At 43.6% G+C, this 71,474-nt stretch overlaps 3 protein-coding genes across 9 annotated transcripts; 1 reads left to right on the top strand and 2 right to left on the bottom strand.

Annotated features, from left to right (window-relative positions):
- Positions 1–13,353: 13,353 nt before the first annotated feature.
- On the top strand, positions 13,354–23,558 carry LOC139373745 (shugoshin 1). 2 transcript variants are annotated; one of them, XM_071114672.1, is made up of 11 exons: positions 13,354–13,487; positions 13,656–13,812; positions 14,026–14,231; positions 16,312–16,364; positions 16,533–16,603; positions 16,797–17,696; positions 17,931–18,239; positions 18,334–18,471; positions 20,406–20,591; positions 22,460–22,643; positions 22,961–23,558. In XM_071114672.1, the coding sequence occupies exons 2-11, from the start codon at positions 13,668–13,670 to the stop codon at positions 23,094–23,096; spliced, it is 2,328 nt and encodes a 775-aa protein (XP_070970773.1). In that variant the 5' UTR covers positions 13,354–13,487; positions 13,656–13,667; the 3' UTR covers positions 23,097–23,558. The 2 variants fall into 2 exon arrangements, with proteins under 2 accessions (XP_070970773.1, XP_070970774.1); XM_071114673.1 differs by having other exon boundaries at positions 13,367–13,487; positions 22,526–22,643; positions 22,961–23,541.
- A 677-nt stretch (positions 23,559–24,235) lies between these two features.
- On the bottom strand, positions 24,236–44,215 carry LOC139373744 (histone acetyltransferase KAT2B-like). Of its 2 annotated transcripts, none has more exons than XM_071114671.1 (18): positions 43,898–44,215; positions 42,768–42,894; positions 42,465–42,610; positions 42,302–42,388; positions 42,018–42,199; positions 41,554–41,745; positions 41,326–41,429; positions 32,324–32,449; positions 31,942–32,081; positions 30,970–31,178; positions 29,412–29,538; positions 29,067–29,177; positions 27,339–27,482; positions 27,106–27,220; positions 26,923–26,950; positions 26,684–26,747; positions 26,509–26,593; positions 24,236–26,240 (listed from the first exon to the last, which is right to left on the bottom strand). In XM_071114671.1, exons 1-18 carry the CDS (start codon positions 44,096–44,098, stop codon positions 26,047–26,049), a joined length of 2,382 nt encoding a protein of 793 aa, XP_070970772.1. In that variant the 5' UTR covers positions 44,099–44,215; the 3' UTR covers positions 24,236–26,046. The 2 variants fall into 2 exon arrangements, with proteins under 2 accessions (XP_070970772.1, XP_070970770.1); XM_071114669.1 differs by having other exon boundaries at positions 26,923–26,953; positions 43,898–44,195.
- Positions 44,216–45,767: 1,552 nt separating this feature from the next.
- On the bottom strand, positions 45,768–52,196 carry LOC139373749 (ras-related protein Rab-5A). 5 transcript variants are annotated; one of them, XM_071114682.1, is made up of 6 exons: positions 51,982–52,196; positions 49,828–50,057; positions 49,580–49,731; positions 49,257–49,379; positions 49,057–49,150; positions 45,768–48,859 (listed from the first exon to the last, which is right to left on the bottom strand). In XM_071114682.1, exons 2-6 carry the CDS (start codon positions 49,991–49,993, stop codon positions 48,744–48,746), a joined length of 651 nt encoding a protein of 216 aa, XP_070970783.1. In that variant the 5' UTR covers positions 49,994–50,057; positions 51,982–52,196; the 3' UTR covers positions 45,768–48,743. The 5 variants fall into 5 exon arrangements, with proteins under 5 accessions (XP_070970783.1, XP_070970782.1, XP_070970784.1 ...); XM_071114681.1 differs by having other exon boundaries at positions 51,949–52,181; XM_071114683.1 differs by having other exon boundaries at positions 51,853–52,126.
- Positions 52,197–71,474: the final 19,278 nt, after the last annotated feature.

Raw genomic sequence — 71,474 nt, 5'->3', positions numbered from 1 at the left:
ACACCACACACACCACACCACACCACACCACACACACACACACACACACACACACACACACACACACACACACACACACACACACACACACCACACCACACACACACCACACCACACACACCACACCACACCACACACACACACACACACACACACACACCACACCACACACACCACCCATACACACACCACACACACACACCACACACACACACACCACACCACACCACACACACACACACACACACACACACACCACACCACACCACACACACACACACACACACCACACCACACACACACACACCACACCACACACCACGCACCACACACACCACACCACACCACCCAAACCACACCACCCATATACACCCCCCCCACACACACACACACCACACCCACACCACACCACACCACACCACACCACACACACAGTCAACACAGCTGTTCTATTTCTATACAATTTTTTCCATCTGATCTACTGAGACACAACCCACTTTAAATTGTAAATACACTCATACTTAACATAGCACATTCATTATTGATACTGTATATCCTATTGTGTACATACCCATTTTATTACAATGCATACTACCTTCTTACTTACTTGTTATTTTCAATAGACTTTTGATTATTATTGATATTTGCTTTGCCTTGTTGAGGGAGCTCGCAAGTAAGCAATTGACGGCACCGTTTATACCTGATGTAATCTGTGTACGTTACGAATAAACTTTTATTTGATTTGCCATATTGCTCTCATTAATTCTCTGGAGCCGTAATTGTGAACATCTGTGTGTGGGTTAGTCAGGGTAATATTTAATATTCCATCAGAGCCCCTTCAAGCCCAATGGCCAAGCCGAGCTGGTCTGTTCCTTACCTCATTATGCCTGTTTCTCTGACTCTCTATGTCGGTCTCTTTCTCTCCCTCTCTCTCTCCCTCTCTGTTTCTCTGTGTCTGTGTCTGTCTCTCTCTCTACCTCTCTCTCTCTCCCTCTCTGTCTCTTTGTGTCTGTCTCTATCTCTACCTCTCTCTCCCTCTTTGTCTCTCTGTGTCTGTCTCTCTCTCTACCTCTCTCTATCCCTCTGTCTCTCTGTTTCTGTCTCTCTCTCTACCTCTCTCTCCATCTCTGTATCTCTGTGTCTGTCTCTCTCTACCTCTCTCTCTACCTCTCTCTCTCCCTCTCTGTCTCTCTGTGTCTGTCTCTCTCTCTACCTCTCTCTCTCCCTCTCTGTCTCTCTGTGTCTGTCTCTCTCTCTACCTCTCTCTATCCCTCTCTGTCTCTGTGTCTGTCTCTCTCTCTCTCTACCTCTCTCTCTCCCTCTCTGTCTCTCTGTGTCTGTCCCTCTCTCTTTCTTTCTCTGTGTCTGTCTCCCTCCCTCTCGTTCGCTCTCTCTGTCTCTGTCTCTGTGTCACACACACACACACATACACACACACGCACGCACGCACGCACGCACGCAGGCACGCACACACACACACACACACACACACACACACACACACACACACACACGAAGCGAAGTACCTGACTTGGCACCCTGGGATGTGTCTCCAGCCACCCCACCTATCTTCCTGCCTGGAGAGAGTAAAGAGGTACTATAAGTAGGTTAGTAGGACCCCCACCTAACCTCACCTAGTCCCAATCACTCCTCTAGACACCTGCTGTTTCTCCCACTTAACCTCACCTAGTCCCAATCACTCCTCTAGACACCTCCTGTTTCTCCCACCTAACCTCACCTAGTCCCAATCACTCCTCCAGACACCTGCTGTTTCTCCCACCTAACCTCACCTAGTCCCAATCACTCCTCTAGACACCTGCTTTTTCTCCCACCTAACCTCACCTAGTCCCAATCACTCCTCTAGACACCTGCTGTTTCTCCCACCTAACCTCACCTAGTCCCAATCACTCCTCCAGACACCTGCTGTTTCTCCCATCTAACCTCACCTAGTCCCAATCACTCCTCTAGACACCAGCTGTTTCTCCCATCTAACCTCACCTAGTCCCAATCACTCCTCTAGACACCTGCTGTTTCTCCCATCTAACCTCACCTAGTCCCAATCACTCCTCCAGACACCTCCTGTTTCTCCCACCTAACCTCACCTAGTCCCAATCACTCCTCCAGACACCTGCTTTTTCTCCCACCTAACCTCACCTGGTCCCAATCACTCCTCTAGACACCTGCTGTTTCTCCCATCTAACCTCACCTAGTCCCAATCACTCCTCCAGACACCTCCTGTTTCTCCCACCTAACCTCACCTAGTCCCAATCACTCCTCTAGACACCTGCTGTTTCTCCCACCTAACCTCACCTAGTCCCAATCACTCCTCCAGACACCTGCTGTTTCTCCCACCTAACCTCACCTAGTCCCAATCACTCCTCTAGACACCTGCTGTTTCTCCCACCTAACCTCACCTAGTCCCAATCACTCCTCTAGACACCTGCTTTTTCTCCCATCTAACCTCACCTAGTCCCAATCACTCCTCTAGACACCTGCTGTTTCTCCCACCTAACCTCACCTAGTCCCAATCACTCCTCTAGACACCTGCTTTTTCTCCCACCTAACCTCACCTAGTCCCAATCACTCCTCCAGACACCTGCTGTTTCTCCCACCTAACCTCACCTAGTCCCAATCACTCCTCTAGACACCTGCTGTTTCTCCCACCTAACCTCACCTAGTCCCAATCACTCCTCTAGACACCTGCTGTTTCTCCCATCTAACCTCACCTGGTCCCAATCACTCCTCTAGACACCTGCTGTTTCTCCCACCTAACCTCACCTAGTCCCAATCACTCCTCCAGACACCTGCTGTTTCTCCCACCTAACCTCACCTAGTCCCAATCACTCCTCTAGACACCTCCTGTTTCTCCCACCTAACCTCACCTAGTCCCAATCACTCCTCTAGACACATGCCTGAAAACAACGGTCAGTTTGAGCAGCTAACTTTGATAATCACCTGTCAGAACTATGTACAGTTGAAGTTGGAAGTTTACATACAATTAGGTTGGCATCATTAAAACTAGTTTTTCAACCACTCCACAAATGTATTTTTAAAAACTATAGTTTTGGCAAATCGGTTAGGACATCTACTTTGTGCATGACACAAGACGTTGTTCCAACAATTGTTTACAGACAGATTATTTCACTTATAATTCACTGTATCACAATTCCAGTGGGTCAGAAGTTTACATACACTAAGTTGACTATGCTTTTAAACAGCTTGGAAAATTCCAGAAAATTATGTCATGGCTTTAGAAGCTTCTGATAGACTAATTGACCTAATTTGAATCAATTGGAGGTGTACCTGTGGATGTATTTCAAGGCCTACCTTCAAACTCAGTGCCTCTTTGCTTGACATCATGGGAAAATCAAAAGAAATCAGCCAAGACCTCAGAAAAAAAGTTGTAGACCTCCAAAAGTCTGGTTCATCCTTGGGAGCAATTTTCAAACGCCTGAAGGTACCATGTTCATCTGTACAAACAATAGTACGCAAGTATAAACACCATGGGACCACGCAGCCGTCATACCGCTCAGGAAGGAGACGCGTTCTGTCTCCTAGAGATGAGCGTACTTTGGTGTGAAAAGTGCAAATCAATCCCAGAACAACAGTAAATTACCTTGTGAATGTGCTGGAGGAAACAGGTACAAAAGTATCTATATCCACAGTAAAACAAGTCCTATATCGACATAACCTGAAAGGCCGCACAGCCTGGAAGAAGCCAAAACCGCCAAAAAAAAGCCAGACTATGGTTTGCAACTGCACATGGGGACAAAGATCGTACTTTTTAGACAAATGTCCTCTGGTCTGATGAAACAATAGAACTGTTTGGCCATAATGACCATTGTTATGTTTGGAGGGAAAAGGGAGAGGCTTGTAAACCGAAGAACACCATCCCAACCATGAAGCACGGGGGTGGCAGCATCATGTTTTGGGGTGCTTTGCTGTAGGAGGAACTGGTGCACTTCACAAAATAGATGGCATCATGAGGTAGGAAAATTACGTAGATATATTGAAGCAACATCTCAAGACATCAGTCAGGAAGTTAAAGCTTGGTTGCAAATGGGTCTTCCAAATGGACAATGACCCCAAGCATGCTTCCAAAGTTGTGGCAAAATGGATTAAGGACAGTAAAGTCAAGGTGTTGGAGTAGCCATCACAAAGCCCTGACCTCAATCCTATATAAAAGTTGTGGGCAGAACTGAATAAGCGTGTGAGAGCAAGGAGGCCTACAAACCTGACTCAGTTACACCAGCTCTGTCAGGAGGAATGGGCCAAAATTGCCCCAATTTATTGTAGGAAGCTTGTGGAAGGCTACCCGAAACGTTTTACCCAAGTTAAACAATTTAACGGCGATGCTACCAAATACAAATTGAGTGTATGTAAACTTCTGACCCACTGGGAATGTGATGAAAGAAATGAAATCTGAAATAAATCATTCTCTCTACTATTATTCTGACATTTCACATTCTTAAAATAATCTGGTGATCCTACCTGACCCAAGACAGGGAATTTTACTAGGATTAAATGTCAGGAATTGTGAAAAATGCCCTACTTCTACTGTAAATACCGCAGCAAACTCAATTCCACACAGATTCCATACTGGGTCAGACAGTTACCGTAGCACTGTCATAGGTCATAGCCTAGACCATGTCAATGAAAGTTAAGGGATATTTCTTATAAATAACACACACATGGTGTGGGTGGCAATAAGAAGGTCTCCTCACGGAGACACAGACATGTTCTCCCTGGAGCACAGGAGACCTGAACCCTCACACCATAGCACTCCACTATACACAATGAGTGGACAAAACATGAGTAACTGTTTCCATGACAGACTGACCAGGTGAATCCAGGTGAAAGCTTTGATCCCTTATTGATGTCTCTTGTTAAATCCAATTCAATCAGTGTAGATGAAGGGAAGGAGACCGGCTAAATACGTTTTTAAGCCTTCAGGCAATTGAGAAATGAATTGTATGTGTGCCATTCAGAGGGTGAATGGGCAAGACAAAATATTTAAGTGCCTTTGAACGGGGTATGGTAGTAGGTGCCAGGCACAACAGTTTGAGTGTCAAGAACTGCACCTCTGCTGGGTTTTTCACGTTTTCCTGATATTTTGTATATTCAGTGTACAATTCCCACTGGTCACAGGTGCAGCTCATCACCTATGATCAGGGATAGAGGGAGGAGAGAGAGGGATGAGACAGGGGGAAGAGGTAGAGGGAGGAGAGAGGAAGGAGACAGAGGGAAGAGAGAGGGAGGAGAGAGAGGGAGGATAGAGAGAGGAGATATAGAAAGGAGAGAAAGGGAGAAGATAGAGGAAGGAGAGAGAGGGGGGAGATAGAGAGAGGGGAGAAAGGGAGGAGATAGAGGAAGGAGAGAGAGGGAGGAGATATAGAGAGGAGAGAAAGGGAGGAGATAGAGGAAGGAGAGAGAGGGAGATATAGAGAGGAGAGAAAGGGAGGAGATAGAGGAAGGAGAGAGAGGGAGATATAGAGAGGAGAGAAAGGGAGGAGATAGAGGAAGGAGAGAGAGGGAGGAGATAGAGAGAGGAGAGAAAGGGAGGAGATAGAGGAAGGAGAGAAAGGGAGGAGATATAGAGAGGAGAGAAAGGGAGGAGATAGAGGAAGGAGAGAGAGGGAGGAGATAGAGAGAGGAGAGAAAGGGAGGAGATAGAGGAAGGAGAGAGAGGGAGGAGATAGAGAGAGGAGAGAAAGGGAGGAGATAGAGGAAGGAGAGAGAGGGAGGAGATAGAGGAAGGAGAGAAAGGGGGGAGATAGAGGAAGGAGAGAGAGGGAGATATAGAGAGGAGAGAAAGGGAGGAGATAGAGGAAGGAGAGAGAGGGAGATATAGAGAGGAGAGAAAGGGAGGAGATAGAGGAAGGAGAGAGAGGGAGGAGATAGAGAGAGGAGAGAAAGGGAGGAGATAGAGGAAGGAGAGAAAGGGAGGGAGATATAGAGAGGAGAGAAAGGGAGGAGATAGAGGAAGGAGAGAGAGGGAGGAGATAGAGAGAGGAGAGAAAGGGAGGAGATAGAGGAAGGAGAGAGAGGGAGGAGATAGAGAGAGGAGAGAAAGGGAGGAGATAGAGGAAGGAGAGAGAGGGAGGAGATAGAGGAAGGAGAGAAAGGGGGGAGATAGAGGAAGGAGAGAGAGGGAGAAGATAGAGAGAGGGAACAAAGAGTGAACTAAATAATAACACAAAATAATGACATCACCTAACTCTCATTCATTCAACTACTTTTTATTTTGTATTTATTTAACCCGTATTTGACCAGGTAAGTTGACTGATGACATATTTTCATTTACAGCAGCGACGTGGTGAATAGTTACAGGGGAGAGGAGGAGGGGTTTTTAAGAAATATGAATTATGGATTATGATACTGATCAGTAGAATAAAGGATAAGCATAAACAATCATACATCCACTCTCTCATACTCAGCCCCCCATTCTAGATAGAACTCAGCCCCCCATTCTAGATAGAGATGGCAGGCACCCCATGAAAGCCTCCCTTCACAAGCACTGCAAGGACTTTATGATGATGTTACAAGGTTGTTGTAGCACTGAGATGATGTCACAATGTTTTCACTGACATTTTCAACCTCCCTGTCTGAGTCTGTAATACCAACATGTTTCAAGCAGACTACCATAGTCGTTGTGCCCAAGAACACTAAGGTAACCTATCTACCGACCCTTAGCACTCAAGTCTGTAGCCATGAAATGCTTTGAAAGGCTGGTCATGGCTCACATCAACACCATTATCATAGAAACCCTAGACCCACCCTAATTTGCATACCGCACCTGTTCACTCATGACTGCACGGCAAGGCACGACTCCAACACCATCATTACACAACAGTGGTAGGCCTGATCACCGACAACGGTGAGACAGCCTATAGGGAGAAGGTCAGAGACCTGATCGTGTGGTGCCAGGACAACAACCTCTCCCTCAACGTGATCAAGACAAAGGAGATGATTGTGGACTACAGGAAAAGGAGGACCGAGCACACTAGAGGTCGACCGATTTTGATTTTTCAACGCCGATACCAACACTGATTATTGGAGGACCAAAAAAAGCCAACACCGATTAATCGGATGATTTTTATATATATACTTGTAATAATGACAATAACAACAATACTGAATGAACAATGAACAATTTAATTTTAACTTAAGATAATACATCAATAAAGTCTAGTTAGTCTCAAATAAATAATGAAACATGTTCAATTTGGTTTAAATAATGCAAAAACACAGTGTTGGAGAAGAAAGTAAAAGTGCAATATGTGCCATGTAAAAAAGCTAATGTTTAAGTTCCTTGCTCAGAACATGAGAAGATATGAAAGCTGGTGGTTCCTTTTAACATGAGTCTTCAATATTCCCAGTTAAGAAGTTTTAGGTTGTAGTTATTTTCGGAAATATAAGACTATTTCTCTCTATACCATTTGTATTTCATATACCTTTGATTATTGGATGTTCTTATAGGTACTTTAGCATTGCCAGCCTAATCTTGGGAGTTGATAGGCTTGAAGTTATAAACAGAGCTGTGCATGAAAGCATTGCTAAGAGCTGCTGGCAAACACAGTAAAGTGCTGTTTGAATGAATGCTTACGAGCCTGCTGCTGCCTACCACCGCTCAGTCAGACTGCTCTATCAAATATCAAATCATATACTTAATTCTAATATAGTAAACACACAGAAATACGAGCCTTTGGTCATTAATATGGTCAAATCCGGAACTATCATTTCGAAAACAAAATGTTTATTCTTTCAGTGAAATACAGAACCGTTAAATCTAACGGGTGGCACCCCTAAGTCTAAATATTACTGTTACATTGCACAACCTTCAACATTATGTCATAATTATGTACAATTCTGACAAATTAATTACGGTCTTTGTTAGGAAGAAATAGTCTTCACACAGTTCGCAACGAGCCAGGTGGCCCAAACTGCTGCATATACCCTGACCCTGCTTGCACTGAATGCAAGAGAAGTGACACAATTTCCCTAGTTAATATTGCCTGCTAACATGAATTTCTTTTAACTACATATGCAGGTTTTAAAAAATATACTTGTGTATTGATTGTGCAACGATTGTGCTTTTTTCGTGAATGTGCTTTTGTTAAATGATCACCCGTTTGGCAAAGTTGAAGTAGGCTGTGATTCGATGATAAATTAACAGCCACCGCATTGATTATATGCAACGCAGGACAAGCTAGTTAACCTATGTAATATCATCAACCATGTGTAGTTAACTAGAGATTATGTGAAGATTGATCGTTTTTTATACGATAAGTTTAATGTTAGCTAGCAACTTACCATGGCTCCTTGCAGCCACAAGGTCCTTTTGATGCTGCACTCGTGTAACAGGTGGTCAGCCTGCCACGCAGTCTCCTCGTGGATTGCAATGTAATCGGCCATAATCGGCGTCCAAAAAGGCTGATTATCGATTGTTATGAAAACTTGAAATCGGCCCTAATTAATCATCCATGCTGACCTCTAGATCATGCCCCCATTCCCATTGACGGGGCTGTAGTGGAGCAGGTTGAGAGCTTCAAGTTCCTTGGTGTCCACATCACCAACAAACTAACATGGTCCAAGTACACCAAGACAGTCGTGAAGAGGGCACAACAAAACCTATTCCCCCTCAGGAGACTGAAAAGAGTTGGCATGGTTCCTCAGATCCTCAAAAGGTTCTACAGCTGCACCATCGAGAGAATCCTGACTGGTTGCATCACTGCCTGGTATGGCAACTGCTCGGCCTCTGACCGCAAGGCACTACAGAGGGTAGTGCTTACCGCCCAGTACATCACTGGGGCCAAGCTTCCAGCCATCCAGGACCTCTATACCAGGCGGTGTCAGAGGAAAGCCGTAAAGACTCCAGCCACCCTAGTCACAGACTGTTCTCTCTGCTACCGCACGGCAAGCAATACCGGAGCTCCAAGTCTAGGTCCAAGAGGCTTCTAAACAGCTTCTTCCCCCAATGTCATGCCTTGACCTTAGAGAGCTTTTATTCTCTATGTTGGTTAGGTCAGGGTGTGATTTAAGGGTGGGTTATCTAGGTGAATTATATTTCTGTCTATGTTGGCCTAGAATGGTTCCCAATCAGAGGCAGCTGTTTATCGTTGTCTCTGATTGGGGATCATATTTAGGTAGCCATTTTCCCATTGTGCTTTGTGGGATCTTGTCTATGTATAGTTGCCTGTGAGCATTATATTAGCGGCATGTTTTGTTTGTTGGTTTTGTTGGTTTTGTTCTTTAAAGTTTTCTATTAAAAAATAAAGGATGGAAACATACCACGCTGCATCTTGGTCCACTCCTTATAATGATCGTGACACCCAAGCCATAAGACTCCTGAACAGCTAATCAAATGTTTACCCAGACTATTTGCATTGCCCCACCTGTTGTCTACACCTGTCTACACCTGTTGTATTCAGCGCATGTGACAAATTAAATTTGATTTGATATGAATGATGTTAGAAGTTTGGTGTAGCACTGCTATGATGTCACAATGGTGTTCTAAAGTTGGTGTAGCACTGATATGATGTCACAATGGTGTTGTAAAGTTGGTGTAGCACTGATATGATGTCACAATGGTGTTGTAAGGTTGGTGTAGCACTGATATGATGTCACAATGGTGCTGTAAAGTTGGTGTAGCACTGATATGATGTCACAATGGTGTTGTAAGGTTGGTGTAGCCATGGCATGCATATATAATGTAACAATGATGATGTTGTTTTGTCACAATGCTGCTAGAAAAAGGGTCTAGCCATGTATGATGTCACAATTATTTCAAAATGTTGATATTGTAACTCTGAGATTATGTTACAGAGCCTCTTTTTATAATCTTAGATTGTTAGTGTTGCTCTATTATGATGTCAGTAAAGCAATGCTTTTGTGATGCAGTGATGTCAGATTGAACATTGTTCTTCCGTATAAAGGAGCAACAGACAGCTCACCTCAACAGAGAAAGGCGTCTGTCTCAAATGGACTCCCTTAAACAAACCGTAATCCCAGATTTTCTGGGTTGTTTCTCTTTAAGTGTTTGCTTTGGGGCTGAATGCTCTCCGTGTGTTATGATTTAACTATCTGAAATTTTGTGCTTGGCTCTCCACATTTTCCACATTAAATGTTGTGTTACGTTTTTTGCCCTTGGGAGGGAGAACAGAGATTACAGCTAATGAATTTCATCTGGTGGGAGGGAGAGCTCCAAACTGGCCTGATCACTGGCTAGACTGTAGAGCAACGCTGTGCTCTGATTTTCTGAGATGGACCTGTCTGGTGTTATGACTTGTCTTCATTGGTGTTGACTTCCACTAAACAGTGATTGATGGATGGATGGAGGGATGGACTGACTGATTGATTGTTTCCACTCTCTGATATCTGAAAAACCATGTCAGAACTCGCTCACGTCAGTCAGTCAACCAGTCAGTCAGTCAGTCAACCAGTCAGTCAGTCAGTCACTCAGTCAGCCAGTCAGCCAGTCAACCAGTCATCAGTCAGTCAGTCATTTAGGCAGGGCCAATCAATCAGTTTGTTTACTCCTCACCTCTGTTTTTATGATAATCAACATCTCCAGTCAACTGTCATTATAATAATCAGGAGTGGCATTGAGGAGAAGACTGATAGCAGTAAACACAGCTGCGTACCCAAACCCGGACCCATGTGACAGTGAATGTGGTCTCCCACTGTGACAGTGAATGTGGTCTCCCAATGTGACAGTGAATGTGGTCTCCCAATGTGACAGTGAATGTGGTCTCCCAATGTGACAGTGAATGTGGTCTCCCACTGTGACAGTGAATGTGGTCTCCCAATGTGACAGTGAATGTGGTCTCCCAATGTGACAGTGAATGTGGTCTCCTGCTGTGACAGTGAATGTGGTCTCCCGCTGTGACAGTGAATGTGGTCTCCCGCTGAGACAGTGAATGTGGTCTCCCACTGTGACAGTGAATGTGGTCTCCCGCTGTGACAGTGAATGTGGTCTCCCGCTGTGACAGTGAATGTGGTCTCCCGCTGTGACAGTGAATGTGGTCTCCCGCTGTGACAGTGAATGTGGTCTCCCGCTGTGACAGTGAATGTGGTCTCCCGCTGTGACAGTGAATGTGGTATCCCGCTGTGACAGTGAATGTGGTCTCCCGCTGTGACAGTGAATGTGGCAACCATAACATTTACATCGCCTTTCCGGAAAATTACAGCAATGTCTCCTCTGCAATGAGATGATGTCTAATGGAATGTGTACCGTTGGTTGTGTTGTGAGTTTCTTGTGTAAATGGTGGTTAAGCAATGTCATGAAGATAATGTATGATCTGTGAAGAGACACAATGTTGTGAAGGTAGTTACAGTAGGTGGAGTCCCTGTTGCCCAATGTGGTGAACATTCATATCCATGCACATTCGATGTCCACACAGCATTGCCTTCTCTCCCTTGCACCACAATGTACCCTAAGTGCAGCATTATCATTGAAAATCTGTGAGGCAGACATCTGACTTGTAGCCCAGAACATGCATCTCTGGATGCTACAAAGCTTTGTGAGCACTGACTGAGGTCATGGTGAAACTGGCAGGGAAGTGTGTCCCTTACAACAGCTTTATTCCTAACCCAGCCTAGCATTGAACCACTCTCTTGTCAGTCCTTTCAATGTCTTTGACATTTACTCGGACCTGATTGATGCCAAGCTCCTCCTGCCTCACCATAGGTGGGTCTTTTTAGGTTCCCTGCTGCCATGCAGAACAAGGAGTGCTTCTCTGTGTGTCAAGATACAATTGCTCCATTTGACTCATTCGGGGGAAAGTAAATGAGATCACGACTTGGTATTTCATTGAAAGTATTATTTCTGGAACGTTTATTGAGCAGAACACGAGCAGTAAGGAATTACTATTTACGGCACTGGGAGCAGAGAGAGAACGGAACAACGGAACAGGGGAGCAGAGAGGGAGATGAAGAGAGGAATGGAGAGAAAGAAACAGAGCGATGAGAGAGGGAAAGGGGAGAGAGATGGGCGGAACATGGGGACAAAGAGAGGGAGAGATTAGACCTAACCAAATCCTGAGAAAACAAAAAGATAATTACTTGACAAATTAACAAAAAAACAGAGCAAACTACAGTGCTATTTGGCCCTAAACAGAGAGTACACAGTGGCATAATACCTGACCACTGTGACTGACCCAAACTTAAGGAAAGATTTGACTATGTACAGACTCAGTGAGCCTAGCCTTGCTATTGAGAAAGGCTGCTGTAGGCAGACCTGGCTCTCAAAAGAAGACAGGCTATGTGCACACTGCCCACAAAATGAGGTGGAAACTTCCTAACCTCCTGGCAAATGTATGACCATATTAGAGACACATATTTCCCTCAGATTACACAGATCCACACAGAATTCCAAAACAAACCCAATTTTGATAAACTCCCATATCTACTGGGTGAAATACCACAGATTTGTGACCTTTTGCCACAAGAAAAGGGCAACCAGTGAAGAACAAACACCATTGTAAATACAACCCATATTTATGTTAGTTTATTTTCCCTTTTGTACTTGACTATTTTCACATTATTACAACACTGTATATAGATATAATATGACATTTGAAATGTCTTTATTCTTTTGGAACTTTGAGTGTAATGTTTACTGTTAATTTGTATTGTTTATTTCACTTTTGTTTATTTTCTACTTCACTTGCTTTGGCAATGTTACCATATGTTTCCCATGCCAATAAAGCCCTTACATTGAACATTGAGAGAGAGAGAGAGAGAGAGAGAGAGAGAGAGAGAGAGAGAGAGAGAGAGAAAATTTGCCTATGTCAAAGATTTACATGGTCAAATGTAAGTTTATGGTCCGTCCACATGGCCTGCTTGTGGTTCTTTATCCACTCATTCAGGTGGGCTGGAATAAGTAACAAATATTCAACCAAAAACTTGATGAATATCAAATAAGTAAATAACTGAATTACATATTATCTATTGATAGATTTATACTGAGAAACATAACAATCAACTTCATCCCGCCCCTGTAAACTCATTACCTTTCAATATTCACATATCATTATTATTCCAACAGGCAATTACCAATGTTGACTTTTAAATAATCATTGTCGTGCTCTGAAATTATCTGTCAAAGTAGTATTATACTGTAATTGGACCATTGTATATTTTGCTGTCCTTGGTAAATATGTTCCATCAGTTATTTTTATTTTCCCTTCTTCCTGTATACAAACGCATCCATTCAGACACACACACCCACAAATATACAGACATTGAAAGAGTATAGAGAGAGAAACATGGCTTTGGTGTCACCTAGTGGAAAAGTAAAGTTTTGCATTTCAGATGATAGGAAATGACGCGTCCCAGTTCCCACCAATCAGCACTCGCAGCGCAGAATTCGAAAGTCAACCAGTAGAGAACGGATTTGTGGCTAGTTATTTGACTATGTTATGAGAATTCCTTGTGAAATATACTGATTCTAATTACATTTCACTGTACTGTTTATAACTGAGGAGGTAAGTCAACATTTAAAACGTCGGTATATGTGATTTTACGCAGTTTATTCCACGTATTAGCAATGGAGACGCTGCTAGCGGAGTAGCTAGCGTAGCAGATCAACAACAACATTCAACCCTGAGGACGGGTGTAACGTAGACATGTCATACTCTCTTGTGTTCTGCCAGTTACGTACAGCCATGGCGAGGGAACGGGGCCAGAAGAAGTCTTTCCAGCAAAGCCTGGGTGACATCAAGGAAAAGATGATTGAGAAGAGGAACAAACGCCTGGCAAGCGCCTCTGCAGGCAACAGGGGACGGTCCAAAAGGATCAACAGAACCAGTGGTAAAATATTCACATAATATGCCAACCAGTATCATGTTGAAGATGGTAATGTAAACTTAAGCATCATGGTAGTTAACAACCTAAAATCTGGTCAATTGGACGTAGCTATACCTACTAGTTATCTAGCTAGCTACTATAGTAATTTCACAACTCATATGGTGGTTAACCTTTGAAGAGGAGTATATCTCAGCTAGCTCCCTCTTCTCTCTACAGCGGGCAACGTGAAGCCAATTATCCTGAAGAACGTGCAGATCAATAACAAAGCCCTGGCTCTGGCCCTGCAGGCAGAGAAGGAGAAGGTGAGGCAGGCCAATGGTATCATCCTACAGATGAAGAGGGAGCAGCAGGCCCTCTTCCTCCACCTCCTCATGCTCAAGAAGAGGCTCAAAGATCAGGAGGCGCAGGCCAGTAATGTACAGGTATGAAGCAGCCTGAATTAGAGGTTGACCGATTAATCGGAATGGCCGATTAATTAGGGCCGATTTCAAGTTTTCATAACAATCGGAAATCTGTATTTTTGGGCGCCGATTTTGTCGATTAAAAAAAATATATATATTTTTTTATATACCTTTATTTAACTAGGCAAGTCAGTTAAGAACACACTTATTTTCAGTGACGGCCTAGGAATGGTGGGTTAACTGCCTCGTTCAGGGGCAGAACGACAGATTTTCACCTTGTCAGCTCGGGGGATTCAATCTTGCAACCTTACAGTTAACTAGTCCAACGCTCTAACCACCTGCCTCTCATTGCACTCCACGAGGAGACTGCCTGTTACGCGAATGCAGTAGAAGCCAAGGTAAGTTGCTAGCTAGCATTAAACTTATCTTATAAAAAACAATCAATCATAATCACTAGTTATAACTACACATGGTTGATGATATTACTTGTTTATCTAGCGTGTCCCGCGTTGCATATAATCGATGCAACACTGGGGGATGATTTAACAAAAGCGCATTTGCGAAAAAAGCACAATCGTTGGACGACTGTACCTAACCATAAACACCAATGCCTTTCTTAAAATCAATACACAGAAGTATATATTTTTAAACCTGCATATTTAGCTAAAATAAATCCGAGTTAGCAGGCAATATTAACCAGGTGAAATTGTGTCACTTCTCTTGCGTTCATTGCACGCAGAGTCAGGGTATATGCAACGGTTTGGGCTGCCTAATTTGCCAGAATTTTACGTAATTATGACATAACATTGAAGGTTGTGCAATGTAACAGGAATATTTAGACTTATGGATGCCACCCCTTAGATAAAATACGGAACGGTTCCGTATTTCACTGAAAGAATAAATGTCTTGTTTTCGAGATGATAGTTTCCGGATTCGACCATATTAATGACCTAAGGCTCGTATTTCTGTGTGTTATCATGTTATAATTAAGTCTATGATTTGATAGAGCAGTCTGACTGAGCGATGGTAGGCACTACCATTGTTTTGCCAGCAGCTTTTCGCAATGAAGTTTATGACTTCAAGCCTATCAACTCCCGAGATTAGGCTGGTGTAACCGATGTGAAATGGCTGGCTAGTTAGCGGGGTGCGCGCTAATAGCGTTTCAAACATCACTCACTCTGAGACTTGGAGTGGTTGTTCCCCTTGCTCTGCATGGGTAACGCTGCTTCGAGGGCGGCTGTTGTCGTTATGTTCCTGGTTCGAGCCCAGGTAGGGGCGAGGAGAGGGACGGAAGCTATACTGTTACACTGGCAATACTAAAGTGCCTATAAGAACATCCAATAGTCAAAGGTATATGAAATACAAATGGTTTAGAGAGAAATAGTCCTATAATTCCTATAATAACTACAACCTAAAACTTCTTAAGTGGGAATATTGAAGACTCATGTTAAAAGGAACCACCAGCTTTCATATGTTCTGAGCAAGGAACTTAAACTTTAGCTTTCTTACATGGCACATATTGCACTTTACTTTCTTCTCTAACACTTTGTTTTTGCATTATTTAAACCAAATTGAACATGTTTCATAATTTATTTGAGGATAAATTGATTTTATTGATGTATTATATTAAGTTAAAATAAGTGTTCATTCAGTATTGTTGTAATTGTCATTATTACAAATAAATGTAAAAATCGTCCGATTTAATCGGTATCGGCTTTTTTGGTCCTCCAATAATCGGTATCGGCTTTTTTGGTCCTCCAATAATCGGTATCGGCTTTTTTGGTCCTCCAATAATCGGTATCGGCTTTTTTGGCCCTCCAATAATCGGTATCAGCTTTTTTGGTCCTCCAATAATCGGTATCGGCTTTTTTGGTCCTCCAATAATCGGTATTGGCTTTTTTGGTCCTCCAATAATCGGTATCGGCTTTTTTGGTCCTCCAATAATCGGTTCGGCGTTGAAAAATCATAATTGGTCGACCTTTAGCCTGAATAACTGATTGGGTCATACTGAGTAACTGCTATGGGTGCTTTTCATCACAAAGTTGTTAACTTCCTTTCCTCTGCCCTCGTGTGTGTGCGTGCACGCGCATGCGCGGCTTAGACTGGACCTGCACAGCTCCTTGCTGAACTACCAAATCCAGTGGACACCTCCAGGTGAGCTATTCAAATATCATATCAACTGAATGCATCATATTTCTCACAGTCAAAGAGCCACTGTTTAATGTCCAGTGTGCTTCATCCCATCTCCTGTCACCTTGTGAATGTCATCAATTCCTCCCTGAAATGTCTTTTCTTTTTCCCTTTTTTGTTCCTTTTGTGCAGGAGAATTCAAAGCCAAGCTGCTCTGGAAGATCCTGTGAAGGACGAAGCTCCACTCTCACCCATCAGCTCAGGTATATGAAATGACATTTACCAGACAAAGCATTCTTACAGATTTGAACTGTTAGGGCTTTCACTCCAGAATTGTGATATTACTTTGGATAATTAGACAGAAAATCACAACAACAATGTGCATGTCTGTTAGGATGTGTCACTTTTAATGAACCATCCATGTTGTTGACAAAGACATTCATTCCCCTCTCTCAGAGCCTCAGTTTTCTAAAGGCGTGGGACAAAGCGAAAGTGACGGGCAAGTGGCGTTGCCAAAGACAGTGGCTGTGAGACGTCGCCGGGTGGAAGGCAGAGGGAGGCGATCTGAGCATGTGCGGAAAGGGCGCCGTTCCTCGTTCTATGAGCAGAACCACAGCGCCTCTCCAGAATCTCTCATACAGAAAAAGACTGAGGTCGTAATGGAGAGCCTGGTTCTAAACGCCAGGAGAGGCCAGAACAACATACAGGAAGTGAAGATGGAGAGAGGCAATCCGATTGGCTCAGAGGAGTTCCAGCAGCACTTCACCCCAGAGCCCCCGGCTAAACCAGCATATCAACAGCAGCAACCCCGGAACAAACCAAAACAGGCCCATCCACCGTGGCCTAAGCCCGAACTGTCTGCACGCAAGCAAGAGAGGGGCCTCAAACCGGACCGCCCCCCTCTGAAGAAACCCTGGGAGACCTCTAAACCCAGAGCCCGGTCCAAGAGCCGGGACCGCTCAGCCACACGGTCCAGAACCGGGGTGGCCTCTGCTGCATCTCTCAACACCTCCCTCAACACATCTCAGGGATTCAATGACACTTTTGATTTCGACTGCGAGGACGGGGTACACCTCACCCCCTTCAAGGGTAGCGGACCCAAGGATAACCCCCGAGACACACCCATACAGGAGGTGGAGAGGAAACAGAACCCGAAGAGGACTCTGTCGTCATCTGAGTCTAGTTCATCTTCGTCTTCTGAGTCAGAAGACAGCCCCTACGTTCCTCAGAAACGGAAGAGGCGGAGCCCCCGGGACCGGGCCAAGCCTGCCCTCGCTCTTAGAACCAGAGGTCGACCCTGCAAAGCAGCTACAGACAAGGAGAACGGCCCCCCATCCAAACCAGAGTTGTTACATGGTGAGCATTTAACTGTTAACGTAGACAATTAGGATGACTGTCTTTGCAACTACTAATCAGGTACCTTGATGGTTGCTCTGAAGCATTGCTGTAAATCTTCACCTTGTGTCCAGGTAGCATAAAATTATAGTAGGCACAGATGTAGATATGAGGGCTTTTTCTATAGGTTTCCACATATACTAATATAGAAGATGATTGTATCTGTTTAAATAGTTATTCATCTCCTGTGTCTAGCAACCAGAATGGAGGTATGTTCCACCCCTGTGGTCCTTGACAAACAACTCAAGGAGGAACCAGAAAGGAGCCAGAGCTCGATTTGGATACAGCCGTTGTCTCTGGTTGCCATGGATGTTGCCTTAGAGACCAGCTTGTCTGAGTCAGAGGGTAGTCCCTACGTTCCTAAAAGCCGAAAGACAAAAAAAGTACGAAAGACACAGGGCCACCCAGAGCAGGCCAAGCCCACCCCCACTCGCAGGGGACGGCCCTATAAAGCAGCCAGAGACAAGGAGAACGTCCCCCCTCCTAAACGACAGTTGTCACGTGGTGAGCAATGAACAACGTACAGATTTATACGTGCAATTATAGGAAAGGATAGGTCATGTGTTGTGTCTGCTGCTTATCACCTGTGTTTATCCAGTCACCAGAGTAGAGGCCAGTCCCACAGCTGAGCCCGCTGAGGTCCCTGAGACAGAAGTCCAATTCCCAGAAACACCTGGGAGTGTCTTTGTTGACAGTCCTGGTCCAATGGCAGAGCAGGGTCTTGAGGGCCACCCAGGTAAGTGGACATGCTAGGAATGGTAGATAGTCTATTGCCATGACTGAGGCGTCATCACAAATGGCACCTTATTCCCTATGTAGTGCACTATATGCAGTTGATGTCGGAAGTTTACATACACTTAGGTTGTAGTCATTAAAACTCATTTTTCAACCACTCCACAAATGTCTTGTTAACAAACTAGTTTTGGCAAATTGATTAGGACATCTACTTTGTGCTTGACACAAGACGTTTTTCCAACAATTGTTTACAGACAGATTATTTCACTTATAATTCACTGTATCACAATTCCAGTGGGTCAGAAGTTTACATACACTAAGTTGACTATGCTTTTAAACAGCTTGGAAAGTTCCAGAAAATTATGTCATGGCTTTAGAAGCTTCTGATAGGCTAATTGACATAATTTGAGTCAATTGGAGGTCTACCTGTGGATGTATTTCAAGGCCTACCTTCAAACTCTGTGCTTCTTTGCTTGACATCATGGGAAAATCAAAAGAAATCAGCCAAGACCTCAGAAAAAAAATGATATACCTCCAAGTGTGGATCATCCTTGGGAGCAATTTCCAAATGCCTGAATGTACCACATTCATCTGTACAAACAACAGTACGCAAGTATAAACACCATGGGACCACGCAGATGTCATACCGCTTTGGAAGGGGATGCGTTCTGTCTCCTAGAGATGAGCGTACTTTGGTGCGAAAAGTGCAAATCAATCACAGAACAACAGTAAAGGACCTTGTGAAGATGCTGGAGGAAACAGGTACAAAAGTATCTATATCCACAGTAAAACAAGTTCTATATCGACATAACCTGAAAGGCCGCTCAGCAAGGAAGAAGCCAAAACCGCCAAAAAAAGCCAGACTATGGTTTGCAACTGCACATGGGAACAAAGATTGTACTTTTTGGAGAAATGTCTTCTGGTCTAATGAAACAAAAATGCGACTGTTTGGCCATAATGAACATTATGTTTGGAGGGGAAAGGGGGAGGCTTGCAAGCCGAAGTACACCATCCCAACCGGCAGGCAGGGTAGCCTAGTGGTTAGCCTAGTGTTTAGAGCGTTGGACTCGTAACCGGAAGGTTCAAATCCCGAGCTGACAAGGTACAAATCTGTCGTTCTGCCCCTGAACAGGCAGTTAACCCACTGTTCCTAGGCCGTCATTGAAAATAAGAATTTGTTCTTAACTGACTTGCCTAGTTAAATAAAGGTAAAATAAAAATTTAAAAATACTGTGAAGCACGGGGGTGGCAGCATCATGTTGTGGGGGTGCTTTGCTGCAGGAGGGACTGGTGCACTTCACAAAATAGGTGGCATCATGAGGGAGGAAAATTATGTGGATATATTGAAGCAACATCTCAAGACATCAGTCAGGAAGTTAAAGCTTGGTCGCAAATGGGTCTTCCAAATGGACAATGACCCCAAGCATACTTACAAAGTTGTGGCAAAATGGCTTAAGGACAACAAAGTCAAGGTATTGGAGTGGCCATCACAAAACCCTGACCTCAAACCTATAGAATATTTGTTGGCAGAACAGAACTTAGAACAGAACTGAAAATTGCCCCAACTTATTGTGGGAAGCTTGTGGAAGGCTATCTGAACCGTTTGACCCAAGTTAAACAATTTATAGGCAATGCTACCAAATACTAATTGAGTGTATGTAAACTTCTGACCCACTGGGAATGTGATGAAAAATAAAAGCTGAAATAAATAAATCTCCCTACTATTATTCTGACATTTTCACATTCTTAAAATAAAGTGATCCTAACTGACCTAAAACAGGGAATTTCTACTAGGATTAAATGTTAGGAATTGTGAACTGAGTTTACATGTATTAAGATGTATGCAAACTTCTGACTTGAACTGTATATAGGGATTAGGGTGCCATTTGGGACACAAGTGAAAAGTTGTAAATGATGATGGTGGTTGTGTTCCAGAGCAACACAGACAAGATAAAGAGGAGGCTCTGCTTCCTGTCACTCCAGGGGTGGAGGAGGAGATGATGAGGATCGGCAATGTCCTGTCTGGTTTCAGGGACTCCCCCCGTGAGTCTCCTGGGATACCGACCAGCAGCACCCCCCAGAACCACATCTCACACATCCCCAAAACAAGCAAGAGGACAGGTACAGCCCGGTTAGCTGCTTAGGGAATGTTAATGAATGATGCTAAATCAGTGTCCTCTTATTCTTTCACACTACACTTACAGTACCAGTTAAAAGTTTGGACACGTCTACTCATTCAAGGGTTTTTCTTTATTTATAATGTTTTCAACATTTATTTTATTTTTTGTTTATTTTTATCTATTTTCTTTTTAGTTTATTGTTATAATTTTTATTTAATCTTTATTAAACTAGGCTCTAACCGCTAGGCTACTTACCGCACATTGTAGAATAATTGTGACAATATCAAAACTAAGACGTAAAACATGGAATCGTGTAGTATCCAAAAAAGTGTTAAACAAATCCAGATTTATTTTATATTCTTCAAAGTAGCCACCCTTTGCCTTGATAACAGCTTTGCACACTCTCAACCAGCTTCATGAGGAATGCTTTTCCAACAGTCTTAAATTAGTTCCCACATATGCTGAGCACTTGTTGGCTACTTTTCCTTCACTCTGTGCTCCAAACCATCTCAATTGGGTTGAGGTCGGGTGATTGTGGAGGCCAGGTCATCTGATGCAGCACTCCATCACTCCCCTTGGTAAAATAGCCCTGTCACAGAATGGAGGTGTGTATTGGGTCAATGTCCTGTTGAAAAACAAATGATAGTCCCACTAAGCGCAAACCAGATGGAATGGTGTATCGCTGCAGAATGCTGTGGTAGCCATGCTGGTGAAGTGTGCCTTGAATTCTAAATAAATCACTGACAGTGTTACCAGCAAAGTACCTCACACCACACACCTCCATGCATCATGGGAACTACACAGGTAGAGATCATCCGTTCACCTACTCTGCATCTCACAAAGACACGGTGGTTGGAACCAAAAATCTCACATTTGGACTCATCCGACCAAAGGACAGATTTCCACCAGTCTAATGTCCATTGTTCGTTTTTCTTGTCCCAAGCAAGTCTCTTCTTATTGGTGTCCTTTAGTAGAGGTTTCTTTGCAACAATTTGACCATGAAGGCCTGATTCATGCAGTCTCCTCTGAACAGTTGATGTTGGGATGTGTCTGTTACTTGAACTCTGTGAAGCATTTATTTGGGCTGCAATTTCTGAGGCTGGTAACTCTAATGAACTCATCCTCTGCAGCAGAGGTAACTCTGTGTCTTCCTTTCCTGTGGCGGTCCTCATTACAGCCAGTTTCTTCATAGCGCTTGATGGTTTTTGCGACTGCACTTGAAGAAACATAAGACCTTCATGTCTTAAAGTAATGATGGACTGTCATTTCTCTTTGCTTATTTGAGCTGTTCTTGCCATAATATGAGCTGTCTTTGCCCAAATAGGGCTATCTTATGTATACCACCCCTACCATGTCACAGCACAACTGTTGTGTCCACAAATGAACTTTTAACAAGTCACACCTGTTAATTGAAATGCATTCCAGGTGACTACCTCGTGAAGCTGGTTGAGAGAATACCAAAAGTGTGCAACGCTGTCATCAAGGCAAAGTGTGGCTACTTTGAAGAATCTCAAATATAAAATATATTTTGATTTGTTTAACACTTTGTTTTTGGTTACTACATGATTCCATATGTGTTTTTTCATAGTTTTGATGTCTTTACTATTATTCTACAATGTAGAAAATAGTTGTTGTTTTTATTTAAAAAAAACATGGAATGAGTACGTGTGTCAACTTTTGACTGGTACTGTATATGTTAAACATGAGCAGTGTTCTTCTCTGAACAATATTTGGCTGTATCTTCATCTCTTATCTCATTCCTCCACCTCTGTCTGAACCACTGTTCCACTACTGTCAATATCTACCTAAACTTGATACTTTCTTCCCAACGTTTCTGCACTGACAACTCACTTTGTCCTCTCACCATAGGTGGGCTTAGTGTCAGGACTGGGCGGGGCTTCAGTCTGAGTGATGTGACCAATCTTACCCCTGCAGCCTATCGGAAGTTCTCTTTAAAGAGCTCCCGCCCTTCAGACCGATGTTCCACCCCTGTCCCCGGCCGCAAGAGGCGGTCCACGATGACAGTGGACTACAAAGAGCCATCGCTGCACGCGTGAGTATTAAAGTGAAATTCCAAGGGAATTTTTGAAATGTGTGGGATTCTTTCTTGGTTTACAGCTCAAATGTTTTTTGAAAATGACAACACGTAACTCTTACAGAGCGTAACACTCTTCCATTAATTTAAATGAACAACGACTTAAAGCAGCAGCAACTAACTTGCGCTGGCAAAATCAACAGTACACAATGTGGAAACCGATAAATAACCTATTGTTTCTGCAATGCCCCAGTGTTGCTCATGCCAGTCATTTTTGAAGAGAATCTCTCTCTTTACCACCATCTCTTATCTCGCTCTTATTTGCTGTCCGCCAGGAAACTGAGACGTGGAGACAGGTTCACAGACACCAAGTTCCTCCTCTCTCCCGTCTTCAAACAGAAACCCAGGAAGTCCGTGAAGACTCGGCTGTCGTTGGAGAAATACAACGAGTCATTTGTGGGATGTCGCTGACATCTGACGTCTTCACATTGAACACACGTTTTACCCATTCAAGTTAGTTTGAGAGGATTTTTTGTTGTGAATACTTACGTCTGTGTCCCACATGTTAATTGTTTTTGTCCAATGAAATGGAGGACAGCTTTGTGTCGATTCTTTGTTGTTCATATGCTGAATTTGGCCAAATCATCATGGGCATTGGTGACATTCAATCAAATCACCCAAAAATGTGTTCTCTATCTCGATGACTGTATGGATTGTTGTTAGCCACCCATAGAGGGCAACATTAGATCAATATTCTGGGAAGACATCACCCACAACATGTACCTTCATCTGGTTGTATTCAGTTCGCTGTTGTAAATGCAGTATGTATATTTAGCTTGCCTTTTCAAGATCTTTGAATATGTATACTCTACATAACCCTGTTTTCATGTGTAACATGTTTTGATTTTATAATAAACTTTCAGTCCATAATTCCTATTCAGCTGAGTCGTTATTGTCATGTACACACTCGGGTTATACAACACATTTGACTCAATGGTCGTGATAAGACAGAGCGATTGTCTGCATGAAAATTCTGTCACAACCATAGTGACAAGTGTGTTCTCCAAGTGGAATGTGAACAGGTCCGTTGTAAGGATGTGGATTTCTACTTTCCAGAGCTCCTGTCGTCTCGTAGGAGAATGGTGGAAGGAGCTATAGGACGGGCTCGTTGTAATGGCTGTAACCGCTAACTAGCTAGCCGCACCACATCAGTTACACTCACTCCCCTTTTGACCTCCTCCTTTTCCGCAGCAACCAGTGATCCGGGTCAACAGCATCAATGTAACAGTATAGCTTCCGCCCTCTCCTCGCCCCAACCTGGGACCCTCTGCACACGTCAACCACAGTTACTCACGAAGCATCGTTACCCATCGTGCCACAAAAGCCGCAGCCCTTGCAGAGCAAGGGGAACCATTACTTCAAGGTCTCAGAGCGAGTGACGTAACCGATTGAAACGCTATTCGTGCGCACCACCGCTAACTAGCTAGCCATTTCACATTGGTTACATTAGTGCCATGTATAAACAGCGTTTTTGCTCTACATAGATTTGCAAAGATCTGACCTTCTCAGTCAGTGTAATTTCCAGTAGCAAAAATAACTCCAATTCATTATTTTCACTTCTATTTTAATCAGTCTATAAAATCGGTTATAACTACGGCATTAAAAGCAATAGTACAAAGGCCATGTAATAACTCTTCCAGACATATCACAAAATCCAGATTTATCCAATAGTTTAAAAAGTACAAACATCTTTATACAAAACAGAAAAACAAGATAGTACTGCACAATCTCTTTTCTTTTATCTTCAAAGTACAAAGGTAGCAATCTCCATTTGCTAGACAGAAATAATTAGGCAAAATAAATTAAGACCTTTTGTTAAGCATTATTCCTTTAAATTATAGTACATAAATAAGGATGAACTATACATAGTTAAATAAGCCATAGCGTGCATTTCCCTAAAAACACAAAACAGCTCGATGGAAAACAAAAATGTTGTTATTCACCATGTGGTGCTGAATAGTTGCTTGAAAAATAAATAAGGGCATTTCCATGGTCACCTTTTTGCCTTATGGGACTTTTTACATGGACAAGCAAGACGGGTAACTTATATACAGTACATTGAAAATATACATTCAATAATTCAAGAGGTTTAACCTCTTGAATTACTTAATGTATACATGTGGATTTGAAATATATTTTTTCTTTTTTTGGCAGGATGAACTCTAATAACATACATAGAAACTTTGACCTCATACATTCTGAGACACAGACCTCGCATGACGTCATGCGTACACTCACACGCGCGTTAGGTAACATACACATTAGAACTAATGACTGATTACTATGGCTCCTGAGGAGAGGTTTCCCCTAGGTACAGATCAAGGATCAGCTTCCCATCCCACAATCATAACGGTTACCATTAGTAGGGAAAATGCAAAACTGACCCTAGGGGCAACTTCACCCTGCACCATTACGACCCAGTAACACCAATCTGGAGATTGACAGACTGAATGGCTAAGTAACTAACTGGCTGATTATCCCTTCCCGTTTCTCCCAGACAGTCCAGTTGTTTACAGATGTGACGTCTACATGTAGTAGGACTCTGAACAGATGTAGGTTAGGTTAGCTGTACAGGTGGAGTTTCTGCATGTAGTAGGACTCTGAACAAATGTAAGGTTAGCTGTACAGGTGGAGTTTCTGCATTTAGTAGGACTCTGAACAGATGTAGGGTTAGGTTAGCTGTACAGGTGGAGTTTCTGCATGTAGAAGGACTCTGAACAGATGTAGGTTAGGTTAGCTGTACAGGTGGAGTTTCTACATGTAGTAGGACTCTGAACATATGTAGGTTAGGTTAGCTGTACAGGTGGAGTTTCTGCATGTAGAAGGACTCTGAACAGATGTAGGTTAGGTTAGCTGTACAGGTGGAGTTTCTACATGTAGTAGGACTCTGAACAGATGTAGGTTAGGTTAGCTGTACAGGTGGAGTTTCTGCATGTAGTAGGACTCTGAACAGATGTAGGTTAGGTTAGCTGTACAGGTGAAGTTTCTGCATGTAGAAGGACTCTGAACAGATGTAGGGTTAGGTTAGCTGTACAGGTGGAGTTTCTACATGACATCTGTTTTCCTGAGTCAACAAAGACAAGGTGGAGCAAGGAGAAGCAGAGACTGATAAAACACAGTAAAAGACAGAGGCAGTATGACAAGGATGGAGAGAAGAGAGTGATAGAACAGCAGACATTGAGTATTCCAATGAACCTAAAACCCTCCTCCCTACACCATATAGCTGGTCCTACTGTTTTTCTAGTTGACAAGAGTAGAAAAATAAAGACTAAGACAATAAAAACCTTTTGAAAATCATTAGAACTAAACCACACTCTCCCTTTAAGCCCCTCCCATCTCCCTTGAAGCCCCTCCCATCCCTTCACTTCTCAATGAGGCCCGCCTCCTTGATCTTAGTGTAGAAGACCTTCTCTAGCAGGTTGGCACACTTGTAGTACTGGCTCTCTGGAGGGTTGTACTCTCGACAGTTGGTGAAGATGCGCTGCATGTCGGCCATGAAGAGCTTCCGCGTGGTGTAGTACCTGCTCTTCAGACGCTCAGACATCGTCTTCAGGTCTGGAGATAATCACACAATACAACATTAACATGAACCTTGACTAACCTCTAGTCTAAATGATCAAATGAAACCAAACCAAACTCTGATGTGATTAACCAAAAACACACTATGACCACACTAACCATTACGTGTTGGTCTCTGACTAAGGTAACTATGCTCAATTCAATTACCCATATTTGTTTTCTTACAAATGATGTACTGCTATATTCCTTCCCCTGAAGAGTTGACCCAGGCACAGATGTGTTCCATATGTAGTGCCATACATACCCATGGGGAAGCGGATGACTTGGTAGTAACCAGGAGCCTCAGTCTTCTTCACTGGTTCCATGAACGGCCAGGCATTCTGGTGACTCTATAACACATAACACATAGTGAGAAACCTGTGTGTGTGCGTGCGAGCGTTGGTGCATGCGAGTTATGTGCATGTGTGCGTGCCCCTTACCTTAACGTGTTGTAAGATGGTCTTCAGGGTGCTGTACAGCTGATCTGGATCCTTCAGCTCCTTCCTGGGATCACAACAGGAAGTTATCACCTCATTTCCTGTCAGAGTTACCATAATGATAGCAGTGGTAGCTCACTAGTAAAGCCTTCGGACGAAACCCTCAAATCCTATTTTTTTCTGTTTACTAAAATGGTATGCATAATAGATGAGAATAAGCTATAAGGAACTGAAAGACCCACCCTTTTCCCACCGGTTTCCATCCAGTTTCTCCTGGTGACAAAGAGGAGCTGAGTTAAATTAGAGACACTGTCCACACACTTCCTTCCTACCCCACTTCACTGCTACCTCTCTTTAGATTTGCCTTTGAACCTTTGCTGAAGGTAGACTAATTAGGCATATAATGACAGGGGGAGAAACTCAACGTATTCCAGGAATGCTCTCAATGGGAATCTGCCGAACTCCTTCCTTAAAACAGGAAAGTCCTGGGTAGACCTTTCTGATCTGAGCCTGCTTCCTCTCTATCAGTTTCTTTATGATCTGAGAGAGAGAGAGAGAGGAAGACAGAAAGAGAGAGAGAGAAAATAGAGGTAACTCAATTTATTATACAGATAGACACGTTTGTAGGCACACACGCACACACACACCACACACACACCTCCTTCTGTTTCTTGATGATGACGGAGAACTCGGTGTAAGGGATGCTGGGGTTGAGCTCACAGCCCATCAACGTCGCTCCCTCATAATCTTTGATGTAGCCTAGATACTTGGCCTTGGGAACCTTGATGTCTTTAGAGAAGCCCTGAGACACAGACAGACAGAGAGAGAGACACACACACACAGGGAGAGAGAGAGAGAGAGAGAGAGACACAGACAGACAGACAGACAGACAGACAGACGGAGGGAGGGAGGGAGGGAGGGAGGGAGGGAGGGAGGGAGAGAGAGAGAGAGAGAGAGAGAGGGAGGGAGGGAGGGAGGGAGAGAGAGAGAGAGAGAGAGAGAGAGAGAGAGAGAGAGGGAGGGAGGGAGGGAGGGAGGGAGGGAGGGAGGGAGGGAGGGAGGGAGGGAGGGAGGGAGGGAGAGAAAGAGACATAGAGAGAGAGAAAGAGCGACAGACAGAGAGACAGACAGAGACACAGACAGACAGACAGAGAGAGACACAGACAGACAGAGAAAGACAGAGACAGACACAGAGAGACAGACACAGAGACACAGAGACAGACACAGAGACACAGAGAGACAGACACAGAGAGACAGATACAGAGACAGAGACAGACAGACACAGATACAGACACAGAGACAGACAGAGAGAGACACACAGACAGAGAGAGATAGAGAAACAGACACAGACAGACAGACAGACAGACAGACAGACAGACAGACAGACAGAGAGGGAGGGAGAGAGAGAGAGAGGGAGGGAGAGAGGGAGAGAGACACAGACAGAGAGAAAGAGACATAGAGAGAGAGAAAGAGCGACAGACAGAGAGACAGACAGAGACACAGACAGACAGACAGAGAGAGACACAGACAGACAGAGAAAGAAAGACAGAGACAGACACAGAGAGACAGACACAGAGACACAGAGACAGACACAGAGACACAGAGAGACAGACACAGAGAGACAGATACAGAGAGACAGAGACAGACAGACACAGATACAGACACAGAGACAGACAGAGAGAGACACACAGACAGAGAGAGAGAGAGACAGACAGAGAGACAGAGACACAGAAAGAGACAGACAGAGACACAGAGACACAGAGAGTGACAGAGAGAGACACATACAGAGAGAGAGAGACAGACAGACAGAGAGAGACACAGAGCGAGACAGAGCTGTAAGATAGGTCCATTTCACAAAGACACCCAGTTTATTGATGTTTCCCTATGCTGGATTCTGGGTACTAACTCCTAAACTTGGGATAGGGCTAATTATCAGGTATCCTATTGAAATATTGAGTGCTTAGGTTTAGAGGGTCTACACCAGAAGTTAATGGTTACCTGTAGGAGGAAGTTATATGGTGGGTGCAATTAAGCTTGGAATGTGCTGAGTGTAGGGAAAGCGATCACATGTAGCAGGAGTGAGCACTTTGGGGTAGAGGTCAGGTCAGATGAAGTGAGGAAGAACATATATCACTAAGGTTCTGTCTAGCAACAGAGATGCATTGGCTGTTCAGGTGTGTAGGTGGAAAGGTTAAATATCAGTGCTTGTGTTAAATGTTGTTGTCTAATGCAGCTGTATTGATCCTCTGAGAAGAATAAACTTGGGTTAAGCTTTCATAGTGTCGTCGAGTTTTATACTCTGAGAATTAGAACCTAACATCTAACATAACAAGATAACCAATAATGCCATTTGCTGATCTTCTTAAGCAACCAATCATGTACTGACCTGCTTTTTGAAGTAGCCAATGGCGTACTCGTCTGCGTAGGTGAGGAAGTTAAGGATGTCGTGCTTGATGTGATATTCTTTCAGGTGGTTCATCAGGTGAGTGCCATACCCCTGGAAACGATAGGTAGGGGTCAAAGGTAAAAACTTAGCAATCAAGAAGAATGAGGTACATCCGTAAAGACCAACAGAAATTTGACTAGAAGGGGAACCGTAGCCTGGTCCCAGAACTGTTTGTTTGTGTATAGCGAAGTCCTATGGTCACTGTCATGTGGAACATTACCATAGGAGTTGGAAAGACGGTACAAACAGATCTGGGACCAGGCTAAAAGAGCTGCAGTCTCGTACCTTGACCTGCTCGTTGGAGGTGACGGCACAGAACACGATCTCTGTGAAACCCTGTGAGGGAAACATCCGAAAACAGATTCCTCCAATCACACGGCCATCTTTGATCAGCGACAGCGTCTTGTGCTTCCTGTTTGGAGAGGAAATAAATAGTTCCCTTTTTCTTATTCACTTCAATGATAATGTCATCGCAACAACTCATACTACGGCCAGGTTCAATGGTTGCCATAACATTGAGGGGTCAAACATACTTGTAATGTAACATATCTATTTCTGTATCAAATATTATAAACCAAATAATTACATTTTGTTTTCAACTGTAGAGCAACTTCATATAAAGCAGTGGTCACTAACCGGTTGATCTCTAAGCCATTCCTAGTTGATCACTACACATTTCTTAATAAACAACAACTATAAAGCCTTGCATTCCTATTTTTTCTATATTCGTTTTGCGCTGTTGTCGGAAGGTGCACTTGATTCATCAGCCCTAGCGCTCAGAAGGGAAAGTGTTCCCATTTTTAACCATTTCATGTCTCTGAAGGTAGAACTCTGCCTGCCCGGCAGGCACAGAGAGCAAATCAAGTGCACTTATAGGCCTACCGCTAGACAATCAGATAGTTTAGATCACCGCGTAGACTGAGCCATAGACTGTGAAAAGAAGCCTCGACCGCACAGCAAAGTGCGAATCTCAGAAACTGAGATTTCAAAACTTTTAAAACCTGACTTGAGAGAGACTCAACAAACACAGCAAAGAGTAAGTTCATGTTTAAGTTGTTATTCACCACTGTCAACACTTTGTTCAATACTTTGATAAGACATCAAATGTGCGTTCTTCCTACTTCCACTCACCTTTACAACCAGCACTGCTGCTGTATGAATGACTATAGCAAAGTGTTCCCATAAGCTTGTGTGGTTATTATTAGCTGCTTGTGTCTTTTTTAATATCGAGGAATATTCCCCTTTCTCTGGTCATAGGAGTATCAACATGAATTGGTGCATAAGGCAGAAATGCAGTGTGACTTTCGCCATCAGCTGGAAGACTGAGGGAGGGAGAGGGATTCAGGTGAGAGGCAGCCTCACCTCTGCTCCCTCTCTCCCCTCAGACTGACCATAAGATGCAGGCCATCAGGCCAGTAAAGAAAATGAAGCAAATGATTATGCTCACTCAGCTGTGCCTCAAGTAATACAACCCATTATCTATTACCAGTGTGATCATACACCTACATGTTTTAAATATCATTTCAAAATGGTCTGAGAACAACCACATTGGCAGGGAAATTCAAGCATAGTGAATATGCAGTGATAATGTATTGGGCCTGTATCCTTCTGCACAAACCTCATTGCTACAGAACTGTTTTTGATTGGTTAATGTTGCATTGGCATCGGTCAAGTTAAAAAAATTCTGAGCAGTAGAGCTCAGCTTGCATTTTGAGTCAGAAAGTGATCTCCTCTCAGAAAAGGTTGATGACCCCTGATATAAATATTTTTCTTTCTGTGCTACAAAGTTGGGACAATTTCTCTCTTTGGGGCAAGCAGGGTCCATCTCTACCGCAACACTCACGGGTCGAAGACGAGGCGTGTGATGTACTCTTTGGGCATGCGAGGCAGCTGGTGGGAGAAGACGTTCTGGAGGCCCACCAACCACATCAGGATCCTTTTGTTGGGCTTCTGGTTGAGGGAGTTCCCGATGACGTGGAACTCTATCACCCCCCTCCTCTCCTCCAGGCGTGCCGCCTCATCACGGGCTGAGTGGGCCGACAGCAGGCTGGTCTGGGGGGTAGGGGATGACGTCAGCCTTACTCATCATCATCAAGTCCTATTAGAGTACTCATTTTGATTTAGCAGTGTTCCAGCAGTAGCTTCAACATCATCATCAACCTCTATAATACTGTCTCTAAAACAATGACTTACAGGGGTGGGCAACCATAATCAGATATCCATGCACTAACTGATTTTTAACTGAGATGGAATATCTGCATTGCCAAGGGCTAAAATAGAAGTCCTTTCTATTTCTGACGCAGATCGCGCTGCAAGTCCTGCCTCTCCCATCTCCTCATTGGTTATACCCACGTGGGTGACTGAAAGACGAACGAGGTCAGTGGCGGTAATGCACCTAATTTATGAAAGTTGCCAATCGCAATATAAAGTCAAGAGAAGAAAAGGCCTGGAAGGAAGAGAGATGACTAGAAACAATTCGGTTGACGTTTTATGTGTGGATTAATTGACGGAGTAGAGGACCTTGTGCATTTCAGGTAAAATAACAACTCAATGTTTATATTCCAGGACAAATTAGCTAGCAACAACAAGCTAAATTGCCATACATGTTTAATGCTTTTTGACCTGTCCCCAAATTAATATAATTGGTTCAGAGTTTGTTTTGATATTTTAACCTGCGTGTCATGATCGCATTTGGTGTAGGGGGACAAAATAAATGTATGCACGATGGCGCACACGCGCAGCCGGTTTGGGTTCCGTGTTAAGCTCTGGAATTATTGATGACTATATGTTGGACTGACTGAGCGTTTGATGTTACCTCTGGTCCCAGCATGGAGGTCGGGTCAGTAATGGTTGCCATGACTTCGTTGATGAGTTCCATGGGGATGTCGCCGACGATCCTGAGCTTCTTAGTCTCGTCATGGGGGATGGGCTCCGATGGCTTCCGCTTCTGCCCACCTACACAGGTAGATCATATGTCAAGTTGCCCCTAGAAACTGATCTAAGGCCAGATAATTTATTTGAATTTTTTTTACCCTTATTTTACCAGGTAAGTTGACTGAGAACACATTCTCATTTACAGCAACAACCTGGGGAATCGTCTCAGGTGAGAGGAGGAATGGATGAGCCTAATGGTTTAGATTATAATTTCTGGTGGGTAAATTGATCCTAGATCTGTGTCTAGAGCCTGTTGTGTTTACCTGGGCTGGGTTCCAGAGCAGAGGCTGTCTTCCTGGAAGGACTGACACTGCCACAGCTGGATGGGTCCACTGATACTGGGCTGGTGCTGTAGTACAGAGGCCTGGCCACCGGGGGTGCACTGATCACTGTCATTATACACAGGTGAGACCATCAGATTAATTTAACAGTGGAGAGAAGCACTCATATCAATCACATCACATCTTTCAAAGAGAGAGCATCATAAGTTATGGGCTAAACAAGGAAGTGAGTTACAAAAATAATATGATCGCTGTGCAGGGTTGCCAGGTCTAGCTAGAATTTCCAGCCCAATGGCCACTCAAAACCCACCCAAAGGGCCTGAAAACTAGCCCATTTAAAAAAAAAGAGAAAAAAGGAAAAAAGAGCAAAAGAGAAGTTGCCATATTTATACAATAAACCCTTTTTCCATAACGTTATCAAGGCAATTAAGAAGGAATATCATAGTAATTTGTAACAACAGAAGCAAAATGAGATTTTCCTCAAAATAATAATTATTGCGAACTATGACATGACGTACTGAAGGAATTTGAATATTTTGGAAGAGAAAATGTAATTCGCTCTTAATAAATTAGCCTTATCCTTTTTCTTCAATGGGGGGGGGGTATATGGCCAATATACAGTACCACGGCTAAGGGCTGTTCTTAAGCATGACGTAACACGGAGTGCCTGGATACGGTCATTAGCCGTGGTATATTGGCCATATACAACAAACCCCGGGGTGCCTTTTTGCCATCATAAACTGGTTGCCAATGTAATTAGTACAGTAAAAAAAATGGTATATTGTCTGATATACCACATCTTTCAGCCAATCAGCCTTCAGGGCTTGAACCAGGTTTATAATTGTATATATATATATATATATATATATAACTATGCAAGAGAGTTTGAGTGATACAAGTTGGACATCTCGAAATCTCTGAGCAAGAAACTTTGACGAACATAAAAAACTAACGTCATGCTATTTTCTGGCAATTGTGCTGTTATTATGTGCTAGATGTTAAAACTACAAACAGTTAAATAGCCCATTTTCAAGATTGACTTGTCATTTCAATAGGCATAGGCTAGTGACTAAAATCTGGGTTTAGAATTGTACTTAAATTTCGCCATGGTTTGCTTAGATAGATGCAGGTAGCCTGATAGGCCAACATCTCATTTCAGGATAATCTACAGTAGCCTAGACAAGATGTAGGCAAGATGTAAACTGAACAATTTAGCAGCATGCTTAGTTCAAATTAACAGACTAATTTATTCAACATGAATAGCTTGGTGATTTCGAGGTAAGAAATGCTTGTGTTTCCCAATAGCCTGCTGGAATGGGCTACTGAGGATGAGATCGTAATTTCATTCACTGAATTGATAACCCCTTTGGCCCTCCCCACCAGAAACAGCCTGCCTTACTGTCAGCAGCAGGTCAGTGAAAGATAACTTTTTTACGATAAATGCCATGGCGGCCGCGGTGCTACTTAGAAATAGCCCTAAAACACGCAAACAATACATTTTCACCCACAACATCGTTTTTAAAGTAGCCTGATTTGTCGGTAAAACCACAAATATGGCAACACTGTTGCTGTGATAGAAATGTATGGATTTTCGCCATTTTTAAAAGTCCAATCTAATACAGCTGTAGCAGGCTTGCACCCTCTCCCGCCTCAATTTCAACCACACCCCTTTCAAGTCCCACTTTGAGGCAAAATGTTCCCACGCCAGGAGCCTGGGGATGCTGTTAATGGGTATTATGCCAAGTTACATGGTCTGTAACCTGATTTGATGTGAGAAATCAGAGTATGAGGACCGCGTTGTATGTACATGTGCCCAGGAAACAGCAAACTTCCCGGGGTCCAGGGCCAACTCCTTCTTGACATCTTGGTCCAAGGAGATTAGTATTTGTTCAGTTGGTGACCCCCCAAAAAACTGACACATTTTGGGAAAACTAAAAACAGGCATGCCAAACTAAAGACTCAAAACCAAACAAAAGGCCTCATGGCCACCAAACAAACCAGCAGCCTCACAGCTCTGCCAGCTGGGACAGACTAATAAGAATAATAACCACCCTAAACGCCTGCACCTGATGTGCTTATGAAGGCTTCCTAGCAGAGCCCTGGCCTTGACTCGGTTGGTGCTGCCACCTGGTGATGGGGTGTGGAAGTGTATCCTGGTAGTGCAGGGTTCTTCAACCTTTTGTTGCATAGGGACCCCCTCCCATGCAAACCGGCGACCCAGGGACATTCATCATATGTTAGCAAAAACAATTTATTCACATGTCTTGTCTTATCATCAGGTGAATGATAATGGCAAGGATAAGTAATAAACATTTTAAAATTAATAGATTTGGTACAGTTTTCTATTTTTTTGACCTCCGCACATTATAATTGGAAGAGGAAGTGTAAAATCTAGCATAACCTATTAGCTAGACATCCAAACACATTTTCGCTAAAGAGAAGCAGTTTAGAAGGCTGAACAAAGGTTAGCAATGTGTTGGCAAACATGTATGTCCAAGTCAAGAAAACTTACCAGCAGACAGCGGCACTTGTCGCAATGGAAGCATAATGACCGGTAGTCTATTGACTGGTAGCCTACTGACCGGTAGTCTATTGACCGGTAGTCTACTGACCGGTAGTCTATTGACTGGTAGCCTATTGACTGGTAGCCTACTGACCGGTAGTCTACTGACTGGTAGTCTACTGACTGGTAGCCTATTGACTGGTAGTCTATTGACTGGTAGCCTATTGACTGGTAGCCTATTCGTGGGTGCTTTTTCAAAGCATATGTCAGATACTCCAGTGAGTGTAGTTTACTCAATATTAGGAGTTGATAAATAAAGTTGAAATCATTCAAAATAATATATTGTCCTATTTTCTACTGTAGGTACACTACCGTTCAAAAGTTTGGGGTCACTTAGAAATCTCCTTATTTTTTAAAGAAAAGCACATTTTTTGTCCATTAAAATAATATAAAATTGATCAGAAATACAATGTAAACATTGCTAATGTTGTAAATGACTATTGGAGCTGGAAACGGCTGATTTTTCATGGAATATCTACATAGGCGTACAGAAGCCCATTATCAGCAACCATCACTCCTGTGTCCCAATGGCACGTTGTGTTAGCTAATCCAAGTTTATCATTTTAAAAGGCTAATTGATCATTAGAAAACCCTTTTGCAATTATGTTAGCACAGCTGAAAACTGTTGTTCTGATTAAACAAGCAATAAAACTGGCCTTCTTCAGACTAGTTGAGTATATGGAGCATCAGCGTTGGTGGGTTCGATTACAGGCTCAAAATGGCCAGAAACAAATAACTTTCTTGACAAACTTGTCAGTCTATTCTTGTTCTGAGAAATGAACACTATTCTATGCGAGAAATTGGCAAGAAACTGAAGATCTCTTACAACGCTGTGTACTACTCCCTTCACAGAACAGTGCAAACTGGCTCTAACCAGAAGCTGGTATCCATTAAAAATCAGCCGTTTCCAGCTACAATATTCATTTACAACATTAACAATGTCTACACTGTACTTCTGATCAATTTGATGTTATTATAATGGACCAAAAATGTGAAATGTGATTTCAAAAACAAGGACATTTCTAAGTAACCTCAAACTTTTCAATGGTAGTGTATGTAATTCAAAATGTGTTTATTCTGTTGTTGCTAGCGATATTCATAAAAAACATTAAAAATATATATACAATACCAGTCAAAGGTTTGTACACACCTACTCATTCAAGGTTTTTCTTTATTTTTACTATTTTCTACATTGTAGAATAATAGAGAAGTCATCTAAACTATGAAATAGCACACATGGAATCATGTAGTAACCAAAAAAGTGTTAAACAAATCAACATTTATTTTGGATTCTTCAAAGAAGCCACCCTTTGTCTTGATGACAGCTTTGCACACTCTTGGCATTCTCTCAACCAGCTCCATGAGGTAGTCACATTGAATGCATTTCAATTAACAGGTGTGCCTTGTTAAAAGTTAATTTGTGGAATTTCTTTCCTTCTTAATGCGTTTGAGCCAATCAGTTGTGTTGTGACAAGGTAGGGGTGGTATACAGAAGATAGCCGCCCTATTTGGAAAAATACTAAGTCCATACTATGGCAAGAACAGCTCAAATAAGCAAAGAAGAACAACTCTCCATCATTACTTTAAGACATGAAGTCCAATGCAGAACATTTCAAGAACAGAAAGTTTCTTTAAGTGCAGTCGCAAAAACCATCAAGCGCTATGATGAAACTGGCTCTCATGAGGACCACCACAGGAATGGAAGACTCAGAGTTACCTCCGCTGCAGAGGATAAGTTCATTAGAGTTACCTCCGCTGCAGAGGATAAGTTCATTAGAGTTACCTCCGCTGCAGAGGATAAGTTCATTAGAGTTACCTCCGCTGCAGAGGATAAGTTCATTAGAGTTACCTCCGCTGCAGAGGATAAGTTCATTAGAGTTACCTCCGCTGCAGAGGATAAGTTCATTAGAGTTACCTCCGCTGCAGAGGATAAGTTCATTAGAGTTACCTCCGCTGCAGAGGATAAGTTCATTAGAGTTACCTCCGCTGCAGAGGATAAGTTCATTAGAGTTACCTCCGCTGCAGAGGATAAGTTCATTAGAGTTACCTCCGCTGCAGAGGATAAGTTCATTAGAGTTACCTCCGCTGCAGAGGATAAGTTCATTAGAGTTACCTCCGCTGCAGAGGATAAGTTCATTAGAGTTACCTCCGCTGCAGAGGATAAGTTCATTAGAGTTACCTCCGCTGCAGAGGATAAGTTCATTAGAGTTACCTCCGCTGCAGAGGATAAGTTCATTAGAGTTAACTGTCTCTCAGATTGCAACCCAAATAAATGCTTCACAGAGTTCAAGTAACAGACACATCTGTGACGACCCTCCCACTCTGTCTGCCGAATTCTTTCTCTTTGCTCTTGTTTTCCTTAATAGCAAGTCGGTGGGCGGAGCCGGGAGGGTCGTCAGAGAAATGGGACACACCTGGGCTCGAGTGTGTCCCAGGATAAATGCACCTTTTCCCCATTCATTGGGGAGACTCTTTCCATGCAGACACTGATAGATTTTGGTTGTGGAATTTTTTGTGGCTGTTTTTGTTTGTTTGCGTAGGCACCTTTCAACACCCTTCATTATCACATGTATGCACGCAACCACTCACTTACACTACTGATTACACACACACACCATTGTTAATTGTATTTTAGCTTACTTCAGTTAATAAATATATTTTGTTATTCCTTATCTCCACGAGGTCTCCCTTTTTGTTAAGGGGTTCGAGCCTGTTCGTGACACATCTCAACATCGACTGTTCAGATGAGACTGCATGAATCAGGCCTTCATGGTCGAATTGCTGCAAAGAAACCACTACTAAAAGACACCAATAAGACGAGACTTGCTTGGGCCAAGAAAAATGAAAATGTGAGAGTCAAAATGTGAGATTTTTGGTTCCAACCGCCGTGTCATTGTGAGACGCAGACTAGGTGAACGGATGATCTCCGCATGTGTGGTTCCCACCGTGAAGCATGGAGGTGGTGTGTGGGTGCTGCAGTGATACGCCATTCCATATTTTTTTGTGCTTAGTGGGACTATCATTTGTTTTTCCACAGGACAATGACCCAACACACCTCCAGGCTGTGTAAGGGCTATTTGAGCAAGGAGAATGATGGAGTGCTGCATCAGATGACCTGGCCTCCATAATCACCCAACCTTGACCCAATTGAGATGATTTGTGATGATTTAGAATGAAGAAAAAGTAGCCAACAAGTGCTCAGCATTTGTGGGAACTCCTTCAAGACTGTTGGAAAAGCATTCCAGGTGAAGCTGGTTGAGAGAATGCCAAGAGTGTGCAAAGCTGTCGTCAAGGCAAAGGGTGGCTACTTTGAAGAATATAAAATATATTTTGGTTTGTTTAACACTGTAACGCCGTTCTTCGTTTGTTGAAAGAGAGGACCGAAATGCAGCGTGGTGGTTACTCATGTTCTTTAATGAATGAATGACGATACATGATTGAGAACCATATCAGGCCGAACATAGAACTAGACAAACTAGACATGTAACATAGAATGCCCACTCAGATCACACCCTGACCAACCAAAACATAGAAATATACAAAGTAAACTATGGTCAGGGTGTGACAGTACCCCCCCCCCCCCCCAAGGTGCGGACTCCGGCCGCAAAACCTGAACCTATAGGGGAGGGTCTGGGTGGGCATCTGTCCGCGGTGGCGGCTCTGGCGCTGGACGTGGACCCCACTCCATAATAGTCTTGGTCCACCTCCTTAGCGTCCCTAGATCGGTGACCCTCCTTAATGACAGCTCGGGACAGAGGGTCAGCTCGAGACAGAAGGACAGCTCGGGACAGAGGTAGCTCGGAACTGATGGGTAGCTCAGCACTGAGAGGAAGCTCAGCACTGAGAGGAAGCTCAGCACTGAGAGGAAGCTCAGGCAGGTAGTTGGATCCGGCAGATCCTGGATGGCTGGCGGTTCTGGCAGATCCTGGCTGACTGGCGGATCTGGAAGAGTCTGGTCGACTGGCGGATCTGGAAGAGTCTGGTCGACTGGCGGATCTGGAAGAGTCTGGTCGACTGGCGGATCTGGAAGAGTCTGGTAGACTGGCAGATCTGGAAGAGTCTGGTCGACTGGCAGATCTGGAAGAGTCTGGTCGACTGGCAGATCTGGAAGAGTCTGGTCGACTGGCAGATCTGGAAGAGTCTGGTCGACTGGCAGATCTGGAAGAGTCTGGTCGACTGGCAGATCTGGAAGAGTCTGGTCGACTGGCAGATCTGGAAGAGTCTGGTTGACTGGCAGCTCTGGCTGCTCCATGCTGACTGGCAGCTCTGGCTGCTCCATGCTGACTGGCAGCTCTGGCTGCTCCATGCTGACTGGCAGCTCTGGCTGCTCCATGCTGACTGGCTGCTCTGGCTGCTCCATGCTGACTGGCGGCCCTGGCTGCTCCATGCTGACTGGCGGCCCTGGCTGCTCCATGCTGACTGGCGGCCCTGGTTGCTCCATGCTGACTGGCGGCCCTGGCTGCTCCATGCTGACTGGCGGCCCTGGCTGCTCCATGCTGACTGGCGGCCCTGGCTGCTCCATGCTGACTGGCGGCCCTGGCTGCTCCATGCTGACTGGCGGCCCTGGCTGCTCCATGCTGACTGGCGGCTCTGGCTGCTCCATGCTAACTGGCAGCTCTGGCTGCTCCTTGCAGACTGGCAGCTCTGGCGGCTCCTTGCAGACTGGCAGCTCTGGCGGCTCCTTGCAAACTGGCAGCTTTGGCGGCATCCTGCAGACTGGCAGCTCTATGCAGACTGGCAGCTCTATGCAGACTGGCAGCTCTATGCAAACTGGCAGCTCCTTGCAAACTGGCAGCTCCTTGCAAACTGGCAGCTCCTTGCAAACTGGCAGCTCCTTGCAAACTGGCAGCTCCTTGCAAACTGGCAGTTCTGAACAGGCGGGAGACTCCGGCAGCGCTGTAGAGAAGGAAGGCTCTAACAGCGCTAAACAGGCGGGAGACTCCGACAGCGCTGAAGAGGAGGAAGGCTCTGGCAGCGCTGGACAGGCGAGGCGCACTGTAGGCCTGATGCGTGGTGCTGGCACTGGTGGTACTGGGCCGAGGACACGCACATGAAGCCTGGTGCGGGGAGCTGCTACCGGAGGGCTGGGGTGTGGAGGTGGTACTGGAAAAACCGGACCGTGCAGGCGCACTGGAGCTCTTGAGCACCGAGCCTGCCCAACCTTACCTGGTTGAATGCTCACGGTCGCCCTGCCAGTGCGGCGAGGTGGAATAGCCCGCACTGGGCTATGCAGGCGAACCGGAGACACCGAGCGCAAGGCTGGTGCCATGTAAGCCGGCCCAAGGAGACGCACTGGGGACCAGCTGCGTAGAGCCGGCTTCATGGCATTAGGCTCGACGCTCAATCTAGCCCGGCCGACACGCGGAGCTGGAATATACCGCACCGGGCTATGCACCCGCACTGGAGACACCGTGCGCACCACTGCATAACACGGTGCCTGTCCGGTCTCTCTAGCCCCCCGGTAAGCACAGGGAGTCTGCCCAGGTTTCCTACCTGGCGTAGCCATACTCCCTGTTAGCCCCCCCCCAAGAAATTTTTGGGGCTGCCTCTCGGGCTTCCTTCCGCGCCGCCGTGCCTGCTTCGCCAACTCCATTCTCTGATAACCTTCCGCGCACTGCTCCATTGAATCCCAGGCGGGCTCCGGCACTCTCCCTGGGTCGACCGCCCACCTGTCGATCTCCTCCCAAGTAGTATACTCCATGCCATTGCTGTCCATAACGTCCTCCTTTCGCTGCTGCCTGTTAACACGCTGCTCGGTCCGAGTGAGGTGGGTGATTCTGTAACGCCGTTCTTCGTTTGTTGAAAGAGAGGACCGAAATGCAGCGTGGTGGTTACTCATGTTCTTTAATGAATGAATGACGATACATGAAATAACTAATAAATACGAAAACAACAAACGGAACGTGAAACCTAATACAGCCTATCTGGTGAACACTACACAAAGACAGGAACAATCACCCACAAACACACAGTGAAACCCAGGCTACCTAAATATGGTTCCCAATCAGAGACAATGACGAACACCTGCCTCTGATTGAGAACCATATCAGGCCGAACATAGAACTAGACAAACTAGACATGTAACATAGAATGCCCACTCAGATCACACCCTGACCAACCAAAACATAGAAATATACAAAGTAAACTATGGTCAGGGTGTGACAAACACTTTTGGTTACTTTATGATTCCACGTGTGTTATGTCATAGTTTTAATTCATTCACTAGTATTCTACAATGTAGAAAATAGTCAAAATAAAGAAAAACCCTTGAATGACTAAGTGTGTCCAAACTTTAAACTGGTACTGTATATTTTCATGGACCCCCTGTTCTAGTGTGTTGCCTAATTGTGTGTTAACACTAAACTACCCCCCATATCAAATCGCTGCTACAGTTCAAGGGCCAGGGGTCGGATGTGTTTACCTGTATGGATGGGGATCTGTCCTCCTGTGGATCCAACCAGGAAGTCTTCGCTCCAGATGGGAGAGCTGTGACTGTACACTTCCTCCTCCAACATGGACAGGAATCTACAGCACACAGATGTCTTCATCACACCTACTGTTGACAGAGACTAGGAATCCTCCTCTACCTTGTGTGTGTGTGTGTGTGTGTGTGCACGATGCGCATGTATGCCCTCAGTGTGTCTCTTACTTGGGGAAGTGTGTAAGGATGAGAGTGCGTTTCTCCGGGGGTAACGTATCCTTCTCCTGCCTGGCCTGCTCTAGCAGCTGTTTCCTCATCACAGTGAAGACTGAGCCCAGCAGGGTCCGACCGAAGATCTGGGTCATTTCGTACCGCGGTAGACTGTCACAGAACTGGGGGACATTGCAGTAGCACAGCCATCTGGGGGGAAAAACACACCACAAATATATGGGCTTGATTATGGGTTATAATGTTGATACAATTTGAATGAAATGTGTGCATCATCTATTGGTATGAAGAGGTTTTCACCGGCTCTAGGAGGACAATGTATCTGTTGGTACCAAGGTTCAAGTTACGGGTGTACTGGGCACTAAACACACCAGAGCTACACTAATCGATGTTGAAGTGTTTGCGAAATGATCAAAGTGTGCCTGCCAGCAGTTGCAATTGAATCATCAAAAGGCGCCTTGTACCTGGTGTAGTTGACTTTGTACCCAGCAGCATCATCAGCAGGCGCCCGCTGTCGTCTCTGTGAGGGCGTCTCCAGCTGCCAGTAGTTGATCTGGTTGAGGAACATCTTGGCCAGCTCCACGATGGTCTGACGCTCCTTGGAGGGAAGATGGCTGAACTTGTACTGGACAAAGTTATTCACCCCCTGTTGAAGACACAGAGATCATGTAAACAACATATAATGTCTACATCTTGTGGAAGTCTGATCTAAATGTGTCACTTTTCCTCAGAGTGTGTGTGCACTTGCCTGTTCGATGCTGGGTTTCTCAAAGGGAGGACTTTCCTGCGCCTCCACCACAGGTTTGCCCATCTGTAGGATGCATTTCCTCAACAGCTGAAGGAGAAAGAAGAAATTGTGAAACCGATGCACTGAAAGTAATGTGTTGTAGGCATGTTGAGCTGTGGCTAACCTTGAATAGGGAGAAGTAGACTTGTTTGGTGTCAGCATCCTCTTCTTTGTGAACACATGTGTACAGGTACTCCACATCTAGGACTATACCCAGTAGCCTGTTCATCTCCTCCTCTGAGACATTCTCTAGGTGGGTTACATGGTCACCTGAGAGGGAGAGATAGAGTCCGAGAGGGGGAGAGAGAGAGAGAGAGAGGACAGACTTTATTTTGTTTCTCTGACTAATGTACCTCTGAAAACCTGCTTTATTACCTGGCTTTTCTAGAACATTACATCTGCCTGTACCATCTACCCCTAGTCTTACCCAGTGTGTGAGAACAACTGCGGCAGGGCTCCAGCAGGTTGACAGTGTTGGGCTGCTGGTCCGTACGGGGTGGCGTGGGAGGGGGGTTCTGGCTCTTCCAGCCGTTACACTTACAGGCCCCCTCAGCCTACAGCAAAGGGTCACAAGGATTATAAAGCCACATAAGCACACAGACATGCTATTACATGTTTATAAACCTGTTTAACTTCTCTGATATGTCATAAGTTGACAAGTGATGGACAGCTTGGTAAACAAGTGGCATACTAGCGCTAACTTTGCTGCTGATATCTACTTGATTGAGGAAAATGTACTTACTATGACTGAGATATGTGGTTGTCTCACCTAGCTATCTTAAAGGGAAAATCTACTCAAAACTATAATTTAGTAGTTTTTGAGTGGATTTTCCCTTTAAGATGAATGCACTACCTGTAAGTCGGTCTGGATAAGAGCCTCTGCTAAAGATAAATGACTAAAACGTATATGTAAAACGCATAGCTAAATCCGCGCCTGGTGGGGCAGCCCTCTTACTACAAGTGCTACATATCTGTTATTATTTTCAGCTGGAGCTGCGCACAGGAACATGCGCCGATGAACAACAACAAACTCCGCCCCCCAACAGCTGTCACCCTGTCAAAACAAAGACGTCTCTCCTTGCAGATGTTATATAAACGCAATAAATACTTAATAGTTTACAACGCCGCGCCACGCTGACAGACAGAAAAAACACTGTCACTTTTCCAGAGGGGTGAATTACACTCCGCACACTCCCCTAGCTTGGAGTCATTCAGGCTATGCACCACCACGCAAAACCTGAATTTGTCAAAGCGCAAGAGAATGTTTAAATCTACTCTCCCGCCTAGAAAGAAACATTGTAATAGTAAATATGGAAGCGCCAGACTGAACATGTTGCCGTTTCTGGTCCTGATATTATTTTCCAAAAGGACCATTTTGCATAAATAGAGAATGAGGGATATGAAAAAATATATATATTGTGCGGCAATGGCTTCCTTTACTGCGCTTGCATTATAGCAGCACTGCAAACCAACAAGCATTTGAAGCACAATCCATTTGCAAAACATTGAAACATTTATAATAATTTCTAAATAATTTAATAATGGACGACATACTACCTTGCAAGAGGAATACACTCCGAGCTTCTCCAGTTTCTTAGGGCGCGGGGAGGAGCGGAGCTGCGCCTTCTTCGCCGCGATTCGTGCCGATCCTACCGTGGCGCCCGAACCCTCCGTTCCCCCGGCTCCCGGAGCCGCAGGAGCCGATCCCGCCGCACCGATGGCCGGGGAGCCCTGCTGAACACCTGCGCCCTCGGACATCCTCGATACCGAGACCGAACGCGATCCCCGACCCTGGAGCTAAAACGTTAAAATGTCCCGTTCTCTATTACACTACGCTTGAATCAGACATGGCGCTCATCCCTACTTTTTTTATTTGTCATTGTAGGTCCGTTTTTTCTCCACTAGGGGTGACAAAAATTGGTATTCCGGTAGGCTATGAATCAGGGGAGAGGTCACAAAAAATGTAACAATTTGTAGCAAGAATTTCAAGGTCAAATGTAACCGAGCAGTGACAAGTGGTGTCAGAAACCGTCATAGGCATAACAGTAGGCCCAGGCCTGCAGTAGTCTACCGAAATGGGAAGGGCAGACAAAAGCTGCTCCTGATGTCTGCCTTACAAATACCACTATAATGTAACAGGCCTTGTAGTTACACGAGTAGCTAAATGTTATGTTTCCTATTATAGGCCCATTATTACATTTTACAACATAGTTTTGTTATTCTGACCTGATAATATTCAGTCATCATAACTTCTTGTCTGTAAGCTGTCGGGTCTGCTTTCTGAGAGCCAGGGTGAGGACAAGTTTGATATTTATTTGACTAGGCAAGTCAGTTAAAAAAAAAATCGTATTTACAATGATGGCCTACCCTGGCCAAACACTAACGACGCTGGGCCAATTGTGTGCCGCCCTATGGGACTTCCAATCACGGCCGGTTGTGATACAGTCTGGTTTTGAACCAGGTTGTCTGTAGTGACTGAGCACTGAGATGCAGTGCCTTAGACGTTGAAGCTCTATAAAGATGCCCGATTGTCTTTACATGGAATTCCTAGTTGGATGACCATTCAGAAGATATTTCTCAGTCAGCTCATCTTTTTCCCCCAGAGTTCCCAGTTGTCTTGAGCACACTGAAGTCTGAGATTTCCCAGTTGTCTTGAGCACACTGAAGTCTGAGATTTCCCAGTTCCCAGTTGTCTTGAGCACACTGAAGTCTGAGATTTCCCAGTTCCCAGTTGTCTTGAGCACACTGAAGTCTGAGATTTCCAAGTTCCCAGTTGTCTTGAGCACACTGAAGTCTGAGATTTCCCTGTTCCCAGTTGTCTTGAGCACACTGAAGTCTGAGATTTCCCAGTTCCCAGTTGTCTTGAGCACACTGAAGTCTGAGATTTCCCAGTTCCCAGTTGTCTTGAGCACACTGAAGTCTGAGATTTCCCAGTTCCCAGTTGTCTTGAGCACACTGAAATCTGAGATTTCCCAGTTCCTAGTTGTTTTAAATGCAGCAAATGGTCAGAGAAACATTACATGACTTCACTGGAAACCTCAGGCAGAGTGGTAGGGGTTCTTTACCCTACACAGAGTGGTAGGGGTTCTTTACCCTACACAGAGTGGTAGGGGTTCTTTACCCTACACAGAGTGGTAGGGGTTCTTTACCCTACACAGAGTGGTAGGGGTTCTTTACCCTACACAGAGTGGTAGGGGTTCTTTACCCTACACAGAGTGGTAGGGGTTCTTTACCCTACACAGAGTGGTAGGGGTTCTTTACCCTACACAGAGTGGTAGGGGTTCTTTACCCTACACAGAGTGGTAGGGGTTCTTTACCCTACACAGAGTGGTAGGGGTTCTTTACCCTACACAGAGTAACTGGAACACCTGAAAACAACCGTAAAACTAAATATTTTACTCCACACACAATACAACCTCCTCCCATGTAAATTCTACATTTTATTTCTGTATTTATTTGGTCATTATTTAACAGTACTGTAAAATGCTTGCCTTTGTTATTTTTTTCCATCTGCAATTAACTGTCCACAGCAACAACAAACAATTTACATCTCTAAGAGTTAATCCATTTATTCATCATCATGATCCACCAGCTAGTACCAACAGTAGAACGGAACAGTCTTTCTTTTTTATTCTACTACTACTACAACGTTGTTACATTCTTACTGAGACGTTATAAGACAGGCGGACGGTTAGTTTTGTCAATCCGATCTGTTCCCGCGACAGGGATTCCACACCCAGACAGTGTATGGTGTGTGAGTTCAGTTCCAATGGGACAATGAGTATTGGACAGGTATTCTTAGCTTTAGATGGCTAACAAAATTATTAATGAAATGCGAGAGAGAATATTAAAAAACAGAAAACCAAAAAAGTCCAGTTTTTCTTGAAAAAAAACAACATAAGACAGACCACTAAAGAAATGCAAGTACATTTTTTTAACAACACTACACACATTTATAAAGACCACCGTCAATTAGAATAGATTTTTTTGTGTGTGAAAAAAAACATAACTCCAAACCCATACAAAGTGTATTTTTTGCTAACTGTACAGTATTTTGTTATTTAATGATTATCTAGACAACTCCCTAGCAAGCATTAGTCCTGTCAATTACCCTATTTACAGCATATTATTTATAAATATATTTATATCACACTGGCTGTAATTATGACAAGATATATTCATGAGCGTCATTAGTGCAAGGCATGAGGAAGACAGACCTGGAGAAAGGGGTGGGGGGGTGTTTTTAACTGTGTGTGTAACAGGTCCAGAGTTTAAAAATAACACAAAAAAGTGTATGTTGTAGCTTGTGGTTAGGTGTGTGTGTTATATTACAGTAATTAGATCTAGCAGGGTTGAGAAAGAAATAAACCTGTGTGTATACACGGTGTGTGTGTGTCATGTGTGTTTGTTGTCTTTGAGGATATTTGTATCACCAGACAGCCCAGTCCCCCTGTGTACACACACTGACAGTGTCTAAAGCACTTCCTATAGAACAGGGGATGAAGTGACCGATCTCAGTGTCCGTGACAAAGAGTGACGTCCCAAATGGCACCAGAGTCCTGGTCAATAGTGCACTACATAGGAAATAGGGTGCCATTTGGACAGGGCCGGGCCCTAGTGTCAGACAGGGCCCTAGTGTCAGCGGATTCCTAATGACACCTACAGAGGTCACCTCACCATGCTCCCCTTTCTCTCCAGGTGGAAAACAGCTGCCTTCCAACCAGCACCTTGTTTATATCTGGACAGGCATTAGGCCTCAACCATTACCTAATCTCATCCATTACATGTTGAGACATAAAGGACAGCTGACATCATAGCCCATATAGATCAGGATCATCCCCTCCCTCAGACAGAAACCATCAGGACAGGATAGGGAGGGGTCTGGAGGCTTGGAATTGGGTGGGTGGGGGGTTACTAGTGAACAAGCCTCAGAGGCCCCGATGTCATACTGTGGTGGTAACTATAGAAGTCACAGAGTATTTACTGTGAACCATTGCACGATGCCACTAGAACAGCTACGCCCAATCCCAAACCCACCCCTACCTAGCCCCTTCAATAATTGTGTAGATCTGAACGGACTGAATAGGTCTATTAAGAGCATTACGGTGATAATGCTCCTAATACACCCTCTGATAAGCTAGGTGGAATATTCCCCACATTGTTTACAACCTCAAATCCTCTCAGACCTACATGAAGTACATAAGGGTTTAGGGCAGGGGTGTTAAACATATGGCCCGTGGCTAGGAGGGGGTCCAATCCAGCCCGCGGGTGGTTTGAGTGAAAATAAAAAATAAAATATAGATATTTTTGAAACTATATAGAAATGATAATGGACCTACATGCATACAGTTTCTTGACTGTCCAGCTGGATAATAATCCCTAGACAATGAAAAAGCATCAAAATTCCAAATACGATGGCGGCAAGGAAATAAAACCAATTTTCAGTGCGGCCGTTTGGACCTTGTTGAAGACCAAATGCGGCCACCGGGGAAAAATGAGTTAGACACCCCTGGTTCAGGAGTTAGTTAAGGTTTGATTTGGGACTGAACGCTAGAAGCAGGCAAGGCCCTGGGATGGGGCCAAGAGAGAAGGGAACAACACTACACTAGTGGTACTAAAAGGTTTAGTTGAGAAAGCATATGAATATGTTACACAAGAGAAAGAAGAGGCCAGACAAACAGAGGGACCAACAGAGAAAGAAACTAGCAGGGATCCAAGTCCCTGCTAAACAGTTTTTTCTTTAGCTTCCTTATGATTTAGCCCTAACAAACCTTTGGAGCCTCTCTTCCCCTCTCATCTCTCCCTCTGTTTTTTCTGTCAGCGTTTTTGGAGACACTCCTCTTTTCACTCTAAGATGTTTTGTGTGCCGCTGAATAAAGTTAAAATATATATTTTTTTCATCATCATGTTAGGCCTTGTAGTGACACATGCATCCATAATTCCGATGAATAACTGTGAAAAACAAAACAAAAATCGAACAAAAACAAAAAAAGGACATGAGAGATTGCGTATTAGAAACAGTCTATCTATCCCAGGAGAGGAGACCAAATCACAGGAGCCCCGCCCTTTAGTCCTGCTGCTAGCCAATAGTCTGGAGGAATGGGGTAGGGAAGGCAGCACTAATTTAAGGGGGAAAAAAAGAGGAAGGTGGGAGGAGTCTCAATTAGTAACAGCAGAACCAGTGGGGGAGGGGTGGGGCGTAGTTAAGAAATATAGACGAGGGTGTTGCTTTGCATCAGTTACTGCAGAGAGGAGAAGGGAAGGAGGGTTCAGATATCAACTTTTTTCGTTGCTGCAGATCAGAGAGTTTTTTGTGGGGGGGGGGGGGGGGGGGTCACATTAGTTTACTGCAGCGAAAGTCGGGCATCGGTCGTATTAGTCACTGCAGTAGGTGGGCATCGCATTAGTTACTGCAGCAGGGGGCCTTGGTTGGCTGGGCGGCTTCAGTTAGGTCGACGCCCCTGTTCCGCCCACTGTTAGCTCCAGCGGCTGCAGGCTCGCTCTTGGGCAATCTTTTCGCTAGAGCACGGAGGAAAAACAAAACAAAAACTTCACAAAATGCCATCTACTGATGAAGATCGCTAGATCAAAACATCCTGCTAGTTCACATTTTCTTGTTACTTGTCTAAGTATGTATTAGAGCATTTGCTTGTGCAGGGCCCTATTCAATTATAGATCAGTAAAGTGATGCGGATCAAGGAGTGAGAGGTACCTACCAATAGCCATGAATATCTCGTTCACATTCATAGAGGTCTTGGCCGACGTCTCCATGAAGAGCAAGCTGTTGTCGTCTGCATAAGACCGGGCATCCTGGGAAAACAACCATGTCAGAGACAGTCACTGTCTGTCAAACTCAGACACACACAGGTGTGTTCTAAAGTGGCACGAGACAGGTAAGGGTGTTTGGAAGGCTCACCTGGAAGTCGACGGCTCTCTTGCTGGCGAGGTCAGCCTTGTTGCCTGACAGAGCGATGACAATGTTGGGGCTGGCTTGTCTCTGCAGCTCCTTCACCCAGTTCTTGGCCCGGGCAAATGACTCCTGGAGACAAGAAACATGGTACTCACAACTTCCAAAGGTATTTGAATAATCCAGCGTGAAGGGATCACAAGTGTGACCACCTATGCAAACATGTGAGATCAATTATCATTTTGACGAACGAAGGTGGCATTGGTTACGTAATCTATCGAGGTCCTGATCATGAGTGGGGAGTGTATTGATGACATCATGACACCACTTGCCTCATTTGTGATGTCGTAGACCACGATGGCGGCCTGCGCCCCTCTGTAGTACATGGGCGCCAGGCTGTGGTAGCGCTCCTGTCCCGCCGTATCCCAGATCTCAAACTTCACCGTCGTGTCGTCTAGACACACCGTCTGGGTCAGGAAGGCCGCTGGGGAGGAGAGCAGAGAGACATGTCAAATACATAGTTGACCTGAACTGTAAAAAAACAGGCTTAAGTGCATCATTGAGTGCAGTCGTAAGTCACCTCCTATGGTGCTCTCCTGGAACTCGTGGAACTGGCCCTTGACAAAGCGGAGCACCAGGCTGGACTTGCCCACCGCCGACTCCCCCAGCAGCACTAACTTGAACTGGCAGATCTTGTTCCCAGCATTAGACCCGTTGGGTCTCGTAGCGCCTCCCCTGTTGGCCATGGCCTGGTCAGATCCCCCGGTCAGTGTCTGTCCCACACGTCTGACTGCACTTTTAGGGCTTCAGCTGGAGGAGTCGATAGAGGAAAAACAATGAATCACGTGTCTCTGATGATATTTTTAACTAGGGCTATGTCAGATGTGTTAGAGATAAGGGTGTTTCGAAGTAGAGATAAAGATGTTTTCATAAAGTCGTTTTGACACGTAGTTTAACCCTGGCCTAGATCTACATCCTCTATGATTGAGTCAGGGGTGGACATGCTTCTCGAAAGAGAAAAGGAAGAAACCTTGAAATCGGAGTCCAGACGTGCCTCACAACGAGATTAACTTAGTAATGAACTACATAATTGACTGGAAATTATTCCCCTCCTTCCTCAAGGAAGTAAACAATGGATAGATTTTCCTGTCTCCACTGAAGACGAGAGAAAAACATGTAGAAAAATAAACATGGTTGGGGCAGCAAGTAGCCTAGTGGTTAAGAGCGTTGGGCCAGTAACGGTAAGGTCAGCAAGGTGGAAAGATCTGCTGTTCTCCCCTTGAGCAAAGCTGTTAACCCCCAACAACAACTGCTCCCTGTGAGCCGATGACGTGGACATTGATTAAAGCAGCACCTCTCTGATTCAGAGGGGTTGGGTTAAATGCGTAAAACACATTTCGGTTGATTACATTCAGTTGTGCAACTGACTAGGTATCCCCACCTTTCCTTGCCACACAGCCAGTCAAACCTAGCTAGCTGCCCCGTCCGAGTGGTATATCAGAGAGATGGATCTGATCTGACAGAGCTTTTTTCCCTGTTCAAATGTAACTGACAGAGGTTGTGTGCCTTACATGTAAATCTTTCAAGTTGGCAGTAGTAAAAAGATAGAATGATATGGCTCTGATGTGTTTCCAGTCAAAACCATTCACGCCCTGTGGGTACACAAAGTAACATTCTCAGTCTAGGTGCTGAAATTTAGCCCCTCAAGTGACAAAACACACACATCATTTGTCATAAGAGGAAAACACTACTCAGCAAGGTGACATATTTACAATCGCATACAGGCTGAAGGGCAAGGCGTTGCAGTGATGTTTTAAGAATGCATTCCAATGTAAATAAGTTTGCCAATGCCTAACTAACTAATAGCGACAAGCTAAAAGGTAAACATGCACAATAGGCTGACAGCAACGGGCTGTACTGGCTGTTGCCTTCAAAGTGGGAACTCAACTAGCACTGTTATGAATCAATGCTAGAATGGATAGTTCAAATTTCCAAACTAGCTAGTTACTAGTATAGCGAACGTGAGCTATTCTTCGCTTTATTTTCGTAGCTATCGATAGCGAGAACATTGAGAGGACGACATTCCCAAATAGAAGCTAACGCTTACCCAACTAACGTTAGATATCTTGCTAATTTAGCTAGATAGATTATTAGCTTGGTTGTTTATATAGCTACATCAGCATCCGAATTAATAACGTATGCTATAACGTTACATACTAGCTACCTGATTGTTGACCGTCTTGCTAAACAGTTAGCTAGCTAACGTTAACTGGCTGGCAAACTAGCAAAACATGTCAGTATGCGATGATGGAGCTGGCTGGCTAGCTTTTTCAAGAAGATAGTTAGCTAGCAAGCAGAAGGGTATGACGAGCCCATATCCGCCACGATCAACAACCAATATATATTATTATGAACACTGTTTAAGTCGGAACTTTGAACTGACAAACCCGTTGTTACCTAACGTTAGAGTCCTTCCCAATTCGGGGCCGAGGCCTATTTTTGCGTTTCTCATCAGACATGTAATGTTAGCATAGCAAGTTAGCTAGCCAGCTGACAACTAACGAGCTGAAATCCACAACTTGTAACACCATTTCGCGTACTATACCTGAAACCTAGGCGTTGTTTATGAACACAGACTACCCCCAAAATAGTCTATACACTAATTAAAGGGCGCAGTGCGGATACGCATTGTTAAACATACAATTAATTTCAACAACCCAGATCACGTCTCCACCTTTTTCTTTCTTCTTGCAACTTCCCATTTAGAACCAAAACACAAACATCCCTTCCGCCCCTTCTACACGTCACACAGCAAGTTTGCTCTTGCAGAGAATGTGACCAAAGATAGTTATAACAAACCCAAGATACTTTATCTATGTCGTTTACAGTGGGAGCAAATGAAGCATAGTGGGCAGAACAAGCTCCACCTCGGGCAAAGCCAACCAAGAGCTAGCGAGATCCTATTGGCGCGTTGTAGCATGCATGTGCATATTTCCGCTAGGGAACGCCTCCTCTGTGAAGTGCGCGTGTGCAGAAACTCAATTCGAACTTGCATTCTTTCTGAACAACATACACTTTAAAAATGAGGGGTTCAACAAGGGTTCTTCTAAAATCCTCAAAACAATTTATATTGTTTTGTGATGATACCATCTATCTTTTCATATTTGCGAAAATCTTTCTAAAACAGAAAATAGACAATTCAATGCATATCAATCAACAAAAAAGGTAATAATATATAGGCTCTAACAATATGTTGAAGGCTAGCTGTATTGGGTGCAGATGACTGACCTGCTCACTTGTGTCTGTGTCTGCAGGTATACAGACAAGGAGGCATACAAAGTTTGCAAACGACACTACAGTGGTAGGTTTGATTACCAACAACGACGAGATGTCCTACAGGGAGGAGGTGAGGGCCCTCGGAGTGTGGTGTCAGGAAAATAACCTCTCACTCAATGTCAACAAAACAAAGGAGATGATCGTAGACTTCAGGAAACAGCAGAGGGAGCACCCCCCTATCCACATCGACGGGACAGTAGTGGAGAGGGTAGTAAGTTTTAAGTTCCTCTGCGTACACATCACGGACAAACTGAATTGGTCCACCCACACAGACAGCATGGTGAAGAAGGCGCAGTAGCGCCTCTTCAACCTCAGGAGGCTGAAGAAATTTGGCTTGTCACCAAAGCACTCACAAACTTTTACAGATGCAATCGAGCGCATCCTGTCGGGCTGTATCCATGCCTGGTATGGCAACTGCTCCGCCCACAACCGTAAGGCTCTCCAGAGGGTAGTGAGGTCTGCACCTCGCATCACCGGGGGCAAACTGCCTGCCCTCCTGGACACCTACACCACCCGATGTCACAGGAAGGCCATAAAGATCAAGGACAACAACCACCCGAGCCACTGCCTGTTCACCCGCTATCATCCAGAAGGCGAGGTCAGTACAGGTGCATCAAAGCAGGGACTGAGAGACTGAAAAACAGCTTCTATCTCAATGCCATCAGACTGTTAAACTGTATATACTGTACTCTATACCATCTACTGCATCTTGCCATCTTTATGTAGTACATGTATACTAGCCACTTAAAACTATGCCACTTTTATGTTTACATACCCTATATTACTCATCTCATACAGTGGGGAGAACAAGTATTTGATACACTGCAGATTTTGCAGGTTTTCCTACTTACAAAGCATGTAGAGGTCTGTAAATGTTATCTAAAACATAATCTAAAACAAAAATCCAGAAAATCACATTGTATGATTTTTAAGTAATTAATTTGCATTTTATTGCATGACATAAGTATTTGATCACCTACCAACCAGTAAGAATTCCGGCTCTCACAGTTTTTCTTTAAGAAGCCCTCCTGCTCTCCACTCATTACCTGTATTAACTGCATCTGTTTGAACTCGTTACCTGTATGAAAGACACCTGTCCACACACTCAATCAAACAGACTCCAACCTCTCCACAATGGCCAAGACCAGACAGCTGTGTAAGGACATCAGGGATAAAATTGTAGACCTGCACAAGGCTGGGATGGGCTACAGGACAATAGGCAAGCAGCTTGGTAAGAAGGCAACAACTGCTGGCGCAATTATTAGAAAATGGAAGAAGTTCAAGATGACGGTCAATCACCCTCGGTCTGGGGCTCCATGCAAGATCTCACCTCGTGGGGCATCAAAGATCATGAGGAAGGTGAGGGATCAGCCCAGAACTACACGGCAGGACCTGGTCAATGACCTGAAGAGAGCTGGGACCACAGTCTCAAAGAAAACCATTAGTAACACACTACGCCGTCATGGATTAAAATCCTGCAGCGCACGCAAGGTCCCCCTGCTCAAGCCAGTGCATGTCCAGGCCCGTCTGAAGTTTGCCAATGACCATCTGGATGATCCAGAGGAGGAATGGGAGAAGGTCATGTGGTCTGATGAGACAAAAATAGAGATTTTTGGTCTAAACTCCACTCGCCATGTTTGGAGGAAGAAGAAGGATGAGTACAACCCCAAGAACACCATCCCAACCGTGAAGCATGGAGGTGGAAACATCATTCTTTGGGGATGCTTTGCTGCAAAGGGGACAGGACGACTGCACCGTATTGAGGGGAGGATGGATAGGGCCATGTATCACGAGATCTTGGCCAACAACCTCCGTATTGCCCAGCGACAGCCCTGAAACCTGAAGGATCTGGAGAAGGTCTGTATGGAGTGGGCCAAAATCCCTGCTGCAGTGTGTGCAAACCTGGTCAAGAACTACAGGAAACGTATGATCTCTGTAATTGCAAACAAAGGTTTCTGTACCAAATATTAGGTTCTGCTTTTCTGACGTATCAAATACTTATGTCATGCAATAAAATGCAAATTAATTACTTAAAAATCATACAATGTGATTTTCTGGATTTTTGTTTTTGATTCCGTCTCTCACAGTTGAGGTGTACCTATGATAAACATTACAGACCTCTACATGCTTTGTAAGTAGGAAAACCTGCAAAATCAGCAGTGTATCAAACACTTGTTCTCCCCACTGTATTGTACTCTATACCATCTACTGCATCTTGCCTATGCCGTTCTGTACCATCACTCATTCATATATCTTTATGTACATATTCTTTATCCCTTTACACTTGTGTGTATAAGGTAGTAGGTGTGGAATTGTTAGGTTAGATTACCCGTTGGTTATTACTGCATTGTCGGAACTAGAAGCACAAGCATTTCGCTACACTCGCATTAACATCTGCTAACCATGTGTATGCGACAAATACATTTGATTTGACAAAGGCATTTCAATTGGTATGTTATGCAGATCACATTTACCATCCTCCTTCCTAACCTCGTTAATGAATATCCCATAGGCCTCTACATTATGGATAAGGTATGTGTATAAAAACCATTATCAAAACAGTGAATACTGTTGTGTGCATATTTTGTTAATCATCTGAATAATGATGATTTTTTGGGGATTCACAGACTTCACCCACCCTACACCTCTGATGAATATAACAGGAAACCTGTTCGTTCACTATGCACTGCAAAATCATTCTGGCTATGGATACAGAGAACATCAACACATAACATTAAAAATGTACCCGAAAAGTTTCTTTGAGGTTCCATTAAAAGGGGTTCTTTGAAGAACCCTTTGAAAGGGTTCCGTCGAATAACTTGTAGGGGTTCCCCCACAGTTTCAATTTGAAGAACCCCTAAAGGATACTCCAAGAACCTTTTCTTTTTAGAGTGTACTTTTAAAAACATTGGCAAAGCGTCAACTCCATAAAACTTAATGCACTGTGTTTGTAACAGATTTAGGGAACATAAATTAAGATCAGATGTTTAATTGATGAGAAAATTAGCAGAACGTCGACCCAGTTTCAATTAGTTCCATCCTCTCCCACTATCCACAACTGGACTTCCTACATGAGCAGCACGTCATCCCTCGTGTGTCTGGGACCGGCTATGGTTCTTTGTGTGTCTGGGACTGGCTATTCTCTCTCTCTCTCTCATCTGGGACTGGCTATGGTCTCTTATGTCTGGGACTGGCTATAGTTTATCTCTCTCTCTCTCTCTCTCTCTCTCTCTCTCTCTCTCTCTCTCTCTCTCTCTCCCTCCCTCTCTCTCTCTCTCTCTCTCCGTCTCGTCTGGGACCGGCTATGATCCTTTGTGTGTCTGGGACTGGCTATGGTCCTTTGTGTGTCTGGGACCGGCTATGATCATTTGTGTGTCTGGGACTGGCTATGATCATTTGTGTGTCTGGGACTGGCTATGGTCCTTTGTGTGTCTGAGACCGGCTATGATCCTTTGTGTGTCTGGGACTGGCTATGGTCCTTTGTGTGTCTGGGACTGGCTATAGTTTCTCTCTCTCGCTCTCGTGTCTGGGACTGGCTATGATCATTTGTGTGTCTGGGACCGGCTATGGTCCTTTGTGTGTCTGGGACTGGCTATGATCCTTTGTGTGTCTGGGACTGGCTATGGTCCTTTGTGTGTCTGGGTCTGGCTATAGTTTCTCTCTCTCTCTCTCTCTCTCTCTCTCTCTCTCTCTCTCTCTCTCTCTCTCCCTCTCGTCTGGGACCGGCTATGAGCATTTGTGTGTCTGGGACCTGCTATGATCCTTTGCGTGTCTGGGACCTGCTATGGTCCTTTGTGTGTCTGGGACCGGCTATGATCCTTTGTGTGTCTGGGACTGGCTATAGTTTCTTATGTGTCTGGGACCGGCTATGATCCCTCGTGTGTCTGGGACCGGCTATGGTCCCTCATGTGTCTGGGACTGGCTATAGTTTCTCTCTCTCGCTCTCGTGTCTGGGACTGGCTATGGTCCTTTGTGTGTCTGGGACTGGCTATTCTCTCTCTCTCTCTCTCTCTCGTCTGGGACTGGCTATGGTCTCTTATGTGTCTGGGACCAGCCATGCTCTCTCTCTCTCTCTCTCTCGTCTGGGACTGGCCATGCGGTGCCTTTTGTGTCTGGGACAGGCTATAGTCTCTCGGCAGGGTAGCCTAGTGGTTAGAGCATTGGACTTGTAACCGAAAGGTTGCAAGTTCAAATCCCGAGCTGACAAGGTACAAATCTGTCATTCTGCCCCTGAACAGGCAGTTAACCCACTGTTCCTAGGCCGTCATTGAAAATAAGAATTTGTTCTTAACTGACTTGCCTAGTTAAATAAAGGTAAATATTTTTTATTTTTTTTAAATGTGTATGGGACTGGCCATGCAATCACTCATCTGTCTGGGACTGGCTATGGTCTCTCGGTTGTCTGGGATCAGCAAGCTTTTCCTCCTATATTAAACCTAACTGTATAACTGACTAAATTAGTAAGTAAAACATTTCAGGAACCAGTTAGAAAGAATGATCTCGGTCAAGGAGTAAGATGCTGCTGTTATTTGAAACAGAAGAGGGAGCTCAAGGCTTTTAAATGATACCATCCATTGGTGGAGGTCTAGATTTGTGTGAAGTGTGCTTACTATGGTGTCTGTCTCACAGCTGGTCATGATGTCTGGGCTGCCTTGTATGAGTTTTCACGGTTATGAAAGGATGCCAGGCATATACACAAAAGATAAATAAGATCTCAACAGCACTGTGAACAGCATAGTCATTTTCTTCTCATATAAGGTTACCTTTCCATTTACATAATGTGTTATTCATCCAAAAAGGTGACAAAAATATTTTGTTTAGCAAGAGTGATTCTGTCAATATCCCCTGTTTTTTTTTATCTCAACCTTCTGTATATCGGTCAATCAATCTGCAAACCAATGGGTTGGCAAAGTAATCAGTCGACCAAAACCAATAAAATAATACATTTTTATTGTTTTTATAAAGAGGTAAACCAGTCACAGCCAAGTCTTATAAAACCTGAGGATAGAATGGCAGCAGTGAGTTGGCCCACAGACTCTCTTCAGGAAGCCTCTCCTTGCCTCTGGCATGGTATAGTAACATCAGCTACTCCCCACTCTGACAGTGGGGCTATTCTTAGTACAGTACACTTAGCCCAGTCCAGTATAGCACCGTTATGGGTCATACTCGCTATTCAATGAAGCCAATAGGCAGTAAGTCTGTCTGGTCGCTTAGAGCCCAAGTCAAGGAGGTTGTACTGGATGCCTGGACAAACAACAAGATGATGATGATTCATTTGCCCTCTCCCACTTTTACAGTACCAGTCAAAAGTTTGGACACAGCTACTCATTCAAGGGTTTTTCTTTATTTGTACTATTTTCTACATTGTAGAATAATAGTGAAGACATCAAAACTATGAAATAACACACATGGAATCATGTAGTAACCAAAAACGTGTTAAACAAATCAAAAAATATATATATTTGAGATTCTTCAAAGTAGGCACCCTTTGCCTTGATGACAGCTTTACACACTCTTGGCATTCTCTCAACCAGCTTCACCTGGAATGCTTTTCCAACAGTCTTGAAGGAGTTCCCACATATGCTGAGCACTTGTTGGCTGCGTTTACTTCACTCTGCAGTCCAACTCATCCCAAACCATCTCAATTAGAATGATGTTGGACCACTAGGCGGCAGGTAGCCTAGTGTTTAGAGCGTTGGACTAGGAACCGAAAGGTTTCAAGATCGAATCCCCGAGCTTACAAGGTAAACATTTGTCATTCTGCCCCTGAACAAGGCAGTGTTCCCAGGCCGTCATGAAAATAATATTTTTTTCCTAACTGACTTGCCTAGTAAAATAAAAATTGGTTTGAGGTCAGGTGATGGTGGAGGTTAGGTCATCTGATGCAGCTCTCCTTCTTTGTCAAATAGCCCTTACACAGCCTAGAGGTGTGTTGGGTCATTGTCCTGTTGAAAAACAAATGATAGTCCCACTAAGTGCAAACCAGATGGGATGGCATATCGCTGCAAAAAAATTGTCTCACTGCAAAATGCTGTGGTAGCCGTGCTAGTTAAGTGTGCCTCGAATTCTAAATAAATCACAGACAGTATCACTAGCAAAGTACACCTCCATGTTTCATGGTGGGAACCACACATGCGGAGATCATCCGATCACCCGACTGGTACTGTATAACTAATTGTGATTTATTCTGAAGGAATTGAGCGTCCTTTCATATAAAGTGAGGTCAGTGCATATGCTGCGTGTTTGGATGACCAGTCATCACTTTATGCTTAATATCACACTAGAAAGAAAATAATGGCAATATGGCTTTCACACACCCAATCTTCTCCTATCTCCAGAGACTAAGAAAAGGATAAAGGAATGAGAAATATTAAAGCCACACTTACAGTATGTAACAATTCACATAGGGCTTGTGCCGTGACGGTCATGGAATTATTGATTACAGTTATTTGTCAGTCAAATCACCACATCCATTGTTATAATTGTTCGTATACCATCTCTCCGGTCATTTGACTGCTACAGAGAGTGCATCCAAAGATGATTCTCTGAATAAGTCTGACAGCTATCATTGATCCTCTATCTGAATATGACCTCTGCTATGACCTCTGCAGAGTCATCAAATGAGCATAAGGACAATATAGGAATAAGGTTGAATCATATTACACAAGCTCTGACAGCTGCCGCATGCGGCAGGGGCTACAGTCCATTACGGATTACAAATGAAGACCCAACCGTGATCAGCTCAACGATGCATCTCTACCAGACAAACTCATTGCATTTTATGCACGATTTGACATCAACATCGAGCTGGGTGTGAGGGCCGTCACCGACCCAGAGGACTGGGTGATCTTGCTCTCCGAGGCCAGCATGAGAAGGGTCTTTAATCAGGTCAACACCCGCAAGGCCACAGGCCCCAAAGGTATTTCAGGGTGCATTTTCAGAGCATGCGCAGATCAGCCGCCAGGCATATTCACGGTCATTTTCAACCTCTCCTTATCCCAGTCGCTAATCACCACATGTTTTAAGATGACCACAATCATCCCTGTTCCTAAGAACTCTAACTCCAATTTGCATACCCCCCCAACAGATCCATTGATGACACAATCGCAATTGCTCTCCACACTACCCTCACCCACCTAGATAAGAGGAATACCTACCGTATGTGAGAATGTTGTCCATTGACTTTTGAGTTTGAGTTTATTTATTTTGTTTTTACAGGGACAGTGCACATTAATCAACGTTTCAGTAAAAGTGCCGTTTTAGCCAACCGGCTAATTTTCAACTGCAGTCCCTGGGCAGGTTTTTAAAAACAATTACAATACAGACAATCAATGAGCAGTGAGCACACGCAGAGCAACATAGGACAAGCAAGACATAGCATGCAGACAGAGCAACATAGCACAAAAAGCAACAAGACAAAACCCATAAAAGCAACAAAGTGTTTACATACCTCACAAGCTACAGACAACAGACAACATGGAAAGCAGCAATACACAGCTGAGGATTATGTTCACAAATCTGATTGACCTTTAGCCATGTCTTCATGCATTTTGTGAAAGTGTGATAGGTGGTGCAGTTATGTGTGTCTGATGGCAGTGTATTCCAGACATGGGAAGCTCTCACAGAGAAAGCAGAATGACTAAAGGTGCTTTTCCTTAAGGGAACTATACAGTCACCTCTCAGACCTTGTGGATCTGGTGACATATGTTTGGGTTTTCTGTTTAAGAAAAGTACTGAGTGGAGGGGGAGCCAGGCCACTTAGGATCTTGAATACAAGACATGCGTCAGTGTATTGCACAAGATTTTCACAACTCAGGAGCTCATGCTTTCTGAGGATGTAATAGTGATGATGGCTATTGGGCTTCCTATCAAGCACTTTGAGAGCCTGTTTGTAGACAGACTGAATGTGTTTTAATGTTGTACAGCAAGCAAGCTTAACCCTTAACATGGGGGCCCCACAGGGGTGTGTGCTTAGTCCCCTCCTGTACTCCCTGTTCACCCCCGACTGTGTGGCCAAGCACGACTCCAACACCATTACAAAGTTCGCTGACGACACAATGGTGGTAGGCCTGATCACCAGTGACGACGAGTCAGCCTATAGGGAGGAGGCCCGTGACCTGGCAGTGTGGTGCCGGAGCAATAACCTCTCATTCAACATCAGCAAGACCAAGGAGCTGATCGTGGACTACAGGAAACGGGGGGGGGGGGGGCAACCATCCACATCGACAGGGCGGCAGTGGAGCAGGTAGACAGCTTCAAGTTCCTTGGTGTCCAAATCACTAAAGACTTAAAATGGTCCAAAAACACTCTAAGTTGTGAAGAAGGAGCGACAGCGCCTCATCCCCCTCAGGAGGTTGAAAACATTTGGCATTGGCCCTCAAATCCTGAAAAGGTTCTCCAACTGACTATTTAAATATTTCCTGTACATAGTATGCTAACTTACTTACTTAATTGTCTATTTCATATTCCTATTTCTTGTGTTTTTGTTGTTGTTGAGTAATACATTATTATTGATTATTGCATTGTTAGGCTTTTTAGTTTGCAAGAAAGGTATTTCACTGTACTTGTGCATGTGGCATTAAAACTTGAAATTTAAATTGAAAATTGAAAAAAATGATGAATGACTGACAGCTTAATTGATCCTCTATTTGAAAAAGACTGACAGCTATCATTGATCATCCTCTATCTGAATAAGACTGACAGCTATCATTGATCATCCTCTATCTGAATAAGACTGACAGCTATCATTGATCATCCTCTATCTGAATAAGACTGACAGCTATCATTGATCATAAACTATCTGAATAAGACTGAGAGCTATCATTGATCATCCTCTATCTGAATAAGACTGAGAGCTATCATTGATCATCCTGTATCTGAATAAGACTGAGAGCTATCATTGATCATCCTCTATCTGAATAAGACTGAGAGCCATCATTGATCATCCTCTATCTGAATAAGACTGAGAGTTATCATTGATCATCCTCTATCTGTATAAGACTGACAGCTATCATTTATCATCCTCTATCTGAATAAGACTGAGAGCTATCATTGATCATCCTCTATCTGAATAAGACTGTCAGCTTCCTTGATCCTTTATCTGAACAAGACTGACAGCTATCATTGATCATCCTCTATCTGAATAAGACTGACAGCTATCATTGATCATCCTCTATCTGAATAAGACTGACAGCTATCATTGATCATCCTTTATCTGAATAAGACTGACAGCTATCATGAATCCTCTATCTGAATAAGACTGGCAGCTTCCTTGATCCTCTATCTGAATAAGACTGACAGCTATCATTGACTCTCTATCTGAATAAGACTGACAGCTATCATTGACTCTCTATCTGATTAAGACTGACAGCTATCATTGATCCTCTATCTCATATACAGTGGGGAGAACAAGTATTTGATACACTGCCGATTTTGCAGGTTTTCCTATTTACAAAGCATGTAGAGGTCTGTAATGTTTATCATAGGTACACTTCAACTGTGAGAGACGGAATCTAAAACAAGAATCCAGAAAATCACATTGTATGATTTTTAAGTAATTAATTTGCATTTTATTGCATGACATAAGTATTTGATCACCTACCAACCAGTAAGAATTCCGGCTCTCACAGACCTGTTGTTCTGCCCTCCTGTTCTCCACTCATTACCTGTATTAACTGCACCTGTTTGAACTTGTTACCTGTATTAACTGCACCTGTTTGAACTTGTTACCTGTATAAAAGACACCTGTCCACACACTCAATCAAACAGACTCCAACCTCTCCACAGTGGCCAAGACCAGACAGCTGTGTAAGGACATCAGGGATAAAATTGTAGACCTGCACAAGGCTGGGATGGGCTACAGGACAATAGGCAAGCAGCTTGGTGAGAAGGCAACAACTATTAGCTCAATTATTAGAAAATGGAAGAAGTTCAAGATGACGGTCAATCACCCTCAATCTGGGGCTCCATGCAAGATCTCATCTCACACAAGGTGCGCTGCTCAAGCTAGCGCATGTCCCGGCCCATCTGAAGTTTGCCAATGACCATCTGGATGATCCAGAGGAAGAATGGGAGAAGGTCATGTGGTCTGATGAGACAAAAATAGAGCTTTTTGGTCTAAACTCCACTCACCGTGTTTGGAGGAAGAAGAAGGATGAGTACAACCCCAAGAACACCATCCCAACCGTGAAGCATGGAGGTGGAAACATCATTCTTTAGGGATGCTTTTCTGCAAAGGGGACAGGACGACTGCACCGTATGGAGGGGAGGATGGATGGGGCAATGTATCGCGAGATCTTGGCCAACAACCTCCTTCCCTCAGTAAGAGCATTGAAGATGAGTCGTGGCTGGGTCTTCCAGCATGACAACGACCCAAAACACACAGCCATGGCAACTAAAGAGTGGCTCTGTAAGAAGCATCTCAAGGTCCTGGAGTGGCCTAGCCAGTCTCCAGACCTGAACTCAATAGACATTTTTTGGAGGGAGCTGAAAGTCCATATCGCCCAGCGACAGCCCCGAAACCTGAAGGATCTGGAGGTCTGTATGGAGGAGTGGGCCAAAATCCCTGCTGCAGTGTGTGCAAACCTGGTCAAGAACTACAGGAAACGTATGATCTCTATAATTGCAAACAAAGGTTTCTGTACCAAATATTAGGTTCTGCTTTTCTGATGTATCAAATACTTATGTCATGCAATAAAATGCAAATTATGACTTAAAAATCATACAATGTGATTTTCTGGATTTTGTTCTCGATTCCGCCTCTCACAGTTGAAGTGTACCTATGATAAAAATTACAGACCTCAACATGCTTTGTAAGTAGGAAAATCGGCAGTGTATCAAATACTTGTTCTCCCCAATGTACATGTGAGATAGAGGATATACACTTTAGACTGATCACTTCTTTAACAGTACTACGTTGCTTACTGTAAACTCCTCTCTTCTTTAACGGTACTACGTTGTTTACTGTAGACTCCTCTCTTCTTTAACAGTACTACGTTGTTTACTGTAGACTCCTCTTCTTTAACGGTACTACGTTGTTTACTGTAGACTCCTCTTCTTTAAAGTTACTACGTTGTTTACTGTAGACTCCTCTCTTCCTTAACGGTACTACGTTGTTTACTGTAGACTCCTCTCTTCTTTAACGGTACAACGTTGTTTACTGTAGACTCCTCTCTTCTTTAACGGTACTACGTTGTTTACTGTAGACTCCTCTCTTCTTTAACGGTACTACGTTGTTTACTGTAGACTCCTCTCTTCTTTAACGGTACTACGTTGTTTACTGTAGACTCCTCTCTTCTTTAACAGTACTACGTTGTTTACTGGAGACTCCTCTCTTCTTTAACGGTACTACGTTGTTTACTGTAGACTCCTCTCTTCTTTAACAGTACTACGTTGTTTACTGTAGACTCCTCTCTTCTTTAACGGTACTACGTTGTTTACTGTAGACTCCTCTGCTTTAACAGTACTACGTTGTTTACTGTAGACTCCTCTTCTTAAACGGTACTACGTTGTTTACTGTAGACTCCTCTCTTCTTTAACGGTACTACGTTGTTTACTGTAGACTCCTCTCTTCTTTAACGGTACTATGCTGTTTACTGTAGACTCCTCTCTTCTTTAACGGTACTAGGTTGTTTACTGTAGACTCCTCTTCTTTAACGGTACTACGTTGTTTACTGTAGACTCCTCTCTTCTTTAACGGTACTACGTTGCTTACTGTAGACTCCTCTCTTCTTTATCGGTACTATGTTGTTTACTGTAGACTCCTCTCTTCTTTAACGGTACAACGTTGTTTAATGTAGACTCCTCTCTTATTTAACAGTACTATGTTGTTTACTGTAGACTCCTCTCTTCTTTAACGGTACTACGTTGTTTACTGTAGACTCCTCTTCTTTAACAGTACTACATTGTTTACTGTAGACTCCTCTTTAACAGTACTACGTTGTTTACTGCAGACTCCTCTCTTCTTTAACGGTACTACGTTGTTTACTGTAGACTCCTCTTCTCTAACGGTACTACGTTGTTTACTGTAGACTCCTCTTCTTTAACGGTACTACGTTGTTTACTGTAGACTCCTCTTCTTTAACGGCACTACGTTGTTTACTGTAGACTCCTCTCTTCTTTAACAGTACTACGTTGTTTACTGTAGACTCCTCTTCTTTAACGGTACTACGTTGTTTACTGTAGACTCCTCTCTTCTTTAACGGTACTACGTTGCTTACTGTAGACTCCTCTCTTCTTTAACGGTACTACGTTGTTTACTGTAGACTCCTCTCTTCTTTAACAGTACTACGTTGTTTACTGTAGACTCCTTTCTTCTTTAACAGTACTACGTTGTTTACTGTAGACTCCTCTTTAACAGTACTACATTGTTTACTGCAGACTCCTCTCTTCTCTAACGGTACTACGTTGTTTACTGTAGACTCCTCTTCTTTAACGGTACTACGTTGCTTACTGTAAACTCCTCTCTTCTTTGACAGTACTACGCTGTTTACTGTAGACTCCTCTCTTCTTTAACGGCACTACGTTGTTTACTGTAGACTCCTCTCTTCTTTAACGGTACTACGTTGTTTACTGTAGACTCCTCTCTTCTTTAACGGTACTACGTTGTTTACTGTAGACTCCTCTCTTCTTTAACGGCACTACGTTGTTTACTGTAGACTCCTCTCTTCTTTAACGGCACTACGTTGTTTACTGTAGACTCCTCTCTTCTTTAACGGTACTACGTTGTTTACTGTAGACTCCTCTTCTTTAACGGTACTACATTGTTTACTATAGACTCCTCTCTTCTTTAACGGTACTACGTTGTTTACTGTAGACTCCTCTCTTCTTTAACAGTACTACGTTGTTTACTGTAGACTCCTCTCTTTAACGGTACTACGTTGTTTACTGTAGACTCCTCTCTTCTTTAACGGTACTACGTTGTTTACTGTAGACTCCTCTCTTCTTTAACAGTACTACGTTGTTTACTGTAGACTCCTCTCTTCTTTAACGGTACTACGTTGTTTACTGTAGACTCCTCTTCTTAAACGGTACTACGTTGTTTACTGTAGACTCCTCTCTTCTTTAACGGTACTACGTTGTTTAGTGTAGACTCTTCTCTTCTTTAACGGTACTATGCTGTTTACTGTAGACTCCTCTCTTCTTTAACAGCACTACGTTGTTTACTGTAGACTCCTCTCTTCTTTAACGGTACTACGTTGTTTACTGTAGACTCCTCTCTTCTTTAACGGTACTACGTTGTTTACTGTAGACTCCTCTCTTCTTTAACGGCCCTACGTTGTTTACTGTAGACTCCTCTCTTCTTTAACGGCACTACGTTGTTTACTGTAGACTCCTTTCTTCTTTAACGGTACTACGTTGTTTACTGTAGACTCCTCTTCTTTAACGGTACTACATTGTTTACTGTAAACTCCTCTTCTTTATCGGTACTACGTTGTTTACTGTAAACTCCTCTTCTTTAACGGTACTACATTGTTTACTGTAAACTCCTCTTCTTTAACGGTACTACGTTGTTTACTGTAAACTCCTTTTCTTTAACGGTACTACGTTGTTTACTGTAAACTCCTCTTCTTTAACGGTACTACGTTGTTTACTGTAAACTCCTCTTCTTTAACGGTACTAGGTTGTTTACTGTAGACTCCTCTTCTTTAACGGTACTACGTTGTTTACTGTAGACTCCTCTCTTCTTTAATGGTACTACGTTGTTTACTCTAGACTCCTCTCTTCTTTAACGGCACTACGTTGTTTACTGTAGACTCCTCTCTTCTTTAACGGCACTACGTTGTTTACTGTAGACTCCTCTCTTCTTTAACGGTACTACGTTGTTTACTGTAGACTCCTTTCTTCTTTAACGGTACTACGTTGTTTACTGTAGACTCCTCTCTTCTTTAACAGTACTACGTTGTTTACTGTAGACTCCTCTTCTTTAACGGTACTACGTTGTTTACTGTAGACTCCTCTTCTTTAACGGTACTACGTTGTTTACTGTAGACTCCTCTCTTCTTTAACAGTACTACATTGTTTACTGCAGACTCCTCTCTTCTTTAACGGCACTACGTTGTTTACTGTAGACTCCTCTTCTCTAACGGTACTACGTTGTTTACTGTAGACTCCTCTTCTTTAACGGTACTACGTTGCTTACTGTAAACTCCTCTCTTCTTTGACAGTACTACGCTGTTTACTGTAGACTCCTCTCTTCTTTAACGGCACTACGTTGTTTACTGTAGACTCCTCTCTTCTTTAACGGTACTACGTTGTTTACTGTAGACTCCTCTCTTCTTTAACGGTACTACGTTGTTTACTGTAGACTCCTCTCTTCTTTAACGGCACTACGTTGTTTACTGTAGACTCCTCTCTTCTTTAACGGTACTACGTTGTTTACTGTAGACTCCTCTTCTTTAACGGTACTACATTGTTTACTATAGACTCCTCTCTTCTTTAACGGTACTACGTTGTTTACTGTAGACTCCTCTCTTCTTTAACAGTACTACGTTGTTTACTGTAGACTCCTCTCTTTAACGGTACTACGTTGTTTACTGTAGACTCCTCTCTTCTTTAACGGTACTACGTTGTTTACTGTAGACTCCTCTCTTCTTTAACAGTACTACGTTGTTTACTGTAGACTCCTCTCTTCTTTAACGGTACTACGTTGTTTACTGTAGACTCCTCTTCTTAAACGGTACTACGTTGTTTACTGTAGACTCCTCTCTTCTTTAACGGTACTACGTTGTTTAGTGTAGACTCTTCTCTTCTTTAACGGTACTATGCTGTTTACTGTAGACTCCTCTCTTCTTTAACAGCACTACGTTGTTTACTGTAGACTCCTCTCTTCTTTAACGGTACTACGTTGTTTACTGTAGACTCCTCTCTTCTTTAACGGTACTACGTTGTTTACTGTAGACTCCTCTCTTCTTTAACGGCCCTACGTTGTTTACTGTAGACTCCTCTCTTCTTTAACGGCACTACGTTGTTTACTGTAGACTCCTCTCTTCTTTAACGGTACTACGTTGTTTACTGTAGACTCCTTTCTTCTTTAACGGTACTACGTTGTTTACTGTAGACTCCTCTTCTTTAACGGTACTACATTGTTTACTGTAAACTCCTCTTCTTTATCGGTACTACGTTGTTTACTGTAAACTCCTCTTCTTTAACGGTACTACATTGTTTACTGTAAACTCCTCTTCTTTAACGGTACTACGTTGTTTACTGTAAACTCCTTTTCTTTAACGGTACTACGTTGTTTACTGTAAACTCCTCTTCTTTAACGGTACTACGTTGTTTACTGTAAACTCCTCTTCTTTAACGGTACTAGGTTGTTTACTGTAGACTCCTCTTCTTTAACGGTACTACGTTGTTTACTGTAGACTCCTCTCTTCTTTAATGGTACTACGTTGTTTACTCTAGACTCCTCTCTTCTTTAACGGCACTACGTTGTTTACTGTAGACTCCTCTCTTCTTTAACGGCACTACGTTGTTTACTGTAGACTCCTCTCTTCTTTAACGGTACTACGTTGTTTACTGTAGACTCCTTTCTTCTTTAACGGTACTACGTTGTTTACTGTAGACTCCTCTCTTCTTTAACAGTACTACGTTGTTTACTGTAGACTCCTCTTCTTTAACGGTACTACGTTGTTTACTGTAGACTCCTCTTCTTTAACGGTACTACGTTGCTTACTGTAGACTCCTCTCTTCTTTAACGGTACTACGTTGTTTACTGTAGACTCCTCTTCTTTAACGGTACTACGTTGTTTACTGTAGACTCCTCTCTTCTTTAACGGTACTACGTTGTTTACTGTAGACTCCTCTCTTCTTTAACGGTACTACGTTGTTTACTGTAGACTCCTCTTCTTTAACGGTACTACATTGTTTACTGTAAACTCCTCTTCTTTATCGGTACTACGTTGTTTACTGTAAACTCCTCTTCTTTAACGGTACTACATTGTTTACTGTAAACTCCTCTTCTTTAACGGTACTACGTTGTTTACTGTAAACTCCTCTTCTTTAACGGTACTACGTTGTTTACTGTAAACTCCTCTTCTTTAACGGTACTACGTTGTTTACTGTAAACTCCTCTTCTTTAACGGTACTAGGTTGTTTACTGTAGACTCCTCTTCTTTAACGGTACTACGTTGTTTACTGTAGACTCCTCTCTTCTTTAACGGTACTACGTTGTTTACTCTAGACTCCTCTCTTCTTTAACGGCACTACGTTGTTTACTGTAGACTCCTCTCTTCTTTAACGGCACTACGTTGTTTACTGTAGACTCCTCTCTTCTTTAACGGTACTACGTTGTTTACTCTAGACTCCTCTCTTCTTTAACGGCACTACGTTGTTTACTGTAGACTCCTCTTCTTTAACGGTACTACGTTGCTTACTGTAGACTCCTCTCTTCTTTAACGGCACTACGTTGTTTACTGTAGACTCCTCTCTTCTTTAACGGTACTACGTTGTTTCCTGTAAACTCCTCTCTTCTTTAACGGTACTACGTTGTTTACTGTAGACTCCTCTCTTCTTTAACGGTACTACGTTGTTTACTGTAGACTCCTCTTCTTTAACGGTACTACGTTGTTTACTGTAGACTCCTCTTCTTTAACGGTACTACGTTGTTTACTGTAGACTCCTCTTCTTTAACAGTACTATGTTGTTTACTGCAGACTCCTCTTCTTTAACAGTACTACGTTGTTTACTGTAAACTTCTCTCTTCTTTAACGGTACTACGTTGTTTACTGTAGACTCCTCTCTTCTTTAACGGTACTACGTTGTTTACTGTAGACTCCTCTCTTCTTTAACGGTACTACGTTGTTTACTGTAGACTCCTCTCTTCTTTAACGGTACTACGTTGCTTACTGTAGACTCCTTTCTTCTTAAACAGTACTACGTTGTTTACTGCAGACTCCTCTCTTCTTTAACGGTACTACATTGTTTACTGTAAACTCCTCTTCTTTATCGGTACTACGTTGTTTACTGTAAACTCCTCTTCTTTAACGGTACTACATTGTTTACTGTAAACTCCTCTTCTTTAACGGTACTACGTTGTTTACTGTAAACTCCTTTTCTTTAACGGTACTACGTTGTTTACTGTAAACTCCTCTTCTTTAACGGTACTACGTTGTTTACTGTAAACTCCTCTTCTTTAACGGTACTAGGTTGTTTACTGTAGACTCCTCTTCTTTAACGGTACTACGTTGTTTACTGTAGACTCCTCTCTTCTTTAATGGTACTACGTTGTTTACTCTAGACTCCTCTCTTCTTTAACGGCACTACGTTGTTTACTGTAGACTCCTCTCTTCTTTAACGGCACTACGTTGTTTACTGTAGACTCCTCTCTTCTTTAACGGTACTACGTTGTTTACTGTAGACTCCTTTCTTCTTTAACGGTACTACGTTGTTTACTGTAGACTCCTCTCTTCTTTAACAGTACTACGTTGTTTACTGTAGACTCCTCTTCTTTAACGGTACTACGTTGTTTACTGTAGACTCCTCTTCTTTAACGGTACTACGTTGCTTACTGTAGACTCCTCTCTTCTTTAACGGTACTACGTTGTTTACTGTAGACTCCTCTTCTTTAACGGTACTACGTTGTTTACTGTAGACTCCTCTCTTCTTTAACGGTACTACGTTGTTTACTGTAGACTCCTCTCTTCTTTAACGGTACTACGTTGTTTACTGTAGACTCCTCTTCTTTAACGGTACTACATTGTTTACTGTAAACTCCTCTTCTTTATCGGTACTACGTTGTTTACTGTAAACTCCTCTTCTTTAACGGTACTACATTGTTTACTGTAAACTCCTCTTCTTTAACGGTACTACGTTGTTTACTGTAAACTCCTCTTCTTTAACGGTACTACGTTGTTTACTGTAAACTCCTCTTCTTTAACGGTACTACGTTGTTTACTGTAAACTCCTCTTCTTTAACGGTACTAGGTTGTTTACTGTAGACTCCTCTTCTTTAACGGTACTACGTTGTTTACTGTAGACTCCTCTCTTCTTTAACGGTACTACGTTGTTTACTCTAGACTCCTCTCTTCTTTAACGGCACTACGTTGTTTACTGTAGACTCCTCTCTTCTTTAACGGCACTACGTTGTTTACTGTAGACTCCTCTCTTCTTTAACGGTACTACGTTGTTTACTCTAGACTCCTCTCTTCTTTAACGGCACTACGTTGTTTACTGTAGACTCCTCTTCTTTAACGGTACTACGTTGCTTACTGTAGACTCCTCTCTTCTTTAACGGCACTACGTTGTTTACTGTAGACTCCTCTCTTCTTTAACGGTACTACGTTGTTTCCTGTAAACTCCTCTCTTCTTTAACGGTACTACGTTGTTTACTGTAGACTCCTCTCTTCTTTAACGGTACTACGTTGTTTACTGTAGACTCCTCTTCTTTAACGGTACTACGTTGTTTACTGTAGACTCCTCTTCTTTAACGGTACTACGTTGTTTACTGTAGACTCCTCTTCTTTAACAGTACTATGTTGTTTACTGCAGACTCCTCTTCTTTAACAGTACTACGTTGTTTACTGTAAACTTCTCTCTTCTTTAACGGTACTACGTTGTTTACTGTAGACTCCTCTCTTCTTTAACGGTACTACGTTGTTTACTGTAGACTCCTCTCTTCTTTAACGGTACTACGTTGTTTACTGTAGACTCCTCTCTTCTTTAACGGTACTACGTTGCTTACTGTAGACTCCTTTCTTCTTAAACAGTACTACGTTGTTTACTGCAGACTCCTCTCTTCTTTAACGGTACTACGTTGTTTACTGTAGACTCCTCTCTTCTTTAACAGTACTACGTTGTTTACTGTAGACTCCTCTTCTTTAACAGTACTACGTTGTTTACTGTAGACTCCTCTTCTTTAACGGTACTACGTTGCTTACTGTAGACTCCTCTCTT

The sequence above is a fragment of the Oncorhynchus clarkii genome, chromosome 18 (assembly GCF_045791955.1).
Source record: "Oncorhynchus clarkii lewisi isolate Uvic-CL-2024 chromosome 18, UVic_Ocla_1.0, whole genome shotgun sequence".
NCBI classification, from domain to species: Eukaryota; Metazoa; Chordata; class Actinopteri; order Salmoniformes; family Salmonidae; genus Oncorhynchus; species Oncorhynchus clarkii.
The sequence above is the reverse complement of the archived record's forward strand: the minus strand, read 5'-3'. Positions and strand labels throughout refer to the sequence as shown.

Excerpts from the sequence above, each read along its gene's own strand:
- LOC139373745 (XM_071114672.1), top strand. The coding sequence starts at position 13,668 with ATGGCGAGGGAACGGGGCCAGAAGAAGTCTTTCCAGCAAAGCCTGGGT. Across the intron at positions 14,232-16,311 it reads CGCAGGCCAGTAATGTACAG|ACTGGACCTGCACAGCTCCT; the intron begins GTATGAAGCAGC and ends TGCGCGGCTTAG. Across the intron at positions 17,697-17,930 it reads CAAACCAGAGTTGTTACATG|CAACCAGAATGGAGGTATGT; the intron begins GTGAGCATTTAA and ends TCCTGTGTCTAG.
- LOC139373749 (XM_071114682.1), bottom strand. The coding sequence starts at position 49,993 with ATGGCCAACAGGGGAGGCGCTACGAGACCCAACGGGTCTAATGCTGGG. Across the intron at positions 49,732-49,827 it reads CCAGGAGAGCACCATAGGAG|CGGCCTTCCTGACCCAGACG; the intron begins GTGACTTACGAC and ends TCTCCTCCCCAG. Across the intron at positions 49,151-49,256 it reads AGAGAGCCGTCGACTTCCAG|GATGCCCGGTCTTATGCAGA; the intron begins GTGAGCCTTCCA and ends TTGTTTTCCCAG.
- LOC139373744 (XM_071114669.1), bottom strand. The coding sequence starts at position 44,098 with ATGTCCGAGGGCGCAGGTGTTCAGCAGGGCTCCCCGGCCATCGGTGCG. Across the intron at positions 42,895-43,897 it reads GAGTGTATTCCTCTTGCAAG|GCTGAGGGGGCCTGTAAGTG; the intron begins GTAGTATGTCGT and ends CCTTTGCTGTAG. Across the intron at positions 29,539-30,969 it reads ACACGCCTCGTCTTCGACCC|GAAGCACAAGACGCTGTCGC; the intron begins GTGAGTGTTGCG and ends CTCTCCAAACAG.